The sequence below is a fragment of the Musca vetustissima genome, unplaced genomic scaffold, assembly GCF_032173495.1.
Source record: "Musca vetustissima isolate MV318-11 ecotype Yass unplaced genomic scaffold, APGP_CSIRO_Mvet_v1 utg22094, whole genome shotgun sequence".
In the NCBI taxonomy this organism is placed as follows: Eukaryota; Metazoa; Arthropoda; class Insecta; order Diptera; family Muscidae; genus Musca; species Musca vetustissima.
Window position 1 is genome coordinate 126,201 of NW_026878676.1, and position 72,089 is coordinate 198,289.

Below are 72,089 nucleotides of genomic sequence, written 5' to 3' on the forward strand. Positions count from 1 at the left end.
TTTAAGTTTACTTTTAAAGCCACGGCAGACTAGGTAGAAACTGACCAACTAGCCCCACTTTGGGTGTCAGTGAAGCAGGTTCCACGTTGGGCGCCAATAAATGAGCTCGTGATTAAGATATGAGTCCATCAAATAGGGCAAGCTTGAAGCGGAGTGACTTTATTCAATTTATTTGGATTCAATTTCTTAAAATGACTTTCGTCTAATAATGGCTCTTATATCTACTTAGCATTACTTATTATACCCTACATAACTATGTTGTCAGGGTATTATAACTTTGTGCAGCCTCAAAAGTTTGCAACGCCACGAAATTTTGGTCCCAGACCCACCTTTAAGTATACCGATCTTCATATCTCGACTAGCTGAGTCGATCTAGACATGTGTGTCCGTCTGTCCATTATAATTTGTAAACACGATACAGGCCACAGTTATGGACCAATATTCACGAACTTTTGCATGTAGAATGAGTTCTGGCCAGTGAAGACCCCTATTGTTTTTGGAAAAGATCGGTTAATATTTAGGGGGTGAAATGGACCAAACACTTTTTTTTCGGTTTTTCTGGTCGCTCCAGAGGCCGCAAATAGGGCCTTAACACCGCGAATTTTTGCATGGAGAAGGGGATCGGGCCAAAGAATAAGTATGCCTGTTTTGATAAAGATCGGTCAATATTTAGCGGGTCAAATGAACCTTGACTTTTGTGTGAAAAATCACAAAATTTCTATTCTTTGGCGTATATATTTGCCCCTGAAGGACCTACACCAGAGAAGTTGATAGTATTTTCAAGAGGAGATATTATATATATGATATATTATTTAGAAACCCATTTCCACACTAGAGGGCGACATTATAGCGGCTATTGCTTTGAAAATTTCCATGAGATTCCAGTTGTGGTCAAAAACAACTCCTATAATTTTCGGTGATGATCACATAATAATATTGGGATGAAATGGACCGACAACTTAATTTTTTGTGTTTTTTCGAGTCGATCTATAGGCCACAATTGAAAGCCGAACATCACAACAAACCCACGGTGAAGGGAATATGGACAAGTAATTAGAAGGACTGAATATTAGTAATATTCGGAAAATATGTCAGTGTAAGGAAAAGGTGCTGTTGACCTCTAATGGGGCAAGAGGGTGCAAATATCACGAAATATTGTCCAGGATCGGAATAAACACCAGCAGAAAGTTAGAGTTCCAAGGTAGTTGTGTAGGGTATCGTATGGTCGGCCCCGTCCGACGATTGAAGTTTTAGAAGATTATATTGAAAATAAAAATATTTTTGAAACAATAACCTCCATAACATTTGCGCGCAATAACCTAAAAATGAGATCACGAACAAATTCGGAGTCAAGAAATTTTTCTCTATATATGTAACAAAAATGAAGTAGTACGAAGAAAAACGTTTTTATACTCTACACAACTATGTTGTCAGGATGTTATAGCTTTGTGCAGCGCGAAGAGTTTGTAACGCAGCGAAATATTGGTCCTAGACCCACCTTTAAGTATACCGATCGTTATATCTCGACTAGCTGAGTCGATCTAGACATGTGTGTCCGTCCGTCTGTCCATTATAATTTGTAAACACGATACAAAAAATCTTCACGAAATTTTGCATGTAGGATTGGTTCTGCCCAATGAAGACTCCTATTGTTTTTGGTAAAGATCGGTTAATATTTACGGGATGAAATGGACCAAATACAAATTTTTTGCCGGTTTTTCTGGTCTGGTCGCTTCAGAGGCCGCAAATAGGGCTCAAACATCACGAATTTTTACATGGAGAAGGGGATTGGGCCAAAGATTGACAATACCAGCTTTTATAAAAATCTGTAGCATTGATCGCATTGCAATTTTCCATGGGGTTCCAGTTATGGTCAATGATAGCGCCTATAATTTTCGGTTATGATCAGAAAATAATTTTGAGATGAAGTGGACCGTAAACTTAATATTTTGTATTTTTCGAATCGATCTAGAGGCCACAGTTATAAGCCGAACAACATCATACAACCCACGGTGAAGGCAATCTGGACAAGTAATTAGAAGGGCTGTACTGAATATTAGAAATATTTGGAAAATATGTCAGTGTATGGAAGAGGTGCTGTTAACCTCTAATCAGGGAAGAGGCTGCAAATGTCATGAAATATTGCCTAGGCTCGGAATAAACATCCACATAAAGTTAGATTTCCCTAGTATTTGTGTAAGGTATAGTATGGTCGGCCCCGTCTGAACATACTGCTCACTGGTTTTTAAATGGCATATTAAAAAATTACAATATTGTCCATATGAAGTTTTTGAATTGAAAATTTGAGCTATAAGTAATTTGAGATGAAAATTGTCGATATGGTCCACTGATGTCTTAAAATTTTCAAGATAATTTCTTTTAAAAAGGTTTCAAGAAATCGTGTTTTTTAATTTATCTAACAAATTATATTTACTTTTAAACCATATTATATAATTGGCTGTATAAGCCACAAAATCTCTTACTCTACAATAAGAAAAAAATCAATGTAATAAATTATAAGATAAAAAAGGCCTTTACAAAAAAAAAAAAAAAAAACACTCGCACTCACTTCATTTTACAATAACAATTTGCCATTTATGATATATCGATATTGGGTTGCTGCCTTGAAATGCGATTAAGATGTTCTTGACAAAACCTGCAACCACTTTGCGTGTTTTTTTGCTTTGTTTAAAAGGGAAATGTTTTACATTTTTGCCTCTGGGGAACAATAAGTCTGCTCTAACAACGTCTGACTATGTCTTACACAACTGATATCAGCCAAAATGATTTTAACAAAAAGACGGAAAAAGGGGAGAGGGAATACAAAAACACATCTAAGAATTTAAGCCAAAAGATAAGCACAAGTTAACAAAAAAAAAATGTGCAAATGTATTTGGCAATACTCAAACACATCCAAATGTCTGCTTGTGTGTGGCCATAAAACATACACACACATACATATACATGTGTGTGGTGTGCATACATCAATGTTGTTACATGGATCTCATTTTGTTTGGTTGTTGTGCAGTACCCCCCAAAAAAACCCAAACTAAGAAGATGACTATTTTTAAGTAATTCAAGCAGCTTGTTGTTGTTATGGGTGCTCGTAAAACAAGGAAATTTTGTTGTAAATTTTTAAATGAATTGCAGTTGTGACCTTAAGATTATTGTTTTTTTTTTTTTTTTGCAATAATGTTTTCGTTTTGCTTTTGTTGTAGAGAAGGTATCACCCAATTTAAATAAATCTTATTTTATTCGGAAGAAACACTAACACGTATATTGAAATAAAAACATGGAAAAATGTAAAATGTGGAAAAGCTTTTAACATTAACATACATACACATGTATGCTGGATGATGGTCATTTTGGTTGGGGTCATACATAATTTTCTTTATTGTTAGGGATAGCTGGTAGCTGGAAACCTTGATGTGGCACTCAATATTAAAACCTTGAATTACATTTCAAAACAGAAATTTTATGTTACCAAGCTATTAAACTTAAAAGGCTTTTCCGATGTGTAAATGAATACAAATGTAAATTTACATAAAATATTTAAATCACAGATACGCATGAGGGAATGGGAATCAGGGATATTTTATGTACATAACAAATAGGCAAGGTTGTTTCAAGGTTTTGGTATTTTTAAAAACTTTAATTAATTTCATCAGAACTGAGTGACGGTGTGCATGAGTTTATGCTTTACAGACTCACACATGACGACACCACATCATGGAGGTCATATTTTGTCATTTTATTAGCTACACTTTAAAAAATTCGCCTGAGAACGCATTATCTCCTCCTAAATTCAAAAAAATCACACTCTTCTGCGACTTTTTATCAAAAAAAAAATCAAAAAAACAAAAGCAAACAGCAACAAAGATTAATAAAAATATTCAAAATTATCGGTCGTCATTAAATTCCGTCAGAACTTTACATACCATCCACCATGAGGAGGACACTCAAAATATATACTAATGACATAGTCTAGTGTCGTTCGTGAATGACCTAGTTCAATTGAACGAGTCAGTCCACTGAACGAGTGAACGACATAGTTCAGTGTTTATTATTATCGTTCACTGAACGATTTTGTTTACCAAACTCAGACAGTCTCTGAACGACGTTGCTCAAAGAACGCCGTCCGTCACTGAACGCCGATCGTCACTGAACGACATTGTATTTTCTTCTACACCTTCAGTGTTGTTCACAGGTGCACTGACTTTATCAACTGAACGGCGTCAAATAAAAACAATTTCATATAAAATGTGTTAAATTAAATGAAGGTACGTGTAATATATTTTTGTCCCATTTCATGGAATGCGGTGCTTAAAAGATCAAATGTTGCAGTAGTGTTTTACGAGTGACTGGAGGGCAAGAAAATAATATGAAGCGACATTTAAAAGCAAAAACGCACATAGGCAACCGTGGAACTGGAAACCACGGAAAAGAGGCAAAGGAGTCCGGAGCAACAACTACAGCGCAAACCAGTGTGCTGCCGAATATAACGGAGTTATGCCATCGACCAACACCCATTAACAAAGTGGAGAAAATAGATAGGAAAGTCCTTCAAATGATTGTGAAAGGTAATCATTCATTACGGTTGATTGAACTGCCAGAACTTAATTGGAATAAGCTGCCACGCCATTTGAACTGAGCAACCATTTGAACGATATAAGCAACTGAACGAGGTGAATGACCTAGTTCACTTTTAAAATATAATCTAGTTCGTTCAATCACTGAACTGAACGAGATTGCCCAAGACTATATGTCATGGTTGGTACGAAAATTATAATCTAAAATATTAATTAGTATTATTTCGATTGGAAAAGTGTCACAAATCCTCAAATCTCTATTTGGTAAGCAAGGGGAATCCACAACATACGAAATTACCGCAATCGTTAAAAAACCCCACGTTTGACGTTTACTGATCCTTGAAAAAATATTTGTTTGAAATCTACGTTTGACTTTCACTGAACCTTGACAAAAATATATTTTTAAAAACTCTTGAAAAAATTTATTAAAAAAATGAACTTGATTCTTTTAAATCAACACTTAACGCGTAAAAAATATATATTTTTTAAACCCATGTTTATCGCTTGAAAAAATCCACTTCGAAGACCCACTGATCCTTGAAAAATATTTTTAAAAAATTCACGTTGAAGGCCTACTGATCATTGAAATTTTTTTTTTTTTAAATCCACTTTGAAGGCCCACTGATCCCTGAAAAAATATTTTTAAAAAATCCAAGTTGAAGACCCACAGATCCATGAAAAAATATTTTTAAAAAATCCAAGTTGAAGGCACACTGATCCTTGAAAAAATATTTTTAAAAAATCCAAGTTGAAGGCCCACAGATCCATGAAAAAATATTTTTAAAAATCCTAGTAGAAGGCCCACTGATCCATGAAAAAAATATATTTAAAAAATCCACTTTGAAGGCCCAATGATCCTTGAATAAATATTTTTAAAAAATCCAAGTTGAAGGCTCACAGATCCAAGAAAAAAATATTTTTAAAAATTCCACTTTGAAGTCCCACTGATCCTTGGAAAAAATATTTTTAAAAAATCCACTTTGAAGGCCCACTGATCCTTGAAAAAAAAATATTTTTAAAAAATCCAAGTTGAAGGCCGATTGATCCAAAAAAAAAAAAAATATATTTTTAAAAATTCCACTTTGAAGTCCCACTGATCCTTGAAAAAATATTTTTAAAAAATCCACTTTAAAGGCCCACTGATCCTTGAAAAAATATTTTTAAAAAATCCAAGTTGAAGGCCCACTGATCCTTAAAAAACTATTTTTAAAAAATCCACTGATCCTTGAAAAAATATTTTTAAAAAATCCACTTTAAAGGCCCACTGATCCTTGAAAAAATATTTTTAAAAAAATCCAATCTGAAGGACCACTGATCAATGAAAAAATATTTTTAAAAAATCCAAGTTGAAGGCCAACTGATCCTTGAAAAATATGTTTAAAAAATCCAAGTTGGAGGCCCACTCATCCATAAAAAATATTTTTAAAAAATCCAAGTTGAAGGCCCACTGATCCATGATAAAAAATATATTTAAAAATCCACTTTGAAGGCTCACTGATCCTTGAAAAAATATTAAAAAAAAACAAGCTGATCCATGAAAAAATATTTTTAAAAATTCCACTTTGAAGTCCCACTGATCCTTGAAAAAATATTTTTAAAAAATCCATGATGAAGGCCCCCTGATTCTTGAAAAAATATTTTTACAAAATCCAAGTTTAAGGCCTACTGATCCTTGAAAAAATATTTTTAAACCAGTGAGCGGAGCAGTATAGTCGGACGTGGCCGACCATACGATACCCTTCACAACTACCACGAACTCTAACTTTCTGAGGATGTTTATTCCGAGTCTGAGTAATATTTCGTGATATTTGCCCCCTCTTGCCCGATTAGAGGTCAACAACACCTCTTCCTTACTTTTTCGAATATTCAGTACAGTTCTTCTAATTAATTGTCCAGATTATCTTCACGGTGGGTTGTGTTGTGATTTTCGGATTGTACTCGACTCGAAACACACACAAAAAAATAAGTTTTCGGTCCATTTCATCCCAAAATTTTAATCTGATCATCACCGAAAATTGTAGGCGTTGTTCTTGACCATAACTGGAACTTCATAAAAAATTTTAAAGCCATCAGCGCGATATTTCCCCTCTAATGTGGTAATGGGTTACTAAATAATATATGAATACGTAAGCACCTGTAAATATTTGACTGTAACTCCCAAATCTGAGTAAATACATCACTATATTTGGTATCAATTTAAAGGCCAACCACTCCTCTTGGATATGCTATCAACTTCTCGGGTCTACATCCTCCAGGAGTAAATATATATGCCATAGAATACAAATTGTGTCATTTTTCACACAAAAGTAAGGGTCCATTTGACCCGCTAAATATTGACCGATCTTTATCAAAACATGCATGCTTATTCTCTGGCCCGATCCCCTTCTCCATGCAAAAATTCGCGGTGTTTGGGCCATAATAATGTTTTTGGTCCATTTCATCCCCTAAATATTAATCGATCTTTTCCAAAAACAATAGGGGTCTTCATTGGCCAGAACCCATCCTACATGCAAAATTTCGTGAAGATTGGTCCATAACTGTGGCCTGTATCGTGTTTACAAATTATAATGGAGAGACGGACGGACGGACACACATGTCTAGATCGACTCGGCTAGTCGAGATATGACGATCGGTATACTTAAAGGTGGGTCTAGGACCAATATTTCGCGGGGTTACAAACATTTGGGACTGCACAAAGCTATAATACCCTGACAACATAGTTGTGTAGGGTATAGAAATCCAAGTTGAAGGCCCACTGATCCTTGAAGAAATATTTTTAAAAAATCCACACATATGGTCCACTAATCCTTGAAGTTAAAAAAACACATGGATCCTTGAAAAATTTGTAGGAAAATGAGAACCTTAAATGTCAAAAGAAGGAGTTAATGGTTTTTGGATCCCCTAGACTGGATTTTAATTTTATAGTTTTTGGTAGGGAGATTTTCTAACCAAGGAGGATCTACAAAATACTAAATTTTTGATTGAAAAAGTACACCCAAATTCCGAAAAATAATAAAATTTCAAGAAGCCTGCATAAATTTCTGTCACATTCCAAGAACCTGGACTGTTTTTTTTAAATGCGCCATTCCGTAAGGAAAATAACAATTTATTATGGAGTCAGCACACGGTTAGAGACTTGTCTATTCTACCAATACAAAATTTTATACTACATTGGCTGCGATATATGTCCACACCATCACCAAGCATCCACATTAGATTTCCAAAAATTCATCAATGGAAAGAAGGAATACAGTTGTATACCTTCGGTGTAGTATATCAGAATTGTATTCTAAGTTTATTATTCTTGAGTTGTTGCAGATCTAGGGAGTAGTAATGTCTTTTTATCACATTTTTGATATTCCAGTTCGGGTATTTATAGTACCATATATACAGGTTTAACTGCGATACATTTTGCCCTCCCTTCGATTTTGTGATTTTTGGCTGCTTAAAGATAGTTTATAACACCTATCTAATTTCTGGTCACTGCTTGTAACACCCATTACAACATAAACTTCATTAAATGGGCTATATTCATTCAGCCCTTTAATTAAGCGGTCATAAGTATATCACGTCATGTCTATAAACTGTTATAACCTTGGCTTTCAAGCATAAATGATTAATTTGGGCGGGCAGCTTTTTTCATCACATATGTTTGTTGTTTTCCCAAACAAATGCATTCGGCCAAAATATTTAATACGCATTAAACAAAAAGTTATTTTTAATATTTTCCGGTCCGCACCCACCTCTGCTCACCACGCATATATATAGAGAGATTTTGTTTACCAAACTTCCGCTTCCGTTCCCCTTCCAGTGGCACGTCAATTCGAAAATATATCATCGACAATTAAGAAACAAGGAGAAACGCTTCAGTTTCAGTGTCCATAACGACGTTCGCTGTGATTATTGTTCTTCGCTCATTGTTGTCACAAATGTTGTTGTTGTTGATTTTATCCCAAGCCATTTGCCATTGTTCTTAGCCATAATTCATGTAGGCTGTCTTAGCGGTTGTATTTGATAGCCACTTATGTGTCATAAATGTAACATTCATACATACATACCTACCAACCTCTGTTAGATATGCAAGTACGTATGTATTACTGCAACGTTTGAATTGTGGTCGTCGCATGGCCTGGCGTTGAGGCCACCCACACCACGCACACACACATCACTTGTAAATGATGATATTTTAATCGCTCTTTTATAATCTCGACATTTTTTCTCTCCCCATTGCGGCCAACGTGAAGACATGTGTCCGGGGATATGTTGTTAGCGATGCCATTATTATTGGCACACTTTCGTGGTCACTTTGAAGGTCTACCCTGTGGTCGTGATGCTGATGGTGGTGGAGATGAAGTGCGTATTATATTGGCACTTACATAGGCTGAAGGTTGTGATATTGACTTTTGTTGTCATTGCCACTGTTTATGTTAAGAATATTAGTTTCTTAGTTCAGTAATAAGTCAGATATGTTGAATATCTACAAAAAGTGAAACTTCAGAAAAATTGAGTTTCTATAAATAGTCGAGATAACTTGTGCAACTGTAAAAAAAAAATATTTTTTTCGGACTTGAAATTATTAATAAAATAAATAGTTATGGATGAGTCTTTAAGAATATAATGTATCCGTATGATACATTCAGTTAATGTGCTTTTATACCCCTTAATATTCCTTGAAGTAAACCAAACTGAATACGGGACGTTTTCCTAAATATAACACACATGGAAGAAATAGAGAACACATGCCCAAAATAGCCCGGCGTATCGTTTTTTTTTTCTTTCTCAAGACCCGTTTCCATCCGAGGATTGTGTGCAGAAATGTCCTAAAAATGTGAGTGATTTTCCAAAGTAGACTAACATTTAATTGAATTTAAATAAAATAGATAATGTCAACCCACTCTTCGGATACAGACAGAAACACCAATTCCGAGTTGGAAAGCGACAGAAAGAACGACATAACTGACATGGTGGACAAATAAAAATTCAGCCACATTGGTAGAAGCCGTGTCCAAGAAAATTGTCAAGCTCAATAACTAATAAGAAGTAGCTGCCTTTGGGCCTTGAAACACTTAAATGTCTGCCGTTCTTTGAACAAATTAAAAAAAAATCCATTGGACTTTGAAAATTTTTTGTAAAAAAATCGACGGTTATACGTTCCTGAAGAGAATCCACACTTTAAGGCCCACTAGGAATTAAAAAAAACACAATTTTATGGTTGACAACATGTTCAAAAAACACACGACAATATATCAAATATTAGTTAAAAATATATTTTAAAAAATCTACCTTTTTAGGTCCATGATCTTTGGAAACAAGCCCACTGGTCTTTAAAATAATATTTTAAAATATCCACTATTATCACGAATATTTTAAAATATCCACGATTTTTGAAAAAAAATTATGTTTATAGGACGTTTGGTGCTGGATTTGTTTTTTCTTCTTTTTTTGTAGACAATCCTAGTCCACAGAATCTTGAAAAACCAGTAAGGAACCCATTGATTATTTGGTGTACAATCAACATGAAAAAGTCGAAATTACATATGGAAGCTATGCTATATGTAATTCTGATCCGAATTCAAGAAAACTTGACACAGAAAAGGTTGCAGTAACTCCATTGTCTGCCAATCGGCCAAATTTTGGGTCTTTAGTGCATAATTTACATTAAATCGGACGAAAATATAAATGGGAGCTATATTTAAATCTGATCCGATTTTAGAAACTTGACACACATCATTCTGGACCCAATTCAGAACACTATGCAAAATTTCGCGCAAATCGAATGATATATAGGGACTTTGGTGCACTATTTACATAAAATCGGTCAAAATTATTTATGGGAGCTAGTCTTTTACCTTAAATCGGAAAACATATATATGGGAGCTACATCATTGTGGGCCTAATTCAGTACCCTATGCCAAATTTCGTGCAAATCGAAAGATTTATAGGGACGAAAATACATATATGGGAGCTATATCTAAATCTGACCTGATTTTCTCGAAACTTGACACCCATCATTCTGGACCTAATTCTGTGCCCTATGCCAAATTTCGTGCAAATCGAAATATGTATCAGGACTTTAGTGTACAATTTACACTAAAATCGGACCAAACTATATGCGGGAGCTATATCTAATTCTGAACCGATTTTCACGAAACTTTGCACACATCATTCTGGACCTAATTCAGTACTCTATGCCAAATTTCGTGCAAATCGGACGATTTATAGGGACTTTGATGCTCAATTTACCTTAAATCGGACGAAAATATATATGGGAGCTATATCTAAATCTGAATCGATCCTCTTCAATTTCAATAGGCTTCGTCCTTGGGCCAAATAAGTTACTTGTGCCAAATTTCATCCAAATCGGATCATAAATGCGACCTGTACTTTGTTTTCAATTTAACATCTACAGACGGACAGGACGGACATGCATAAATCGACTCAGATAGTGAGTCTATGCATATTCTCAAAAGGAACCATGTATCTATCTCGTTTCCTTTTGTCTGTTACAAACATATGCATAAAGACATAATACCCTGTACCACAGTGTGGTGAAGGGTATAAATATTTTTAGGTTATCCAAGTCCACTGATACGTGAAAGTAATATTTGAATGCAATCCAAGTCCTCTAATCTTTGAAAAATTATTTGTATTTATGCAACACTAATCTTTGAAATAATAGGTTTACAAAAAATCACGCCTAACGCCCATTGGTCCTTGAAATAATAGGTTCACAAATATTCTCGCCTAACGCCCACTGATCCTTGAAATAATAGGTTTACAAAAATCCACGCACTGCGCCCACTGATCCTTGAAATAATAGGTTTACAAAAATCCACGCACAGCGCCCACTGATCCTAGAGAAAATAGTTTTACAAAAATCCACGCCTAACGCCCACTGATCCTTGAGAAAATAGTTTTACAAAAATCCACGCCTAACGCCCACTGATCCTTGAGAAAATAGTTTTACAAAAATCCACGCCTAAAGCCCACTGATCCTTGAAATGATAGTTTTACAAAAATCCACGCCTAACGCACACTGATCCTCGAAATTATAGTTTTACAAAAATCCACGCCTAACGCCCAATGAACCTTGAAATAACAGGTTTAAAATCCATGCCTAACGCCCCCTGATCCTTGAAAGAATAGGGTTACAAAAATCCACGCCTAACGCCCACTGATCCTTGAAATAATAGTTTTACAAAAATCCACGCCTAACGCCCACTGATCCTTGAATTAATAGGTTTACAAAATGCTTGCTTATCTACCACTGATCCTTGAAAAATTAAAAATACACGCTTAACGTTCACTGATCCTTGATAAAATATTGTTTTGTTCGTTTAGGTCCACTATCCTTAAGAAAATACTTAAAAAATCCACGATAGAAAAAATACACTTTTAAAAAATCTACCCTTTAGGTCCACTGATCCCTGAAAGAATACTTTCAAAAAATTCAAGCTGAGGTCCAAAGTCTCATTGTACAATTAGCCCAAGATTCGGGGTAGTCCCAATATAACGGTTTCGCTCATTTTTCAAATTGGAAATTTTGTATTTTGGGTAGCAAATCTACTTACCAATACCTTCCACCATACCTCCAAAATTTCTATATTTTGGGGGGTCGATGGAATTCAAGTTTTTCTCTCAAATTGGCTGTAATTTTATATATTGGATTCTCATTGGGTGCCACTGCTAAAAATTCTCAATATCGGTTTCCGTTTTGATATAGCCTTCATATACTGGTTACCCAACTATGAGATACTCTGGAAATTTTTGACATATTTTTCAATCGTCACGCTTCATTTTCGGTATGGTCAAGCTCTTGAGCATCTGTAGTTTGGTATTTCATCTTCTTCTGAAGCCCCAATAGATGTTTGATATTTTGAATATCGTGGTGGAAGGTATAAAAAGTTGGGCTGGTCGAACTTTACGACGTTTTTACTTGTTTACTATATCACTTGTGTCGACTAATTTCGCCAGTCCCTTGGCCTACATTATAAGTGATTTCGACTGTATCTAAGTTTTCTAACGGGTGTTTGTATGCACATTTTTTATAAGTGTGGATTTTTATACCCTACACCCTATTCGCATTTTAACTTATTGGCGTAAAAAAATAACATACAATTTTATATTAATTCATTTTATATAATTATTAATACATTAATTAAATATGAGTTCTTAACTATGCTGCGAACTACTGATATACATCCCATAATTAGTTTATATGTTCAACATTTGTAAAACTATATAATAAAAAATTGCTCAGGTAATTGTCTTTTAAGAATTAAAAGTTTGACCTTTGCTCTTAAATTTATTAATTAATTAAACAGATTTAAGGCAGCAAGGGAGGATGGGAAGGCGAAGAACTTTTTCATGACTAATTCATGTAATATTTCTTGTTAAGAATTCAAATTTAACAGCATTAAAAATTAATACCTTAAATCAACAGGCTAAGCTGTGGATTTTGACCCATATACATGTACGTTATATATTGCCCCTTTTTTCCGAAAACACACACACACACTCAACGATTACATTGTTCATTTATAACAATGAAAAAGTATTTTTTGTCGACCTTGATTTATATACTATATACATATTTACACTTCTTGTGCTTGTCATTTACCTTAGCCATACTACGGAAAATATATTCGAAATCAAGTTGTGTGGTAAGGAGGGCGATGCCGATGTGGGTGTTTGGAGGTGGTTTCAACGATTGTATATTCTTGTAAATTTGTGTAACTAAATTTGTCTACGTGGTATTACGACTACTACCGCTGTCGGCTGCCTGTCATACTTCATAGATGTACCTAACGACCGGAATACATATACACAAAAATATGTATGGCTGTATATATATAAATATATATATGGTGAAGTGGTAATTGGTGTGCGGCATACAACAAGCACATATTGTTCGCGCACAAATTGAAATAACTTCGTACAGGTAGGTTGAACTTGTTGTTGTTGCTGCTGCTGTTCTGTACATAAATAATTGATGTGTCTCGGGTTATGCGTTTGAGTGTATTCGTTTTTGGTAAGTTTAACGGTTTATTTGATATGGTTTCGTGCTAATTTTCACATTGCCAAAGGGTGTTAATGGTTTTCCTTGATGGGGAATGATTTATCTCAACATTTTCAAGATTTTCACGCCCAAATTAGCCAAAGGTTTTCTATACGTGGCTGCTATATGCATACATCTATGTATATTTGAAAATTTAATTAAATTTTCAAAAGTCGTTATTCAAGTGCAGGGAGCATTTATCGTGCTCCCTACTCAGATTAAGATTTATTGAAGCTGATAGATATTCTATATAAAGAGCGGATTTTTATAATTGTGATTTTTATACCCTACGCAACTATGTTGTCAGGGTATTATAGTTTTGTGCAGACCGAAGAGTTTGTAACGCCACGAAATATTGATCCTATACCCACCTTTATATCATATATCGACTAGCTGAGTTGATCTAGACATGTGTGTCCGTCCGTCCGTCTGTCCATTATAGTTTGTAAACACGATACTGGCCACAGTTATGGACCAGTCTTCACGAAATTTTGCATGTAGGATGGGTTCTGGCCAATGAAGACTCCTATTGTTTTTGGTAAAGATCGGTTTATATTTAGGGGATGAAATGGACCAAAAACTTTATTTTTGTCAGATTTTCTGGTCGCTCTAGAGTCCGCAAATATGGTCCAAACATCCCAAAATTGTACATGGAGATGGCTATCGAGCCAAAGAATAAGCATGCCTGTTTTGAAGAAGATCGGTCAATATTTGGCGGGTCAAATGGACCCTGACTTTTGTGTCAAAAATGACAAAATTTGTATTCTATAGCGTATATATTTACCCCTTAAGGACATAGACCATAGAAGTTGATAGTATGTCCAAGAAGAGTGATTGACTTGATTATGGTCAAGGACAACGCCTATAATTTTTGGTGATAACAACATACAATTATTTTTTTGGTTTTTTTTTCGAGTCGAAATGCAAGCAAAACATCCGAACATCACAACAAAACCCACGGTGAATATTGAATATGGGGAATATTCGGAAAATATGTCAGTGTAAGGAAGAGGTGTTGTTGATCTCTAATCGTTGAAGACGGTGTAAATATTACGAAATAAACATCCGCAGAAATTTTGAGTTCCGTGGTAGTTGTGTAGGGTATCATATGGTCGGCCCCGCCCGACTATACTGCTCCGCTCACTGGTTTACTACACCTCGAAAAATTCATCGAATACCGTATAAAGAATACATGGGATTAAAAAAAATTGTTTATTCATTGAAACAGAGTTTTGGCATCGATGAAGGCAGAGTTCGGACTATTTAAGATAAAACTTTGAAAACGTTCACATACATTGTTTTCGAATTCCTGTTCAACATATATCGCGTTTTGGGGTTTTTTAATTTTCCTATCCGTAAATTCATACTTAATTTTCTATGAGCATTAAAGCGATCTTGGGTTCAAACTTTGACATAGCATCCATACAATGGTCCCGATTTGAAATGTACACTTCATAGAGCAGTGTTACTTCCTCTATTTAATCTTTCCATGGAATTCGTGGCCTTCACCTTCTGCGTGAACCATCAGTAGGCTGGCTTTTATATGCCTTAGAGCTGCGGCGCCCACAGTTGGTCCGAGTCTACTGGACGTCTTGAGCCTTGATACCATCAGTTTGGTCTTTTCGCCATTTACTGCCAGACTCACTTTGGCAGAATCCTTCTGAATTTCTTCAAAGGTGGCTGTTATCGCTGGCAATGTTTGACCCATTATAGCGATGTCATCGTCGTATGCGGATAACATGTGTTGTTTGGTGTACAGAATTCCATTTCTGTTCACTTGGGCGTCTCGAATTATTTTTTACCAGCAGGATGTTAAAAAAGTCACACGGGAGACTGTCACCTTGTCTGAATCCTCGTTCGGTATTGAAAGGCTTCGAGAGGTCCTTTCCGAATGTAACTGCTGACATTGCTCCAGTTAAAGTTATCCTGCATAGACGTATTAATTTTACAGGAATCCGAAAGCAGGCATGACTTTAAACATCTCTGAGTGGTTGGGCTGTCGAATGCGGCTTTATAGTCGACGTATAGGTGAAATGGTGGAATTTTCCAGGATTTGACGCAGAGTTTGAATCTGGTCAATGCTGGCTTCAGTTTCTTTTTTGTCTTGGTCTTGACCGGTGGTCAGATGCTGGTCAGGAGCATGCACCAGCTGATTAGTACAATTTGGCTATGCATGCCCAATGATTGGAACCTCTGCATTTGGTGTCTTACTTACTTAGCTGGCATTTTGTGTCCCGTGCACAAAAAAGAGACTGAAGCCACCATTGACCAGATTCTCACTCCGCGTCAAAGTTCGGCTGGTAACCCATGATTGCATGGAGGACAATTTTCTATATAGGTCCATGTTTTCAACACATGAAAAGATAAATCACTTCGATTGAAAAATTTACCATCTAACATAGTGACTTTAGTTTTACATTTTGGGAGAGACCCCCGCTCCTTTCCGGTATGTTGAATGATCTAGCCGATTTTTCTGTTTATTTATCATTTGGTAATTCGTATTCTATGAGAACAGGATCCATGTTTTGATCGATTTTATGTATTTCAATCCGGATGAAATTAGTGACTTTTTCACATGCTGAACACGTGGACCGATGTAGCCTATAATAATGATATAGTAATAGGCTGTATATAATATAGTATGATAATAAATATGATTTCTTCAAATTACCTAACTGCACTTAAATTCCATCACACCAAAATACTACAATGTGAAACAACCAAAGTCAAACAAAATCATTTGTTTTCATTTCATTGTTTTCATTTATAAAAAATATATTTTTTTATATGGCTTTTGCTAATTAATGTAATATTCATTTTGATGATTTCTAATTACTTCAGCAGAAATTTAACTTTGTTATTGTTTTATTCTGTTGGGTTATTGTATTCAATTGCCGACATTTAATTAGTTAATTTTAACCTTTACGTTCATAAGAATGAAAAAATGAAACAAAACAACAAATTTAATTAACTGCAACGAATTCTGTTGCAGAATACATCCTGGATATAAACTGTAATAAAATAAAATTAATTGTTGTTGTTTTCTCTGCTCCTCTTCATTTCAGGTTAATTCAATTGAATTGAATTTCGTAGAGAGCACAACCCAATAACAACAACAAAAAGTTCAAGTACAATGTTAACAAAATACATGTACAAAATGTTTGGATTTCAACGAATTCGTCTCAATGACAGAAAAAGTGCAGCTCTCCATGGACTGATGGTTTTTGCGATGCAGGTAAGTGTGTTGAGTTTGTTATCATAAATGCACTTCGTGGTTATAATTAGTATTTGTAAATTAATTTAGATCGTTATAAATATAAATGACAATCTCTGGGAAATAGTTGGATTTTTTGTGGGGAATGTAAGGATTATTTTTTTACTAAAATTACATTTGACATAATGCTAATTAAATTAAAATTAAATATTTGTTGAATGAAAATTTGGAATAATATATGAAATATTAAATAAAAAAACTTACATTTTCCCATTGTAATGATTCTGAAAATAAAAGAAAAAGTGATAAATTTTTTTGCAATTTCATATTAAAGGCAATTTTGTAGGAAAATTATTTCAAAATAAGCAAAATACTGACAATTAATAGTATTGTTATATGAGAGATTTACCTATGGAAGGATGAATTCGCCACGGTCAAGTTTTTGAGTTGTGGAGTGATGAACACCACACTGTGGTACAGGGTATTATGTCTTTGTGCATATGTTTGTAACAGGCAAAAATAATCGAGATAGACCCATGGTCTATCTCTAGAATGATGTGTGAAAAGTTTCGTGAAAATCGGTTCAGATTTAGATATAGCTCCCATATATAGCCTCGTCCGATTTTAGGTAAATAGTTCACTAAAGTCCCTGGAAATCTTTTGATTTGCACGAAATTTGGCACAGCGTAAAGAAAAAGGTCTAGAATGATGTCTGCCAAGTTTCGTGAAAATCGCTTCAGATCTAGATATAGCTCCCCTAATATATCTTCGTCCGATTTAAGGTAAATTGTGTACCTAAGCCCCTATATATCTTTCTATTTGCACGAAATTTGGCACAGCGTACTAAATTAAGTCTAGAATGTTGTGTGCAAAGTTTCGTGAAAATCGCTTCAGATTTAGATATAGTCCCATATATAGCTTCGCCCGAATTCAGGTAAATATTCCACCAAAGTCCCTGAAATTCATTAGATTTGCACGAATTCTGAATTAAGTCTAGAATGATGTTTGCAAAATTTCGTGGAAATCGGTTCAGATTTACATACACCTGTTATATATATTTTCGTCCGATTTTAAGTAAATGGTACACTAATGATCCAAAGCTAGGCCGATTGACACGACGTACTGAAGTTAATATAAATTAATCGCTGGCAAGTTTCCTTGATATCGGTTCAGATATAGATATAGCATAGCTTCCAAATATATATATTTTGAATTATTCATGTTTATTGTACAACATGGGTTCTGATTGAGATTAAATTTTAAACAGTGCATAGGTTGCAGAAAGACATGTTTAACGGTTGAAGTTCGTTCAATTTCATATGAATGTTCCTTCGAAAGGCGACGTCTTTTGGGATACATATGTAAACCAGTGAGCGGAGCAGTATAGTCGGACGGGGCCGAACATGCGATACCCTACACAACTACCACCGAACTCTAACTTTCGGTGGATTTTTATTCCGGGTATTAATAATATTGCCCAAGTAGAGGTCAATAGCACCTCTTCCTTACACTGACATATTTTCCGAATATTACGAGTATTCAGTACAGCTAGGGTCCAGATTCCTTTCACCGTGGGTTGTGCTGTGATGTTCGGCTTTCATTTGTGGTCTATAGATCGACTCGAAAATATCACAAAAATAATTAAGTTTTCGGCCCACTGCATCCCGAAATAATTTTCTGATCATCACCGAAAGTTATAGGCGTTGTCCTTGACCATAACTGGAATCTCATGGAAATTTTCAAAGCGATCAGCGCTATATTTCCGCCCTCTAGTGTGGTTTTGGGTTACTAAATAATGTCTGAATATGTAAACACCTGTAAATATTTAAGCGTAGCTCCCACATCTGAGAACATACGACCATATAATTGGTATCAATTTTAAGGTCAACCACTCCTCTTTAACATACTATCAACTTTTTGGGTCTAGGTCCTTCAGGGGGCAAATATATACGCCAAAGAATACAAATTTTGTCATTTTTCACACAAAAATCAGGGTCCATTTGACCCGCTAAATATTGACCTATTTTTTTCAAGACGGGCATGCTTATTCTTTGCCCCGATCCCCTTCTCCTTGTAAAATTTCACGATGTTCGGGCTGTGCGGTTGGATGTTCAGAAAAACCGACAAAAATTTAGTGTTGGTCCATTTTATCCCCTAAATATTAACCGATCTTTTCCAAAAACAATAGGGGTCTTCATTGGCCAAAACCCATTCTACATGCAAAATTTCGTGAAGATTGGTCCATAATTGCGGCCTGTATCGTGTTTACAAATTATAATGGACAGACGGACGGACGGACGGACGGACACACATGTCTAGATCGACTCAGCTAGTCGAGATATGACGATATATACTTAAAGGTGGGTATAGGACCAATATTTTCGCGGCGTTAAAAACTTTTGGGGCTGCACAAAGCTATAATACCCTGACAACATAGTTGTGTAGGGTATAAATATACCCAATGTGGTGAAGGGTATCATATAGTCGGCCCAGTCCGACTTTACTACTTTCCTTAATGGTTTACAAATGGAAAAATTAGAAATGCGTGCTGTCATTAAATATTTACATAAAAAGGGTTTATCGGGACAAGAAACTCATACTGATATTGTGAATGTGTTAGGTGAAAGTCCTCCTTCATATGCAACAGTAAACCAGTGAGCGGATCAGTATAGTCGGACGGGGCCGACCATACAATACCCTACACAACTACCACGGAACCAAAATTTTCTGCGGATGTTTATTCCGAGCCTGGCAATATTTCGTGATATTTGCATCCTCTTGCCCGATTAGAGGTAAACAGCACCTCTTCCTCACACTGACATATTATCGAATATTACGAATATTCAGTACAGCTATTGTCCAGATTCCCTTCACCGTGGGTTGTGTTGTGATGTTCGGCTTTAATTTGTGGTCTATAGATCGACTCGAAAATAACACAAAAATTATTATCTGATCATGCAAAATTTAGGCGTTGTCCTTGACCATAAAATTCATGGAACATTTCAAAGCGATCAGCGCTATAGTTCCGCTCTCTAGAGTGATAATGGGTTACTAAATAATATACGAATACGGAGATACCTGTATATATTTAGGTGTAACTCCCACATCCGAACACATACAACAATATAATTGGTATTAATTTAAAGGTCAACAATTCCTCTTGGATATAATATAAACTTCTCGGGTCTATGTCCTTCAGGGGTAAATATATACGCTATAGAATGCACATTTTGTCATTTTTCCCACAAAAATCAGGGTACATTTGGGTCTAGGACCAATATTTCGCGGCGTTACAAACTTTTGGGGCTGCACAAAGCTATAATAGCCTGACAACATAGTTGTGTAGGGTATAAAAATTGGGTTGCTGAATTTAAACGTTCCCAAATCTAAAAAAAAAAAATAATTGCTGGCAGGAGTTTTACCTCAAATGAAGATGTCCTCTCGTCTCTGAGGACCCAATTTGGAATTTTATTTGATTTGATATTTGACGTTTATGATCCCAATTAGATGAAATTTGGCATAGGTCACGTATTTGGTCCAAGGACGAACCCTATTGAAATTGGGAAAAATCGGTTCAGATTTAGATATAGCTCCCATATATACGTTCGTCCGATTTAATGTAAATTATGTACCAATGTCCCTATATATCGTTCAATTTGCACGAAATTTGGCACAGCGCAATGAATTATGTCTAGAATGATGTGTGCTAAGTTTACTGGAAATTGGTCCAGATTTAGATATAGCTCCCATATATATTTTCGTTCGATTTGAGGTAAATGGAGTACCAATGTCCCTACATATCTTTCGATTTACACGAAATTTGGCATTGCGTAATGAATTATTTCCAGAATGATGTGGGCTAAGTTTCGTGAAAATTGGTTCAGATTTTGATATACTAGCTCCCATATATATTTTCGTCCGATTTAAGGTAAATGGTGCACCAAAGTACCTATATACCGATTTGCACGAAATTTGGCATAGTGTACTGAATTAAGTCTAGAACGATGTGTTTAAAATTTTTTGAAGATCGGTTCAGATTTAGATATAGCTCCCATATATATTTTCGTCCGATTTTGTCAATATATGTCTTTCGATTTGCACGAAATTTAACACAGCGTATTGAAATGAATCTAGAATGATGTGTGAAAAGTTTCGTGACTATCGGTTCAGATTTAGATATAGCTCCCATATATATTTTCATCCGATTTAAGGTAATTGGTGCACCAAAGACCCTATATATCTTTCGATTTGCACAAAATTTGGCATAGTGTACTGAATTGCGTCTGTTGATCTTAAGAGAGTGCAAATAAATATTTAAAGGTCCAAAGGCACTCGAAAGAGCACATCTCTGGCTTTGATATGAACTACGATTTTAAACATCACAAAAAAGAAAAAATTGGCGGACATATGAGGTATAATGAGGTATAATATAAGGAAGATTTTAAACGATTGCTTTTATCCTATTCCATGCGAACGGATTGCATTTTTGAGTTATCGTGCCCGCCATTCGTAAAAACATTTTTTTTCCAAAAAAATGTTTGAAGTTTGAGAAGCACTTCTGCAGTCGCTTGATGCTGATGTTCGCTTCAGTTAGCTTGAACAAAATAGAACCAGTGGGTTTGAAATTGTTAATGGTTTTTGTACAGAAGAGAGACTTCTACCAATAGTCGTAGCATTTCCACGCAAATATGTTCCTTCATTGCGTAATTTTAGAATTCCAAACCAATAAATAACAATTTATCTACTTCTGAGACAAATTCAGATTTTCAATTCGAAGAAAATAAATTACCTTTGTAAAATCAATTTAATTTCTTCTAGTTTTGTTATATAATGTTCCTTGCCACACTTTTGCTTTGTAAAATTGACATGGAGCTTCGCCAAATTTAGGTGTACGAATACTTTTTCCGATATCAAATGCTTTCCATACGAAATTATTACGCTGAAAAAACACAAAGCGTGGAAAAATATCGAAAATAATGTAAATTATTCGACAATTCGATGGTCTTAAATTTTTGTTTATTGTTTTTATTAAACAGTGAAGTGTACGAATACTTATTCTGGCAAGTGTGTATGTTTCGCACTGGAAAATGTGTCGAAGATCATAAAAATACCAAAAATATCGGTACTATTAAACCTATAATGAGACATATCTTTCAGCTTTATAGTATTTCCTCCAATTAATAGCAGCAGTGTATACGACATACATTTCGAGTTTTTGCCAATGAAATAACAAAATTAATGTAAACTCCACCTCCAAAAACATGCGTTCATTATTAAACATAAATTGTGCAATTTAATGATTAATCGAAAAAATACGTTAACGAAGGGTTATACAAAACAATTGTGTTCGCGACTTATATTCCTATTTGAAATCCCAAAAAAAAAAAAAAAAAAAAAAATAAAGCTCTAAAGAACTCCAACAAAAAAGAAACAGAAACAGAATTGAACGCAAAAAACCAATTGTAGTCACTATGAATGCAGAACATCATAATTTTGGTATGGAGCACATTAACATCTTCATTTCACATGGAAGACAAGTCTTAATAAAGAAGCTGAAATAAAACGGACAAAACAACTGCAAAGGTTTTTTTACGATCTGTTAGTGTGTCTGCTTGCTTGCCCGGTCTTTGGCTGATCCATTGGTCAGGTTAGGTTACATGAACCGTAACCAATATTGACCAATCTCCAGTGATTCTATTTTGTTTGGCTTTGCATCTCCATCCATTCATGGCATTCCCTCATGTCGTTGTTCCTCTACAGTTAACGGAAGTTAATATTGCGTATGTCCAGCGCCAGATATATTTGAATTCAAATTGTAGTCTACACCACGATTTACATTCAAAAGATGAATATGAAACAGAAAATGAAGAAGAATATGATGATGATGATGAAAAAATATGTTTTTTCTTCAATTCACCATTGAAATGTTTCGAAGTGATCACTAAGTGATGTTGGTATGCATCCATGTCCAGTTCAACTGAACTTTACAAGAAACAGCATACCATGTTAGGTTTCTGATTTTTTGTTTTTGCTCTACGCAAAAGAGAATTATTAAAATCAGTATGCCATTCATTAAAATGTTTGCCTGCCGAGTTCAATTGTAACGAATGCCAACATTTGATCCATTCATTATTAAGCACGTTCTTTTATTTCGAAAGAAATATCGGTATCCAGTTAACAGAATACTTCTTAGAATATTATCTGTGGAATATTTTCATATTTATGAAAAGGTAATTCTCTGTATTTCGAAATGTAACATACACCTGCACAAACTCATGCATACTACTCTACATTTTTATGTGTGCAAATTAAATATACGCATTCAGCGGAAACCTAAATTTTCCGGTTGATAATAATGCAACGCATATCAAGGCTTTGTCTCGTCGGGTATACGTCGTAGAAATATTCTAAAGTTGTGCTAATTAATTATTTTAATTATGAACGTAGCACGAGTTGTGAACAGTGTTACAAGGAGGATGAAACAATGTACACTTGTCAGAATAAGTATTCGTATACTTCAATATTCAATTTTGAAGTGTTTATAAAAATCACAAAAACAAAAGATTCGTTACTAATTTAATACCATCGATTTGTCGGATAGCTTACTTTATTTAGGGCACATTAATTTAGGGAAGTCGGACTGGGTCGACTATATGATACCCTTCACCACTTTGGGTATATTCTACATATGTATCCTAACAGACGACGCCTTTTTGTTATATATCTATATCTGAACCGATTTCAGGGAAACTTGCCAGAGACTATGTTATACTACATCAGTACGTTGTGTCAATCGGCCTAGCTATGGATCTTTTAGCAACATCATTCTAGACTTAATGCAGTACCCTATACAAAAATTCGTGCAAATCGAAAGATATATAGGGACTTTGGTACACAATTTACCTTAAATCGGACGAAGCTATATATGGGAGCTATATCTAAATCTGGACCGATATTCACGAAACTTTGCACACATCATTCTAGAGTTAATTTAGTTCGCTGTGCAAAATTTCCTGCAAATCGAAAGATATATAGGGACTTTGGTACACAATTTACCTTAAATCGGACGAAGATATATGTGGGAGCTATATCTAAATCTGGACCGATTTTCACAAAACTTGGCAGACATCATTCTAGACCTTATTCATTACGCTATACCAACATTCGTGCAAATGAAAAGATTTCCAGGGACTTTGGTGCACCAATGCCCTAACAATGCCTGTTACAAACATATGCACAAAGACATAATACCCTGTACCATAATCTGGTGAAGGGTATAAAAAGGGCTCAGAATTCTGGGAAGAGGTTTTTTATGACGAAAGTAAGTTTTCCATTTTAGGCATTAAGGCATTTTGGTTTTCTATTACATTTTACACTTTTTCAAGACAGTCCCTTTAAAATTTCAATGGAAAATCTCAACAACATTTGATGATATAGCCGAACTTTTAACGCGTTTTTCTCGAAACAGTGTTTATACGAATGGTGGTCACAATAACTCAAAAACTAATAATTCAATCCGTTCCAAATTTTAACATGTTATTCTTTATTTCCTTACCTTCAACTCGGTTGGTGGTCGAACTTAGGGAATTTTTGAATGGTACTGTACCAAATAAAGAAAATCTTGATTCAACGGTCAAACACGAAAGGGGTGGAGTTATGTTATGGAGGTGCTTGTCAGATAAAGGCGTAAAAATTGACCTTTATAGAATATGGTATGGTTATATAAATATGTTAAAGAACAATTTGAAGCAATATGCACAGTAACTGAACCTAAGACAAGATTATTGGTTCCAAAAGGATAATGATCCTAAGCATACGGCGCAAAATGTAAAATTGTAGCTACTCTCCCTACCACTACCCATCAATTGAATTCGCCCCCAATCACCGGATATTTCTGGGATCCACAAACATATCATTACCTTCAAGGAAATGCTACGAAAAAGTTATTATAGGGGAAGAGACCAACATTGCCGAAGAAGAAAAATCCAAATTAGTCCAATCAATGACAAAACAACTTACAGAGGTTCTTCAAAACAAAGGATTTGTTACTATTTATGATAACACAAAATAATTTTATTCACATAATGTTTCATGTGTAAGAATACTTTTTTCGATTAAACAATTTAAAAATTTTACTTGTAAAAAAAACGATTAAAAACCAGTAAGAAAGTCGGACTAGACCGACTATATGATACCCTTTACAACTTTGAGTATATTCAACAGATGAATCCTAACAGACGTCGCATTTTAAAGGACCAGCAAAATGGAATTGGATCCATAAACATGTCATTCTACAACCGATACTAAATTTTTCATTTGGTCAGATATAGAAGCTATATCTAAATCTGAACCCATTTTTAGGAAACTTAACACACATCATTCTAGACGTAATTCATTACGCTGTGCCAAATTTCGTGACTTTGGTGGACCATTTACATTAAATCGGACGAAAATATATATAGGAGCTATATCTAACTCTGAACCGATTTTCACGAAACTTTGCACACATCATTCTAGGCCTAATTCATTACGCTGTGATAAATTTTGTGCAAATCGAAAGATATTAAGGGGCTTTGGTGCACCATTTACATTAAATCGGACGAAAATATATATGGGAGCTATATCTAAATCTGAACCGATTTTCACGAAACTTAACACACATCATTGTAGGCCTAATTCATTACGCTGTGTCAAATTTCGTATAAATCGAAAGATATTAAGGGACTTTAGTACACCATTTACATTAAATCGGGCGAAAATATATATGAGAACTATATCTAAATCTTAACCGGTTTTTCACACATCATTGTAGGCCTAATTCATTACGCTGTGCCAAATTTCGTGCAAATCAAAATATATTAAGGGACTTTGGTGCACCATTTACATTAAATCGGACGAAAATATATATGGGAGATATATCTAAATCTGAACCGATTTTTAGGGAATTTAACATCGTTCTAGACCTAATTCATTACGCTGTGCCAAATTTCGTGCAAATCGAAGGATATATTGGTGCACCTTTTACATAAAATCGGACGAAAATATATATGGGAGGTATATCTAAATCTGAACCGATTTTTCCCAATTTCAATAGGGTTCGTCCTTGGACCAAATAAGTGACATATGCCAAATTTCATTCAAATCGGATCATAAATGCGACCTGTACTTTGTTCACAAAAATACATGGACGGACGGACGGACATGCGTAAATCTACTCAGAAAGTGATTCAATGCATATTCTCAAAAGGAACCATGTGTCTGTCTCGTTTCCTTTTGCCTGTTACAAACATATGCACAAAGACATAATACCCTGTTGTTGTTGTTGTTGTTTTTGTTGCAGTTTATATAAATTGTATGTTTTCTGCTAAGTTTCCTCCAGTTCTGTCTCCAGATTTAGAAATGCAGCTACCTCCACTGGCTGTAACCACCAGGGATGGTCCGTGTGACGAATTTTTTGGTTTTCGACTGTCAAAAAGGTGTAAACGTCGAAAACGTCATATACCTGTATAAAATGTAATTAATGAGGTAAACGTAATTTATTTCAATATTATCAGCATCATCAGTTATTTTCAAGAATACATATTATTTTTACATATAGCTCACTATACCTTGCTAGAACTGGTAAAAATTACTAAATTTTTTTGAGAAGAAAATTTTGAAATTTTATATTAATTTGAGTTAAGCATGCGTAATATCCAGATTGATTAATGGAAATTGCTATTTTGTCAAAAACCTAATGGATTTGGGTAGGTTTCCGACGTTTCTGACGTATGTATTATACGTCGGAAATGTATGTCATTTACGTCACTGTTTCTGACAGGCCATCTCTGGTAACCACAGATCTTCCGGAGGGAGGTGAGTAGGTTCGGCTGGACAATTGAACAAGTGCAGTGTGGTATGAGGGCCTGTACCACATGCTGGGCAGACATCCTGCACCTGGTCATCAATCCGTGCCCAATACGAATTGAGCCGACTGCACCATCCAGAACGTAACTGAGCCAAAACTACTCTGGTTTGTCTGGGCAGGTGACGTTCTTCAGCTGCTACGGGTGGGGGGTGAGCTCCGAGGACGGCATTCACTTTGTAACCGTTCAGCGCTGCTGCTACTGCATCTGTATGAATGCCATTCAGACCTGCTCGATAGGCAACTTGATCTAGAGGCTCCCTTTTGTATCGTTGGACCTCTCTCTCTCTAGATCATGCAGATCCTATCCACCATATGATGGTTGGGATGATCGTCCCTGAAACACCCGAGCAGGTACTGCAACGAAAGCATATTGCTATGCTGACGTACGGGAAGGATCTTCGTCTCCTCATGAAGATGGTCCACTGGTGTCATGAGGAGGCACCCTGTCGCTGTCCTCAGGGCGGCATTCTGACAGGTCTGAATATTTCTCCATTGCGTATCACTGAAATTCGCAGACCACACTGGAACCGCATAGCTAGCCACAGACCGACCTATCGCTTTATAAGAGGTCAACAAGGTTTCCTTATATATATATATATAATACCCTGTACCACAGTGTGGTGAAACGGAATTGCCGTAGAAAATACGCCTAGATGAATAAGGAAGACTATATAAGCACACATACTTGATAAATACTATAAAATATTGTCTGTGGTATTAGGGTTATTGATGAAATACTATGCCAATATAAATACCCTTTCAAAAATGGTCTCGAAAATGGCAACGAATAAGCATGTCTGCCTGCATGAAAAAATACACAATTTTCATATGGTGCACATGTTTTCTCTTCAAAAAGTTAGGGTTCCTAAAATATGAAAGAAGATCTTTTAAACTGTTGGGATAATTTGTACATAAGCGAGATTTAAATCCATATGGTCGGTCCATTCAATTATTCTGATTTTCGGTTACATTATGAATTGCCCATTGAATTGGTTGTAATTTAAAATGTTGAGTTCTCAATGGAAATTTCATTTCTTATATTGTCTAACGAGTCAATTGTCCTGTCAGTAGCTTTAGCCATGATGCTCAAAAGATTCTGTGTCGGGGTCTTACAAAATAATTTTGAAGTTTCATATTTTCTAAAGTTTAAGAATTTCTTGTGATAAATTATGTAATGATCTAATGATTTTTTTGTATGGGAAACAAAATAATTCTTTAAAATTGGCTTCCAATCATATCGTACTGATATATTCACCTATTTTATTATACTTATCACAGACGCTGTGCAAAACATCCAATATTTACTACCATACTTTTTTCATTAACCATTAACCCAATTAGTTAAAATAAATGTGAAATAATCATCATGAAAACAAAAAAAAAAACCTAAACACTTGTTGCAAAAACAAAAGACTTAAGCAACACGCATCAACTTGTTGCTCTTATTGGCATCATTGTTGTCGTTGTTAATCATAACAATTACCCTAAAATTTTCCAAATCATTTCCATTTGCCATTTGCAACATTTCCAAATGAGAAGAGTATCAAAAAACCTCATCCCGCCAACAACATCGACGTAAAACTGAAATCATCTGCGTATGAAAATGAAATTCTTTAATGCGTATTGCGGTTGCATATAAACACAGAAAAACAACAACAACAACAATCACAGAAACAAACGCAATAAGAAAACCCATTAACAGGCAATCACAAAAAGCTAATGAGCCATTGTCTTCACAATTGGATTACAAGTTGACTGCAGTCGACTGGATAGGCAGACTTAAGCAACAGTTTGATAATGACTTCATCAAAAGAGGAGAAAAAGACTTGATTTTCCTGAGGGGAATGCATTGAATGTGTGGCCCATGCGGAACTATTATGGCACATTAAAACAAAAAAATGAAAAAAACACATACAGAAACCGTTGTGTGAAATACGCAACAACAACAAGACGCTAAGATGATGTTACTTAATCTTAAATAATAACCATTTCTATAAATAGAATAATACTTCTTGATGTTGCATCACAATCTTGTTAATGTCATTGCTATTTTTTTGTCATTTCCTTTGTAGCTGATTCTGGTTTTGTATCTCATCGAAATCCAGCCAACAGAAGCGGTATCTACAAGCATAGATTTAACTACAACATATACACCAATTAGCAAGCCAACATCACGCAATCCCAAAACAAAATTATTACGGCAGACATCAGCCACGGCATCTTCAATTGGACAAAAGCAGCAACAACAACAACACCAACAGCAGCAGCAACAATTACAACAAAAACAACATCATGAAGCTTTGGTATCAGCCAATGATGACATTAATTTGGTGGTATTACCCTCCAAATCCTATATAACACAACCCACCACTCCATCCACCAAACAAACCAAACGTTCAGGACAAACAGCGGAATTAAAACAAAGGAAACCACTAAAGGAGATACGAAATCGTACTTTGGAAACGGAAAGATCTTCAAAACTACAGGCAGAAGTGGTGAGAGAGAGCAAATATAAGTTTGGTTTTGTTTCGATTTTATTTAATTAATATTCTTCTGCTTTTTCTTGAAGGCGGATCATTTACCCCAGTCTTCAGGTCACATACCCTATCGCATAGGTCGTCCTCATTTACCACCATCGGCTGGAGATTATGACAGTACCGGTTCGGGTTCACCCACCTCAACGGGCAGTGCTGCCTACCATGCTGGCCCACCCTATGAACCTGAGAAATATCATGCCGAATACTGGGAACGTGATTATGATAAACATTTCGGTTACAATAATACAAGGGTGAAACGTAAGTAGTACGAGATTTGCATGTATATGTATATGCTCGGATGTTATAAATATTAGCAATCTAACTATACTAATAAAAGTGTAAGGTGATTGACAAACTTAACGTTTCATTAACGTCCAATGATGTCAGATAAGGCTGGGTTTTTGGAAATTTGTACTAGAACAGCACGAATTGTACTAAAAAGTACTAAATATGGTACCATTTGTATTTGACGAAGCGGTACAGCTAGAACTCTTAAATTTGAAATGAAGGCCATTGATGAAGTGTAGAATAGATGTGGCATTTTTAAACATTCGAACTATAAGTATCCGTAAAGTCCTAAAATGTACCAAATCTGGTACAGTTTCGTAGCATGTGAATGGATAGAGCTAAAATCTTGAAATGTTAAATGTGTCAATGTTGAGAAGTTGGGTCGATATAAGGAGGTGGATTCGGAAGCGTCTATATATGTATACGAAAAGTACTAAACTGTACTAAAGTTGGTACCCTTTGAATTTGGAGAAACGGATGGAGTTGGAATCCTGAAATTTGAAATGTACATTACTGTCGAAGTATAGAATTGGGATATGTATGTAGTCTTTGGAAATTTTTTACTTATCTGAAAAATCCTGAAATTTAATAGAATTGAGTTATGTAGGAAGTTTTGAAAATTCCTAGTAATGTATACTAAATTTGGTACTAATCAAATTTTGGGTGAACTGATGTAAGAAATTTTGAAAATTTGTAGTAAATGGTACCAAATTTGGATTTGTGAACCGATAGAGCTAGAATTTGGAGTTAGGATCACTGTTGGGATGTAGATTTCAGCTATGTGGGAAGTATTGGAAATTCGTACTAATGTGTACTAATATTGGTTCGAATTAAATTTTGGGTGAACCGATGTAGGAAGTTTTGGATATTTGTACTAATACGTACTAAATGTGTATTTAAGTGAACCAATACACCTGGAATCTTGATATTGGAGTTAGGATCAATATTGGGGTGTATATTTGAGATATATTGGTAGTTTTGGAAATTCGTACTAATGTGTACTAAATGGTATCAAATGTGGATTTGTGTGAACCAACAGAGCTGGAATCTTGAAATTTAATGTTAGGCACACTGTTGGGATTGGGTTATTTAGTAAGTTTTGGAAATTCGTACTAATAGGTACTAAATTGTAGCAAATGCGGATTTGGGCGAACCAATAGACCTGGAATCCTGATATTCAATGTTATGATCACTGTTGGTGTGTAGATTTGAGTTATGTAGGATGTTTTGGAAATTCGTACTAATGTGTTTTAAATGGTACTAAATTTGGTACAATTATAAATGGTACTAAATTTGGTAAAATTAAGATTTGGAGCTCGAATCATGCAATTTGGAATTAATTTTGGAAATAAGTACTACAAGAGTAGGTAGTTTTGGAGATTCTATAATTGTTATTATGGACAATATTGGTGTGAGTGTTGATTAGAACTTCGGACACATGCAGTTCTTGGTGAAAACAAATTAAATATTTATTCGCTAACGAAGTAGCGGGCATATACTAGTTTTCAATATTGATCTATGCTTTGACATAGACATCCGCTCCTATTTCGATATTTTTTTGTTGGTCCTAAACTCATTGTCTAGACTTCGCGAGTGTTGTTCATACAAATGTTGTGGTGAATCCTATATAAAGAACCATAGGCATGGATTTTTTTAAGAATAATTTCTGATGGACCATCGGCGTGCATTTTTTAAGCATAATTTCTGATGAACCGTCGGCGTGGTTTTTTTATGAATAATTTCTGATGAACCATTCGCGTGGATTTGTATACCCTTCACAACTATGTTGTTAGGGTATTATAGCTTTGTGCAGCCCCAAGAGTTTGTAACGCCGCGAAATATTGGTCCTAGACCCACCTTTAAGTATACCGATCGTCATATCTCGACTAGCTGAGTCGATCTAGACATGTATGTCCGTCCGTCCGTCTGTCCATTATAATTTGTAAACACGATACGGCCACAGTTATGGACCAATCTTCACGAAATTTTGCATGTGCTTACAGGTGCTTACGTACTGAGATATTATTTAATAACCAAATTCCACTGGAAGGCGAAAATATAGCGCTGATCGGTTTGAAATTTTCCACGAGGGTCCAGGTATGGTCAAAGACAACGCCTATAATTTTCGGTTATGATTAGATAATAATTTTGGGATAAAGTGGACCGAAAAGTTATTTTGTTGTGTGTTTTTCGAGTCGATATATAGGCCACAAATATAAGCCGAACATCACAACATAGCCCACGGTGAAGGGAATCTGGACATGTAATTAGAGGGGCTGTACAGAATATTAGTAATATTCGGAATATATGTCTGTGTAGGAAGAGTTGCTGTTGACCTCTAATCGGGCAATAGGGTTCGCAAACTATTGCCCAGACTCAAACTATTGCCCAGACTCAGAATAAACATCCGTAGAAAGTTAGAGTTCCGTGGAAGTTGTGTAGGGTATCGTATGGTCGGCCCCGTCCGACTATACAGCTTCGCTCACTGGTTTAAGAATAATTTCTGACATTTACTCGTATAGTTTCAGACAAATCGACAAAATCTCTATACATATTCATTTCCTATATTTATAAGATGTCTAATTTTTGTTACAGATATTGAAGCCGAATGTCAAGATGACTATATGAAAATTCGTATTGGATTTAATGGATCCTTCAGTGGTTTGGTTTATTCGGCTGGCTATGCCTACGATCCAGATTGTATGTACATCAATGGCTCGGGTAGAGATTACTATGAATTCTATATACAATTGAATCGTTGTGGTACACTGGGGAAGAATGCCCTACACGATGATAATCGGAAAAATCCAACTGTAAGTTAATTTTTTTTAAGCCAGATTTTTCACGGATCTCAAACAAATGTATGCATTATTTTCATTTACAGAACTTCATGTGGAATACCGTGACCGTACAATACAATCCCCTAATCGAAGAGGAATACGATGAACATTTCAAAGTGACCTGCGAGTATGGCTATGATTTTTGGAAAACGGTGACCTTTCCCTTTTTGGATGTGGAGTGAGTTGAATAGTTGAATTTGCATGTGCATGCTTGGGATTAGATATCGTAAATTTACATATAGAAATTTAAATGATTTTGATTCACAACGTAGGGTGGCTACCGGAAATCCTGTCGTCTTTACACTGAGTCCCCCGGAATGTTATATGGAAATACAGAATGGCTATGGCATTGGTGGTCCAAGGGTAACGGGTCCTGTTCGTGTTGGAGATCCATTGACATTGATTATTTATATGAGAAGCAAATATGGTGATACAAATTTTCTGCTTTTAATTAATAAAATATATGATTTTATTAAAAATTTTCTATGATTGTTTTCCAGATGGTTTTGATATTGTGGTCAATGATTGTTTTGCCCATAACGGTGCCAATAAACGAATACAACTGATCGATCAATATGGCTGCCCGGTAGATGATAAACTCATATCACGCTTTCGTGGTTCTTGGTCGGATTCGGGAGTTTTTGAAACCCAGGTTTATGCCTATATGAAAACATTCCGTTTCACGGGTTCACCAGCTTTGTATATTGAGTGTGATGTCCGAATGTGTCATGGCCGGTGTCCGGTAAGAATTCCAAAACCCACAGATTTTAATGAAATTTTAAAAACTATTTTTTTTATTTTAGAGCCAACCCTGCCACTGGCGTAATTTGAAAGCCGTCACCAAACGTGATGTCTCCAATATAACACTTGAGACCTCTGTAACCGATCAAATTCCCAATGACCTTCTAATGGATGCCACGGAAAAACCAGAAACCTCTCTATCGGAAAATGTTAATCTATTTCAATCGTTACGTGTCCTACAAGAAGGTGAAGCCGACGACGATGGTCTTTACAGCAGCAGCAGTGCTAGACGTTTTGAGGCGAACAGCAATCAAACGTGTCTCAAAACGAGTACCTTCTCAGCCATGACAGCAACATTTTCGGTTATGCTGTGCATTTTATCAGCTTCCCTTATGATTGCCTGTTCTCGTTTGAAACAGAGAAAGAAACAATCGTCGCTGTACGATTCCTATGTTACCCATAAGGGACAAATTGATTGATTGACCGATTTATGGCTGCCCGATGAAATGGAAAACATGAATCAAAACCGTAAATTAATATAAGCATTTCAATATTGTTGTAAATATATATAATTTTTTAATTTTAGTATTTCGCCCCTTCCAAACGATTTTTTTTTTGCTTACGGTTAAGTTTTCTGTTAGTATAATAATGAATAGTATTACTTTTTTATACAATGACAAATAAGTTCGTTTAAGATTTGTGTTTTGCTTATTTTTGTAGTAGATTAAATTTAATATATACATAGAATACAGTTTTGATACCATGACTATAGTAATCGAAATGCCTGATGATTTTTATTTCATAGGGGTTTAAGGGAAAGTGTTGGCATGTACGCTTTTTAGAATATAATAGCTGACGAGTATGCCCTTTCGGGTCATAGAAATCAAAACTGTAATCCCACAAGGATTTTTAAATGGGATGGTAAATAATCATAATCTGAAACCAAATATTCCATCGAAATTTGGATTTGGCTGATCAGAATCGCTGTGCGTAAGAAATTATATTGTGTGTGAAGTGGCCATAATCTCATGATATTGTCACCACTTCGAGAGGACGTAGGCAGGGTTATGAGGGTTTCAGGGGTTGGAAGGAAGGCAATTGGCTTTGTCACCAGAGAACTTTAGTGCACTGACCATAAATGACCAGGTTAGCAGGTTGAATGAATGGATGAGCAATGTCAATAACGCACTCCTTGACCGGCGCCGTCAGGCTGAGCCAAATAAGGTCATATGGTGGACCCGCGAGCTAAGTACAATACGGCGGAAAGTTAGACGTATTATGCGGTACGTCCAAAGAGCCAGGCGAGTCCATGCGGAAGATTTAGAACAGCGAAAATCCGAATTCCTTGCTGCTCGTAGAACGTACAAAGACGAGCTTCTAGGAGTAACGAAGATTAGTATGGGACAATGGAGAGTATTCATGTGGTATAGTATATGGTGGTTCCAAGCGTCGGGTTGACCTACAGGGGTTGCGTAGCAGCATTGCGACAACCACTTCGGGGTGGAGGAGAACATTCTTCTGGATTCGGAGACTCCGTAATTTTCTCCAGTTATTGATGAAATGAGGGAGCCAATGGATTTAGATAGTATAGAAGTTGTGGACAGTTTTTGCTGGGCTAGAAAGTCATCTGGAAGGTCATGACGGTGTATATAGAGTCCGTTTTCTCTAGCTGCATTTGCTAAGGATGCTTCCCGCGTGATTGGATGTGTGCCCGAGTTGTTGTGTTGTCTGATTGGGGAGAGGAGTGATCCTCACTTGGAAAAGTGCTGGAGAGGATTATGGTGGCATGGCTTAGGGAATGCTATAGCGAAAACACGTCCTCCTATCAGTTCTGTTTTACCGTAGACGCGTGGGGACATGTGCAAGATAGCGTTCGCGGGTCAAATTCCAAATATGTCATTGGGCGTTATTCCAACTGTGGCTCAGCCACTGTGAGGTAGGCCAAATGGCAGGTATTAACATTAAACCATTCAGATACTGTTTCCAGGATTAATTAATGCTACTTTTGTTTGCAGATGTCTAAAAAATAGTCAGTGATTTCGTAAACCTTCAACTCTGCTGATGGAGCTTTTTTAAGGGTGTTCTACTATTACTTTAAACCAATAGTTACTACAAATATATTGGTCTGCCAATTTCCGACAGGATTCACCATTTTTTTTATATAGGATTGTTAGGAATATTAGGTTCTGCAAGACCAAAGCGTCAAGTCGTATACTTCTTTCGCTTGGTCTTATATGTGTGTTTCTGATCAAAACTGAAATTCTATTGAATATAGAACATACGAACTGTTTATGCATGTTACGCACATTTTTCCAAAAAGAACTCATCCGCCTCGCAGACCTTGAAGTTCTACTCTCCTTCCCAAATATCCTTTCTCTGGCCATGTTGTGCTCTTGTACACGAATGTGTAGTGGTTTTATTATGAATCTATTGGAGGCATGTTTATTTATATCAGTATCTTCTAATCGACCTTCACATCCAGAATTTTTAGCAATAGGTTTTCTTAATAATGTTATGCCAGGTCCAACTCCTGGGTTTTCTCCTGAATCGGTGCACTCTTCTGTGCACCTACTTTCTCGTTTTTTGAGTTGCATTTTCTACATTTAGGCTTATTCGCCTCTGGAGTTCCTCATCCATAACAAAATACGGTTCTTTCGAACAAACAGTCCTGGTACCGGTGCCCCTACTTTCGGCAGTTCCAGCAGATAAGTCCAAATGCACAAATACCTTCACCATCAAGTATGGACGCACCATCATTCTCCTGAGTAAATACCTCCGTAACCTCAGAAACACGTTTGGAAAACATCGGTTTAGAGACAAAAGAACCATGCCTATGACGAATATCCGGTAAAAATAATTCCCGTTTCCTGCATATGTCCCTTAGATCTTGAAGGGATGAAATCTTGAGATTCAGGATTTCATGCTAAATCTCTGGCAACAAATTTCGAATGAGAATTTCAACCCGGTTTTCATCAGCAAGAGGTTCCTTAAGACGGTCTGTCAGCTCTACAACTGAATCATAAAACGCATCGAAACTCTACCCATTTCGCTGCTTTCTGTCTCTTATCAACTACCGAAGGTCTACGTCAGTACGACAATCTTCATATTGAGGCCATTGCACAAATCATTCCAAGATAAATTTTTGACGGATCGATGGTATCGCCAGAACCAGTCTGCAGCATTACCATCGAATAGAATACTAGCATTCCGGCATAAGATATCATAATTTCCCTGCAACGTTTGTGCGATCAACGTCTCGACTCGACATATAAAGTTTTCGACCGACAAACCGCTAGAGCTGCCACAGAATTTCATTTTCCAATTAGTCATTATATGGAGTACTTTATCGGGTCGAGAAGTAAGATCCGAGGAAGATGACATATTTGAAAGGGTGGCAGAAGCTGAAGGACTTACTCGGATGTTATCCTGCAAATTATGATTCCTGGAAGGGTCTGCCGAAATACCCAACATCTTTTGAAACCTACGCTGTTCCACGGCTGGAAGGGTAGGTGTTTGGGGTGGTGGAGTATATTGAGTATGGGCATGGGTAGTTATGGGTGAAACATTTCGTATGGAAAGTCATAGGAGTGGACCGATGTTCCCTATCTCCGAACTCGATTTAAATTTAGAAAAATTTTTGGAATTGTGTGTGTACATTTCCAGAGGTATATATAACTGTCTAATATGGGTCCCATTGGACCCAGTTCTACAAAAAAGAATTCCAAAAATGGGATAGGAATTTAAATATTTGGGATATATCCTGGAGATATGTTGAAAATATTCTGATGTTTCTTATACTCTGAAACCCCGAAACCACTGCTTTCCGTAGGGGTTTGTCAAGACTTCTTTATTGAACATTTTCTGTGAAGAAGTTTTATACCCACTAAGAGCACGGAGTGCTCTCCAAGAGGAGGATTTTTTGTGTTTGTAATTTTGTTACACAAAATCTAAAAATCCAGAGGTAGTTGTGTGGGGTATCACATAATAGACTTCGTCCGACTATACTGATGCTTACTGATTGTATTAAGTCAACATATAGAACAAAAATACATTTGCTAAAAATAAATCGCGTTGCCAACTCTTCAAATACAAATATTGCTGTGTGGTTATTGTCTTCACTATATATCTTCGGCACAACATACTGTAGCATATTTTTAGGAGTTTATAAACGATTGCCAACGCAACCCACTAAGTAGATTGTTAAATCAAATACACGACATGCGTAGTTGTTGATTCCTAACAAAATTTCATGTGTAATGTAACAAAGGGTGGTTTTTATACAAAAATATGACAACAAAAATCAGCTGTTTGTAAGAAAAACGTGCTTCGACGATGTAAACAAATCGAATGTTTACAAACTATTGCACATGTTTGAGAGGCAATTGCTTTTTTAACGTATGCGCATTAGAAACTTGCAAGAGAACTCAGAGAAATATGGGGAGATAGAGAGAGAGAGCATAGCATACAGCATCTCTAATTTCGATATCCAGAATCCTGGCTACAGGACATACATTTTTCACAACCAGTTTTCACATCCGCACCCAAGAATGAACATCTAAATCTTAAGTTAATCCGAGCAAAAGAAAAACATATTCCAAAATATATGTATATTAGATATGGAAAAATGTGTATATAGAGAAAATTGTAGAGGTAATGAAAATTGAATGGAAATTTCTGAAAAAAAACAAATAAAATGAAAAAGTGTTTAAATAATAAATGAAAAAAGTGGTTAAATATTAATTTAATTTTCTTTAAAATAAGGTCATTTATAACAAAAAGAAAGAAGAAGGGAGAAAAAAATCAAGGCGTAGTCCCTTTTGCTGTTTCAAAAGAAAATTTATAGGAAAAATCAATTGTATTTGCAATTAAAAAAGCAATGAAAATTTCAATGATGGAAAATCAACTTTGAGTAAGCTCAAATTTCGACCACAGCAGCTTGTAAGTAAAAAGGGATTAGGATCAGGGTCATTGTTGCTGCACTGCAATATGGATTACCTAAAATCACCCTATGGCCTGGGCGTAACCCTGGCTATTGCCCTCTTGACCTGTTCCCTGTTACAAGGTATGTATGACAGTAGCCTCAATACGTTCATGATTATGGAATATTTAGTTGATTTCAATTATGCCTTTTGGAAACCAAATATATTGCCAATAATATTTTATTTTTCGATTTTGAGTTTTTCTTAAGAGAAGTTTTATTTTCAAATTGTAATATTTTGTATTATAATTTCTTTTTATTTTTGTTTGAAAAAAATCCTTAATCCCCACAAAACTAATTGATTTAGCGAGTTATGTAACAGCTTCCACAAACAAAAAAAGAAAATATGAAAATGCATTTAAAATAATGAAACAGCCTCTAAACGAAACAGAAACAACCAGGATTCTAGAGGAAGTAATAAAGCAAAGGAACACAATAATCAATAAGCGAAACAATGATTTGATTTTTTTCTAAAGTTTTATCAGAAAACTTATTTAAAAGAGAAAACTTTGACAATTTTTTAAAATTTCCCCCATCAGCATAGACCACAAACAGCGACCTTTATCCAAGGGAAATACAACAACTATGGAGCATCAAATTTGAACACACATTCACAACAAATTACACATTAATATTAAACACATTTACACACAGAGTTGTATAGAGACCCAGCAGGAAGTCGATCCATTGCTAACAAAAAATAGGAATTTTAAAATTTGCCAAAGTTTTCTGTAAAGCATTTAACTCCTCACAAACGACCTTCGTAATAAGCCTTAAACCCCCTCTAAAAACCAAGCCTGCCTATCTGAAGTCGACAACAAATTTCCTGCATTGATAGAATTTTTTTCTCTTACCTTGCTTGATATGCGAATTAGAATTCGAAAACTAAACTAAACACTTTTTTGCTCTAAATAAATTTATTTTTAATACAATATATTTTTTTCAATCTACAGAGATTTCAACTATAAAGTAAATAAAAAATATAATATTTTTTAAGCAATACACATACATATATAAATAGACTAATAATATAATAAATATAGTATTGTAATCAAGCAAAGTATATATAGCTTTCTCCTTCCCCCACAAAAACAAAATAAATTTTCTTTTTCAATTGCCTTCCCTTAACTTTGCCAATAAGCGAAATGAACAAAAAAAAAAGCCAACAACGTTAATGCTAAGAACAAGCAAAACATACAAACGCAAACCTTAAGACAAACCTAAACGAAAATGAAGAAAAAAGAAAAACACAACAACAAACGAATCCCAATAATAAGGGTTGCGTTCGGCATACATAAGTATTTACATACATAGCCATGTATATATACTGTGTGTGAGATATGTTCGAAAATTGTAAAATAACAACAATTCAACATATATAAACGAGAAGAACAAACGAAACAACAACAAAATAAATCTAATGATGTTTTATAGCAAACTTCCATTAGTGATGATGTTAAAATAGATTTCTGTATCAACAGCCGAATCTTAATTCATACTCCTTCTGTTGCCAACAATCATCGTTCAAATATTTAGAAAACTAAAATAAAATTCGTCACAAGGGAATGCAACGTCACAAACCAAATAAACACCATTAAACAAATAAAAAAACTGCTATGTTTTACAACTACATTTACAACTGAACACATAATGTAGAGAAGACCTTTCCAAATAAAAAAAAATATATATAAACATTATCATCTATCCAATTTTTACAAGAATAAACGTAGAATGCTAGCACAATCGATACACCAAAAAACAGCACAGCATATGAGTACAATAACAAATCTATATATTTATATATACATGCTTGAAACATACAAACAATAAAAACCGATACCACAACATAACGTTGCCTTTCATTGTACCCAGTTTCAAGTGAACAAAGTGGAAAACGAATCTTTCATTGCGTGCGTGATAAAAACTTTAAATACCTAATTTTTCCATGTGTAGCTGCTGCTGCTACTGTACCACATCCCCTAAAGTATGCTTTGTTTTTTAATGTCATCTCTACAACCACCGAACGACACATTTTCCTTTGAACTATGTTACAATTTTGCTATTTATCACAACAACTCCTCTCTGAAAGTACAACTTATGGTATTTTTGTTGCTCTCTCTCATACACACACACATTCACCCACTCTCTAACTCCCAGTAGAATCTATTGCTATTTCCTATATGTAATTTTAGCCGATGACTCTTTCAAGCCATTAACTCAACTTGTTATCATAGGCGGCACATTTTGACGCTCTCCCAATCACTACACTCTCACAGCTCACTCACAGGTCATACAACAACTTTTATAGCATTTTTTTATAGGAACAACAAAATACACATTGCATTGCATTGTTTACATTTTTATTTTCTCTTTCCATTTAATGACAGATTTTAATAAGAAGCACACACTTACACACACACACAATATCACATGAACTTTCTTTTTCTTCCTCTCTTTCTCTGTGAATGTGAAGTTTTGATAATCTTTTCAATTTAAATATTTCTCCTCTCTCTCTATCTCTCTAAAGATTCACGGTCATCGTGTTTTCTTGTTTGAGACACTCTTAAATCTAAAATTAATTTAGTTTTCGTTTTTATTTTTTTTTGTTCGTTATAAACTCTTTTAATAATTCTCTTTCTCTCAATCTGTTGTTGTTGTTAATGTCAAATTGTCATTTTGAAATGCTAGCAAGTTGTGATAACTTGTTATAGTGTCTTATTTTATGCGGTCTGTTTAAACTGCCAGGTGCACTTTGAACATTTGCCATCATTGATGTTATTCACATGACTGTCAATATAAAAAAAAAATAACAAAAATCATTTTTATCTTTTATCCCAGAAAAAATACACTGCTAAAATGTCAGTTATGATAAGTTGCCTTAGAAGAAATTACTATATCCTCGACTGGGTAAAAATAGTTAGAAATAAACACAAAGTACTGAGAGGAAAATGTTATATAGTTTAAAATTGTTAAAACATGATGATAATAATTAAATTTAACAACAATATGACCCATGTATTAGGACATCCAGTAAAGACGACGGATATCTAAATTTGTTGTCAAAATATACTTTTTGTGATTTGATTTCTAAAATAAATCTTGGAAAATTGTGTTAATTGATAAAATTCAAATTCGTTATTTTCCAAATAGGACTTTCGAACTTTTTATAGTCTCCTCCTGGAGGTTATCATTTAACTACCTAAATCTTGAAATATAAAGAGATTTGTGATAAGTGAGTGCGTTACTGAGATCATCACGCAGACGAAACGGCTGAAGCAAGAAACTTGAAATTTTGTGCGTGAGATAAGGCTGGGTTATTGGAAATTCGAACTAGAAGGGTACGAAAAGTACTTTGTATTAGGCAAACGGGAAGAGCAAGAATTCTGAAATTCGGAATGTGGGTAACTGATGGAAAGTTAGAAAGATGTACAAAAAGGTTTTTGAAATTTCGACTTAAAAGTGTTCGAAAACTACTAAACTTTTCTAAATTTAGTTCTATTTGTATATATATATATATATATATATTGTACATATATAGCTAGAATCTCGAAATTGTATATATACTACAGATTGAGTGGTGTTGCCTGGTCATCGTTTTAGAAATTGGTATTTATGTGTATGAAAAAAACTAAATTTGGTATTATTTGCATTTCGTTGAACGTTGAATCCTGAAGATTGGAGTACCATTTGAATCGATCTAGATTTTTGAAAAATATTATAATGGGTGGACCAGATGAAGCACTCCTTCCGCTCCCTATTAGATTAAAAAATGCTGGACATTTATAGGGGGAACCAGAAGGTGGAATGAAAGGTCTGCAATTTAGACCTTGCTGAAAATAGTGCGATATGCAATGTCCGGGCGATTTTGTAGACCTGTTTTTATTGGAAATGTTTACCATTCTGTAAGTCATTCTTCATCTTTGAATATCTATTGTGAAGAAGTAAATGCGTCGTTAAGTTCGGCACGGTCGAGTGCATTCAAAATTTCTTAAAAAGATTGTCACCTAATAGGTAGTTTATTTGAAAAAAAAATGACAAATCAGGTTGGTAAACGGGACGGGTGTCGATGTAAAATCTTGAACACATATTAAAACTTTCTGGAATGAAGTTTTTTATTCATCAATTATTCATAATACCAAATTACAGGCGCTACGGGCGAAAGCCTTCTGAGTACCGAAAATGGGTCGTGTCCGTCTTTATATTTGTGCTATGTCGAAATGCCGTTCAAGAATGTAAAATACCAAATTCCAGCCACTTCGGTGGGAAAATGTTTTTAAAAAATCAGAACTTAAAAAGAGGACCGATATATCTCATTTTCAATAACAAATCTCTTAAAATTAGTCTAAATACTAAATTTGATATTATTTGCATTTCGTTGAGCGTATAGAGACCGAATCCTGAATATTGGAGTGCAGGATTGAGGTAGTTTTGAAAGATAGTACTGGTACAAGTTGGATTTAGGTGAACATATACGATATGTAGGATTGAGGTAGTTTAGGAAATTCGTACGAAAAGTACTAAATGGTACTAAATTTAGTAAAATTTGGATTTTGGGTGAACAAATAGAGCTGGACTACAGAATTTTGGAATACAAATTAGTTTTAGAGTGTAACATTGAGGTAGTTAAGGAAATTTCTTATTATGGAAACGAAAAGTACTAAATGGTACCAAATATTTAATAATTTGATTTTGTGCGCAGTATAGAATGGAGATAGGAGACATGGAGGTAGTTTTTAAAATTCGTAATTATGTGTACTAAATGGTACTAAATTTGGTACAATTAAGATTTGAGATTTGACTGTTAGAGCACATAATTGAGATAGTGTTGAAATTCGAACTTATATGTACGAAAAGTACTAAATGATACCAAATATGGTAGATTCTGAATGTATGTGAACGGATAGGGCTGGGATCATGAAATTTATGATTAATATTACTGTTGGAGTGTATAATTGAGGATGTTTTGGAAAATGGTACTAATGTCTACAAAAAGTAATAAATGGTACTAAATTTGGTACAATTTGGATGTTGTTGAACAGACTGAGCTGAAATCCTTAAATATGTACTTAAGATTATTATTGGAGTGCATGACTGAGGTGAGGGTAGAACTGTAATCGTGAAAGTTGCAACTAAGACTACTGTCGGAGTATAGGATTGAGGTCGTTTTGGAATATGGTTACGGAAAATACAGAATGGTGCCAAATTAGCAACAATTTGGATTTTAGCGAACAGATAGAGCAATAATTCTTAAATTTGGTCTAGGATTTTTATTTGGAAGCAGAATTGAAATAGTTTCAGTTGTGTGGCATTTGAAACCATCAAGTTGAAACCGACAATTTTCATTATTAATATAACCGCCGGGTGAGAAATGTGATTTATCGATTAATTTTGTTGAAAAACTGCAACAACCACATGGGTCCACGACGTTGTGAACGGTTTCAATTTTTGCATGAGCTGGAATTTATAGGGATATATGTGTGCCGTAAGTTAGTCCTAATTCCTAAGAAAGACGAGGAATCGATACATACGTCGCAAATTTGCCAATTGCTTGCGTAGTTGGACGATCATGGAAACCATAACAATCTCCTCCTTAAGCACGATATGTGGCTGTGGCAGAATTGACATTTTTAGTACGATTTGATAATTTTTATGGCTTCTGAGTTAATTAGCGAATGTTAGAATTTCAACTGAATGATGAGGCGCACCAAAATTGTATGAAAAATTCTAAATTTAGTACATTTGGCATTGAGTGCACGAATTGCGCTGAAATTTTGAAATTTGACTCAGAACAGTCGAATGTTATTTGTAAAACATTTAGAATCTTTAAAACTTGAAGAACTTTGGTAGTTTGAATGAAATATGTAGCTCGTGTCAGTCGTAGTTTTGTTAAGGAGAGAGGTTAAAAAATTTCAATAATTTATATTTGAAATTGATTTTTTATAGAACGCTTGCAAGCAAATTGTATACAAAGAAGTTAGGTGAAACAAGTTGAAATAAAAATAATAGTAACAGTAGAAAACTGCACAAAAAATAATATGCACCGTTTTTTAAATTAGTTTAGTACTCAAAAGTTTATTCAGCTTGTTAATCATGTTGTACAAAAAAATCTCATAAGAGGGCAAACCTTTCATTGTAGGTTCCTAAGCACTCAAGTATTGTTTAACCTTTTTTCCAATAGTTAATCGAATTACTATCATATTTGAGTGGCGTATTTTTTAACAAAAAAAAGTTTGACAAAGAATATTTGTTTAATATTTTGTCTATTAAAGGAGGCACATACAGAGAGCCGTTCCGTAAATCGAATTGAGGCCAAAATGTGTAAAGTACAAATTTGTGTATATAGTCCAAATTATTTAAATTTCTTCTAAATCGAATTGTGCCCTCACAAAATTTTGTTGGTTCTTGTAAAAGGAAACACAGAGACTAATTTAAAGAGATTTTTTCGTCGATATTGAATTTGCTTTTCTTGATATTTGGCTTTTATATTTCGGAAACAGGGAACTGTATCTTACGAATGCAAGAATGTTGCGATGTTCATATCCTATTCTAGGATAGTTACAGAAAATACTTCTATGGTGACGGAAGCTCAAAGGGCTAAAGTTTCAGATAAATTCGATTACTGAAAATGTTTCATTTGAAGGATTTTAGACCAAATTATGATTCAAAAATAAGAACTCCAATGCAGCTAAAACCTTAAAAAGTAACGAAAATATGGCGGAACATTTAAAAAATAATTGTAATTTTTAATTTTTTTAGAATACTGTAATTGTTTTCTATTTCCTTCAAAGTAATTAAAGGGATTAACCTAAAAGCGGCAACTAAAAAAATAATTATCTAGCTTACAAATCTATGTTTTGTAAATGTAAACTTAAACAAGATGAAATAAAAAAAAAATAACTCATTACTATATCTCACTGCGAAATCATAACTCCATAACCCACCCCGAAAAAAACACCCTATCCTCTTTTATCATTACCAAATTCAAAATACTTTCCTTTATTTGTTTTTGTTTTCGAATTTGTTTTATTTGCCCCATTATAAAGAAAAAAATCAAAATAAGAAAAAATTCTTCCATTTAAAATAGAAACAAAAATAGACAGAAAGAAAACAACAATCTTCCTTTTTGCATCTATATTTTTATGTTTTTTTTCTGTGTACTTTTCTGTTGAAACAAAAAAACAACAATAAAATTAAACAAAAAAACAACTCTCCATTACCAATCCTATTTATGACATACAACGTCGTATCCCAAATAAACGTAGTAAATGCATCCGAAGATGAAGAGCGTCTGGTACGTGACCTCTTTCGAGGGTACAATAAACTCATACGACCCGTACAAAATATGACACAAAAAGTTGGAGTAAGATTTGGTTTGGCGTTCGTACAGCTAATCAATGTCGTAAGTGTTTGTCAATTACAAAAACTAAATTAAACTAAAAAAAATAAAAAAAACAAAAATCAAACTCAAAATAAGTACTTGTACTAAAAAACAAAAACAAACATGCCTTTATGTACTAATACTTATTATCACTAATCAAAAAACAAAAAAAGTGCAATACTTTATGTGTTCCATAATCAAACAAAAAATGGAACTTATTTCTTTGTGTTTGTTCATGAATTTGTTTGTTACGTTTTCCCTGTTTAGCGCAAGAATATACCTAACCCCAAATATTTAGCTAACCAGTAGTAGTGCGAGAATATATCTAGTTTTATTTTCTTTTCGTTTGGTTATATTTCCTTTTTGTACAAATATTCGATTTATAGCTGAATTTAAGTTTTGTATTTTTTTCTCGTCAATAAAATGTAAATATATAACATACTTACTAACATTTAGTGTAGTAATATTAAATATTATTGAATATTTCTGCTTATAAATAATTAAATAATATATATTTAAATATGAATCACACAAATACTAATAATTTACTAAAAATATCTCGAGAACTCTTAAAATACAGAAACATATATTTCCCACCTTTGACATTTACTATTAACATATTTTCGAAAAGTAAAAAAGAGTATATAGAAGACCTATTGACCTATAGCCTTTTATTATATCCTCGAGGTCTGATAAAAGGAAACTCACAAAAAGGTGCTGTTGGCTATACCAAAAAGCGTGTTTTGAGGAGAAAACCAGAGTGTCGTATCATAGCAAATCGGAAGGTATTCCCATGAAATATCTGAGTTTTTCGTAGAAGTCTAAAAGGCATTTGGATTTTCTACGTTGAAGTCTTTTATAGAAGTCTGTAGAAGTCCATGAAGTCTTTTTATAGTGGTGAAAAGTGATCAATTTGTCTCGAAGAAGTATTGGTAATCTCTTATAAATGACCAGATGGTGTTCTCGTAGAAGACCAGAAAAAAATTACAAAATACGAGCAGGATATATTTACAAGGAAGACCCGATGTTTTTCTTTCTGTTATAGAAGAATATAAGTCATTTTCACAAAATAAAGTTTTCTAGGCGACACGAAGGCCTCTTCATAGCAAAATCAGAAAAACTTCAGAAAGAGTTCAGAAATTATTCTCATAGAAGAACTGGAACAGAAGGAAAATCAAAGGACTTCACATAGAAACTTGTGTGATGACTGAGGCCATGGCAAAAGGTCGACTTAAGGTAACCCCCCCATTCACGATTTTAATTTTTCAAGATTTTCAAAGGTTATTGTTTTGTTGTTGTTTTTTGTAATTAAAGAAAAGTCCTTATTTTTGATGGCGGGCATGATAACTCCTCATTGGAACATCGGAATCCGAAAATTCCAACGGTGTTAGAAATAGTACATGTCTGGCTCTCTCGAACTAGGATTATTGACTTCGCTCTAATATTATTGGAAAATCGCCGAATTTTGACCAAAAACCAAGTTAAACCAGTGAGCGGAGCAGTATAGATGGACGGGGCCGACCATATGATACCCTACACAACTATCACGGAACTCTAACTTTTGCGTATGTTTATTTCGAGCCTGATCAATATTCCGTGATATTTGCACCCTCTTGACCGATTAGAGATCAAAAGCACCTCTTCCTTACACTGACATATTTTCCGAATATTCCAATATTCTGTACAGCTCTTCTAATTACTTGTCCAGATTCACTTCACCGTGTATTGTGTTGTGATTTTCGGTTTTGATCAACTCGAAAAAATACAAAAAATTTAGTTTTGGGTCCACTTCATCCCAAAATTTTAATCTGATCATCACAGAAAATTATAGGCGTTGTCCTTGACCATACCTGGATTCTCAAGGAAAATTTCAAAGCGATGAGCGCTATATTTCCCCCCTCTATTGTGATAATATGTTACTAAATAATATATGAATACGTAAACTCATGAAAATATTTACGTGTAACTCCCACATCCGAGTACATACGACCATATAATTGGTGCCAATTTAAAGGTGAACCACTCATATTGTATATACTATCAACATCTTGGGTCGATGTCCTTCAGGGGTAAATATATACGCAATAGAATACAAATTTTGTCATTTTTCACACAAAAGTCAGGGTACATTTGACCCGCTGAATATTGACCGATCTTTATCAAAGCAGGCATGCTCATTCTTTGGCTCGATCCCCTTCTCCATGCAAAAATTCGCCTTTGGAGCGACCAGAAAAACCGACAAAAATTAAGTATTTGGTCCATTTCATCCCCTAAATATTAACCGATCTTTACCAAAAACATTGGGCAGAACCCATTCTACATGCAAAATTTCGTGAAGATTGGTCCATAACTGTGGCCTGTATCGTGTTTACAAATTATAATGGACATGTCTAGATCGACCCAGCTAGTCGAGATATGACGATCGGTATACTTAAAGGTGGGTCTAGGACCAATATTTCGCGGTGACAACATAGTTGTGTAGGGTATAAAAATAAGGAAGATCTTCACCGATTGGCTTTATCCTAGTTCATACGATAGCTATACACTTACAGAGAAACGTGTAAAAATTTGGAATCGATTGGGTTATTAGTTTTTGAGTTATCGTGCCCGCCATTTGTTTAGAGAAAAACGCGTTTAAAGTTTGAGAAACCCTTCAGCCGTCACTTGATGCTGACACAATAAATCGGCTATATCTTCAAGAGTTCTTGATGATTTTTACTTGAAATTTTGTAGGGACATTCTTGAATTAGTGTAGATTCGAATTATGTTAAAAAAATTTTTGGCCCCGAAAATGGGGGGAGTCCCTTAAATTAAAAAAAAAATCTTCCAAGATGTCTTTTATCCTCTAAAACCTCCACCATTAGCCAGATCGACGATTTTTAATTTTTCAAAATTGTGCACATTTGTGGGTGGCACCAAAAGGAATTACCAAATATATCAGTTCCATCTTATTATTGGGTGGTCCCAAGACTAGTGAACAGATAGGGATCACCATTTGAATCGATCTAGATTTTTTAAAAATATTGTAATGGGTGGACCAAGTGAAGTATTCCTTCCGCTCCACATTAGATAAAATGCTGGACATTTATAGGGGAACCAGAAGGCCTGTCCCATGTTTGCTGAAAATAGTGCGATTTGCAATGTCCGGGCGACGTTAAATTCGGCATGGTCGAGTGCATTCAAAATTTCTTAAAAATGTCGGAAACGCAGATTGTTTATTTAAAAAAAATGACACATCAAGTTGGTAAAGGGAACTAAGGGTCGGAATACCAAATTACAGTCGCTACGGGCAAAAGCCTTCTGCGTACCGAAAATGGGTTGTGTTCGCCTTTATATGTTTATACCATTCACCACACTGTGCTACAGGGTATTATGTCTGTGTGTATATGTTTGTAACAGGCAAAAGGAAACGAGATAGACACATGGTTACTTTTGAGAATATTCATAGAATCACTTTCTGAGCCGATGTACGCATATCCGCCCGTCCATGTATTTTTGTGAACAAAGTACAGGTCGCATTTATGATCCGATTTGGATGAAATTTGGCATAGGTCACTTATTTGGTCCAAGGACGAACCCTATTGAAATTGGGAAAAATCGGTTCAGATTTAGATATAGCTCCCATATATATTTTCGTCCGATTTAATGTAAATGGTTCTCCAAAGTCCCTAAATATCTTTCGATTTGCACGAAATTTGGCATAGAGTTCTGAATGAGCTCTAGAATGATGTGTGTTAAGTTTCCTGAAAATCAGTTCAGATTTAGATGTAGCTCCCATATATATTTCGTTCGATTTAATGTAAATGGTGCACCAAAGTCCCTATATATCTTTCGATTTCCACGAAATTTGGCACATCGTAATTAATTATGTCTAGAATGATGTGGAAGTTTCCTGAAAATCAGTTCAGATATAGATATAGCTCCCATATATATTTCGTTCGATTTATTGGAAATGGTGCACCAAAGTCCCTATATATCTTTCGATTTGCACGAAATTTGGCACAGCGTAATGAATTAGGCGTAATGAATTAGAATGATGTGCGTAATGAATTAAAATGATGTGCGTAATGAATTAGAATGATGCGTGTTAAGTTTCCTGAAAATCGGTTCAGATTTAGATATAGCACCCATATATATTTTCGTCCGATTTAATGTAAATGGTACACCAAAGTCCCTATATACCTTTCGATTTCCACGAAATTTGGCACATCGTAATGGATTAGGCCTAAAATGGTATGTGTTAAATCGGTTCAGATTTAGATATAGCTCCCATATATTTTCGTCCGATTTAAGGTAAATGGTGTACCAAAGTCCCTTAATATCTTTCGGTTTGCACGAAATTTGGCACAGCGTAATAAATTAGGTCTAGAATGATGTGTGTTAAATCTGAAATCGGTTCAGATTTAGATATAGCTTCTATATCTGACCAAATGAAAAATTTTGTATAGTTTCCAGAATGACATGTTTATGGATCCAATTTAATTTTACTGGTCTTTTAAAAATGCGACGTCATTTAAGATTCATCTGTTGAACATACCCAAAGTCGTGAAGGGTATCATATAGTCGGCACCATCCGACTTTACTACTTTCCTTACTGGTTTGGCTATGTCGAAATGCCGTTCGAGAACACGAAATACCAAATTCCAGCCACTTCGGTGGAAAAATGTTTTTAAAACTCATCCAATGTTCAACAAATCTCCTAGAATTAGTCGTAAAGTGTGTGCAACATTTCGAAGCAATATCGTTCATATTGCGAACTATTTTCTTATTTCAAAAAACATAGACGGAAGTGGCTAAAACAACATAGAATAGTATTCTGATAAAGAATACATAAAAAAATTATGGAGTCTTAGAGGAATATTTAGAAGTGTTCCATACCGAATAACAAATTTAATATACACTGCTCCTTGTGAGAACATTCAAAGAAGAACATTCATTATGTTTGGTTGAAATAGGTTTAGATAAAGATATATATAATACCCATACATAATTTATTATAGGCTACAATATGATCCTTATTGTAAGCAAGAACTGATTTGGATTATATAAAGGATGTTTGGCGTCATATAGCCGACCTTGTTTGATTTCGGTCATTTTCCAAAGTTTCTATCTTCTTTATGGCGAAGAATACAAATGGTCTGGTCACAATTTCTTTCTTATTAAAGTGTTCGAAAATTGTATATTTTCATTTTCAAAGGTGGTGAATATAATTACATTAAAATAATAAAAAACAATAAAAAACACTAATATAAGCAGAAATATTCATTAAATGTAAATAAAATATATTTTTACTAACAGCAACAATTTATATAAGTTCTAATATAATTTAAAGTAAATAAAAACCCCCAACTAAATGCTTTGTAAAATACAATAAATAAATTCAGAAAATAACAAGATAATAACAAAAAAAAAACTAACAAATGTTAACAAAGCTAATCCTAGTGTTAGTGAATGACTTGAAGTTTTGTTATGAATTTGAATCACTATAGAACTCTTTGAATCTTGCAAAAAAGATAACGATCACTGATTTGTTTTTTTTTCTTACAAACTTCTTCTTATTTTCTCTACTACTACTTCGTAATAATTCTCACACATAAACGACAATCGATTAAATTACAAAATTATCAATAAAAATTGAAAAAAAAATCTCAAACGCAAAACATTTTTTTTCCGATTCGTTCCCCCCCAAAAAATCAATCCTGGAAAAAACGACACATACACACTCACAATTTTTTTGAATTATCGTACACTAATCTTCGTACCCGCCTAACAAACTACACACGTTTTTTTTTTTTTTGTTTTTGTTGTTACAACAAAATCAAATCAAACCAAAATCACAAATCAATTGTTTTTGTCACAAATCGCTACGCGTAACCCCCTCACAACAAAAAACCAAAACCAACCACCAACACCACCACTACTACCACAACCACCCACACCATGACAGAATGAGAAAAATCAAATTATGAAATCAAACGTATGGTTACGTTTGGTTTGGTATGATTATCAATTACAATGGGATGAAGCTGATTACGGCGGTATTGGTGTTCTACGTTTGCCGCCCGATAAGGTTTGGAAACCGGATATTGTATTGTTCAATAAGTGAGTACACATTTACAATTGTCATTAATATCATATGCGCACATACATAGATACATTTTATAATTGAAATAATGTGTAGAGTAGTCGCTAGGGATATTAGTTAGAAGACTTAGCTCCTAAGAAATTAAAAATTATTTTAAAACCTTCTATTGTTATTTATAGTTGAAGAAATTAGTATCTAAATAAAGCCCCAGAAGAGTGTTAAGATTAATATATGAATACAGAGCATCATATTTGTATCGAACAATAGCAATAAGTGAATATTTCAATACTGAACTTTATCTCAGCCTTTTATTCTATATAAACCCTTACAAGTCCATCAAAATTGTTCTTCCAAGTATACCTTCTATATATTAGGTTGGGGAAGAAAAATAAATCCATTACTTTTTATATGAACTATAGAACTTTATTTAACATGTTTCGGATTGTTCGATTTGGGCAAAATACGCACCGTTTTATTGTATGATTTGTTGTCATTGTAAAGGTATCTTCATAGTGCCTCTCTCATAGAAGTCCTGCTCTCTACAAAAAAAAAAAAAAAAAAAAAAAACTCTAGTAGTCGATTTTCACAATCCTCCATAGATACCAATTTTTTATCATTAAAGAAATTTTGCAATACAAGACAAAAATATGATAATCGCTTGGTGCCGAGACCGGACTTTATGGCCGATGCATTAAAAGTTCCCAACCAAGCTCCCGATGTTTCGGGCGAGTCACTGCAGATGTGTGTGGCTTTTTCGAAGACCGGCTTATCTGTGTGGGGTGCATCTTTAACTTCAAAAATTCCTGAACGGAAACCAAAATTGTACTTAATTGGCTGTTACAGTATCGGAACCATAAACGCTATTCACAATTTTAGCCGCTTGGCTTGCAAAGGCAAAGACAACTGTAAAATGTACCGAATTTTCTTTTTTTATTAATTTCTCTTTCGAGATGAGCTACATGATCGGAGTTGCAATGAAAAGGAAAGCCAGAGAGATACTGGATTCCCACCACTATGCGACGCGTTTCGCCGTTGGTTATGCGGCTCATCAGGCATATTGGGCAATGTGGCTTACAAATGTCTTTACTTGATAAGTTGTATTTATGTCGACTATTGTTGCGAAATTGCATCTACGAATTAAATTCAACCGTTTCAAGGTTCGGACATTTGTTCACTTCGATTTTTAACACCCTGTAACTAACAACTGAATGCACTAAACAAAAAACATTTTTGTACTGCGAAATGTCAACCTTCCAACGAGCATAAATCTGAAATTGTTTGATCGATACTTTACGAGTAATCTATCAGTACAGCCATCTGCAGAAAAAATAATGGATTTCTTTTTCCCCAAACTAATATATTAAATTTGTCCTTTCGAGGCCCCATAAAATATATATTCATGATCAGATTGGAATTCTATGTAAATTTAGCCATGACTGGCTGTCTGTCGAAATCACGAAAGAGCTCGCAAAATTTATGATAGAGCTTTGACATTTTACACGTACATTGATAAGTCACATAGGATGTTTGGTACCGAGAATGTAATATATTAGTCCACGTTTTGGGTATAGTCCACACAATTGTTTTTATTAACAATTTAATATAACGGTACTCCACAATATTCGGAGGATTTTGGTCATGTTTTTCAACCAAGATGGTTGTAATTTTACAATTTGGGAATCTAATTGAGTATGGAATTTTTCTAGCAAATATTATCCGCATTGGACCACTTTTTAGGTTAGATACAATATAACGATACATTCAACATTTGGGTATTTTAAAAAGTTTGGAACATTTTTCAACCAAATTGGCTATAATTTAATATTTTAGATTCTTAGAAAATCTTCTAATAAATTGGCAATATTTATAAAGCTTCAGAGGTACCCCCATTATTCGATATTTTGTGAACGTTTTTCAACCGAATTGGCTGTAATTTTGGGTGCTCATTGGGTGACAAATCTTCGTATTAAAAATCAGCAATACGGATCTTTGTCCCAGAGCATGTCCCCCATATAATACCCTTTTTATATTAGGGGTATTCACCTCACCAAACTGTCGTACGGATATGATGTCTTTGAGCATAGGTTTGTAACAGGTAAACGGGATGGACACATGGTTCAATTTGAGAATATGAGTAGAATCACTTTTAGAGTCGATTTATGCATGTTCGTCCGCTTGTCCATGTTTAATTGTAAACAAAGTACAGGTTGCATTTATGATCCAAATTGGATGAAATTTGGCACAGATCACTTATTTGGTCCAAGGACGAGCCCTATTGAAAATGGAGAAAATCCGTTCAGATATAGATATATATCTTCCATATATGAGGTTGAGAAAAAATAAATCCATTATTTTTTCTGTAGAATCGGTTAAAGGATAAAGTTGACCGGCATGTTAGCAGTCGTAACAACGCCAGGAGCTAAAAATCGACCATAAAACTGTTTTAAGCCATTTACACAAAGTTGGATTCAAAAAGAAGCTCGATGTTTGGGTGCCACACCAATTAATAGAAAAAACCAGTGAGCGGAGCAGTATAGTCGGACGGGGCCGACCATATGATACCCTACACAACTTCCACGAAAATCTAACTCTTTGTGGTTCTATATTCTGAGCTCGGGCAATATTTGCACCCTCTTGACCGACTAGATGTCAACAAATATTTCTAATATTCAGTAGACGAGGGGTGCACTTGTCCAGATTTTCTTTACTGTGGGTTATGTTATGATGTTGGGCTTTCAATTGTGGCCTATAGATCGAAAAAAAACCTTTGGTCCACTTCATCCCAAACTTATTATCTGATCATTACCGAAAATTATATGCGTTGTCATTGATCATAATGGGAATCTCATGGAAAATTACAAAGCGATCAGCGCTATATTTCCGCCCTCTAGTGTAGTAATGGGTTACTAAATAATATATGAACACGTAAGCACCTGTAAATATTTATGTGTAAATCCCATATACGAGTACATACGACAATATAATTGGTATCAATTTAAATGTCAACCACTATCAACTTCTCGGGTCTATATCCTTAAGAAGTAAATACATACGCTGTACAATACAAATTTTGCAATTTTTCACTCAAAAGTCAGGGACCATTTGACCCGCTAAATATTGACCGATTTTTATTAAAACAGGCATGCTTGTTCTTTGGTCCAATCCCCTTCTCCATGCAAAAATTCGCAGTGTTTGGGCCATAATTGCGGCCTCTGGAGCGACCAGAAAAACCGACAACAATAAAATATTTAGTCCATTTCATTTCGTAATTATTAACCGATCGTTTCCAAAAACAATAGGGGTCTTCATTGTCCAGAATCCATCATGTATGCAAAATTTCGTGAAGATTGGTCCATAACTGAGGCCTGTATCGTGTTTACAAATTATAATGGACAGACGGACGGACGGACACACATGTCTAGATCGATTCAGCTAGTCCAGATATGACGATCGGTATACTTAAAGGTGGGTCTAGGACCAATATTTCGCGGCGTTACAAACGATTGGGGCTGCTCAAAGCTATAATACCCTGACAACATAGTTGTGTAGGGCGAAGCCTTGGCCAAACGGAATGAGATCGACCCATTTCCTAAACAGATGGTGACTGGAGATGAGAAATGGATCACATACGATAAGCCTGTGCGAAAACGATCGTGGTCAAAGAGCGGTGAAGCACATCAAACGGTGGCCAAACCAGGACTAACGGCCAGGAAGGTTCTGCTATGTATTTGGTGGGACTGGAAGGGGATTATTTATTATGAGTTGCTTCCATATGGCCGGTAAATTCTGATCTCTATTGTCAACAACTGGACCGTTTGAAACTTCGGGAGCTTAGTTAGGAAGTTTTAAGGCAGTTTTAAGGAATGGCCCAAATCGGACATTCCGAAGCATGTTAAATAAAGTCCTATAGTTCAAACAAAAATAATGGATTTCTATATTCTCCCCAACCACATATATTTTCGTCCGATTTTAAACAAATGGTACACCAAACTCCTAATTTTGTACAGCGTACCGAATTAAATCTAGATTGATGTATGCAAAGTTTTTTGAAATCGGTTTAGAATTAGATATAGCTATCGTATATAATTTCGTGTTTGTCCGATTCAGTCAATCCGTGAAGTATTGTTGAAATCGGTTCTGATTTAGATATATTTTCTTCCGATTTTTATAAATTTAATTCCGGGATGTTTGGATCATAATAATAAACAGACGAAAAAACTTCCATCTTCTAAATATATTCCGATCATTGCCAAATATGTATATATATATATATATATATATTGGTTTCGTCTTTGGACAGAACATTTAGTGTGGCTCGACCCGACTTGAACTCAAAAAGAATGGTCAAACTTTAGGATAGTAGTCAGGATAGTTAAATCAAATATTAAACACAATAAGAATATCTGTTCCAAATCAGTTAGCATAGGTCATCACATTAACAAACACCATTATATCATGTTAGATATCATGCTAATTTGTTTGTAAAGAAAAACTTTTTTTATGACAATAATATTTACAGCTTCTAGAGTGTTTTTTATTGATTCCCCAAATTATTGAAAATATAACTAATAAATAATATTTTTTTCTTATTCTTATGACGTAAAAAAAATGAAAAAAATATAAAACCTCCAGTGCTGATGGTAACTATGAAGTACGCTACAAATCGAACGTCTTGATCTATCCAACGGGAGAAGTGCTATGGGTACCTCCGGCCATTTATCAGAGTTCATGCACCATTGATGTCACATATTTCCCCTTCGATCAGCAGACATGTATTATGAAATTCGGTTCATGGACCTTTAACGGTGATCAGGTGTCATTGGCCCTGTATAACAACAAGAATTTCGTCGATTTATCAGATTATTGGAAATCTGGCACATGGGATATTATTGAAGTGCCGGCCTATTTGAATGTCTACGAGGGAGATGGTAATCATCCAACCGAAACCGATATTACATTCTATATAATCATACGAAGGAAGACCCTTTTCTATACGGTGAATTTAATTCTTCCCACTGTGTTGATTTCATTTTTGTGTGTTTTGGTATTTTATTTGCCAGCTGAGGCTGGTGAGAAGGTAAGAACTGCTCCTATTAATTTCGAACGAGTGACTCGATTATTAATGCTTTGTAAATTGTTGTCAGGTTACATTGGGTATTAGCATTTTACTGTCACTGGTTGTGTTCCTGTTGCTGGTATCGAAAATTCTACCGCCAACATCGCTGGTGCTGCCGTTGATTGCTAAATATTTACTATTTACTTTCATTATGAATACGGTGTCGATTTTGGTCACTGTCGTAATTATCAATTGGAATTTCCGTGGACCGAGAACACATCGTATGCCCAATTGGATTCGCCGGGCTTTTCTACAATATCTACCTGCCATATTGCTAATGAAACGTCCACGCAAAACACGTCTACGCTGGATGATGGAGATGCCCGGAACCAGTGCTCAAACGTATCCCACTGCCTATGGTTCACCGGCAGAAATGCCCAAACAGATTAGCGCCATTGGGGGTAAGCAGTCGAAGATGGAAGTTATGGAATTGTCAGATTTACATCATCCTAACTGTAAGATTAATCGTAAAGTGAATAGTGGTGCCGATTTGGGTCTGGGTGATCATGGGCGAAGAGAAAGTGAATCATCGGATTCGATATTGTTGTCGCCAGAAGCGAGTAAGGCCACCGAGGCGGTCGAATTTATAGCGGAACATTTGCGAAATGAGGATCTTTATATACAGGTAATGTGCTGAGCATATATATTCATATATACTTATTATGGGTGCAGGGTATATTAAATTTATAACTTTGTTCGTAAAACTTCGAAATATTCGCCGGAAACTCCATAATATGTACAGGGTTGCCCATATTCGACGGACCCATGTTTTTTTTATCAAAGAAAAAAAAAATAAAAATTTTGCGGTTGGCAATGTTAATCATTTAAATTGTTCCAAGTAGATTTGTTTACATCAATTTTTGAATATGATATCTCTCAAATGGCCGCATCTGGCGTTGATGACGTATTGTGCCCTTTTTGCTGCATTTTACATCGTTTTTGCCAACATTTCGGCCGGAATAGCGGCTATTTCTTCACGAATGTTGTCCTTGAGCACTTCTACGGTCCTTGGCTTGTTAACGTAAACCTTTGACTTCAAATATCTCCACAAGAAGAAGTCAAGTGGCGTCAAATCGGGCGAACGAGGTGTCCAGTCCAAATCACCATTTTTCGACATCAAACGGCCCGGAAACAAATTCTTCAGAAAATCGATTGTTATGCGACTTGTGTGCGGTGGAGCGCCGTCTTGTTGAAACCAGAACTGCTTTATACGTTTTCGACGAATAATGGGAATCACAAAATTGGCCATCATGTCGCGATAACACTCCTGATTGATGGTAACAGCATGGCTATTTTCATTTTGGAAGAAAAACGGCCCAATGACTGTTTTCGCACTAACGTCGCACCAAACTGTGACTTTTTCGTCATGAAGAGGTACTTCTTGTATCTCCTGAGGATTTTCAGTGGCGTAAAAACGGCAATTTTGCTTATTTACGGTCCCATTCAATGTGAAATGGGTTTCATCGGACATGATAATTTTGCTCCAAAATTGCTCGTCATATTCGGCCATTTCGATGACTCTTTGGGCCCATTCCAATCGACGAGGCTTGTCCGCAGGCAACATTCTTTGCGTCAATTGAATTTTGTACGGGAACAAATGCAAATCAATGCGAATAATCCGTTGTAAAGTGGACCGAGTCATGCCCAACTGCTGAGAACGACGTTTTTGGGATGTTCTCTGGGGACCTCTTAACACTGGCTCGTACGGCAGCGATATTCTCGGCCGATCGCCTTGGTCGACTTTTATATGGCCTCTTCGGATTAGAAAGAACCATTCCGGTCGAAAATTGTTCGTATAAACGCTTAATGGTGTTCTTAGAAGGCGCACTTCTCATATTTTTTAATGTTTTAAAAGCACGTTGAGTTTTCACAATTGACTTCTTCTGTTGAATGTAAATTTCAACTATTTCAGAGCGCTCGCGTGGCGTGTATTGGTTCATGGTAAAAATCTACTTGGACTGACGCTTCAAACGCGGTATGTCATTAAGAGATGTGACATCTCTGTCAAAAGTTATGGTGTTGCCAGATGGGTCCGTCGAATGTGGGCAATCCTGAATATATTCTTTATCAAATAAAATTCTATGTTGATTTAGCATTATCAATTTATTACAATCACGATAGAGCTCGAACCATTTAAATTTTGCTTACATCGCTACTACTCCTAGGATGTTTCGTATTGCGATTGTGATATATTGGCCCATCTCGCATAATATTATATTTATTACACCTTTTGTCATATCAACCCAATTAATATATTTTTCTATTCCAGACTCGTGAGGATTGGAAATATGTTGCCATGGTCATTGATCGACTGCAGTTATATTTATTCTTCATTGTGACCACTGCCGGTACTATTGGCATTCTAATGGATGCTCCACATATCTTCGAGTATGTCGATCAGGATCGTATCATCGAGATTTACAGAGGCAAATAGATGAATTTTAAGCGAAAACACAAAAAAATAGCAGAAAACACTTTTAATATGAAATGCCAAAAATAAAGTTAAACATTGCAAAATGCAACAATAAGGTTTAGTAAAAATTCGTAAACAAATAGAAGAAAACGGACAAACATTAAACAATAATATGAAATTTTTAAAATAAGAAAAAAAAACTTCCATTTAGAATGTAAACAATGAAGAAAAATTGGCCCAAAGAGAAACAAAAGCAAACAAAACAACAGGAAGGAAAAATGGAAATTATAACCCCAAACTCTCTAAGCCACACAAAATAGTAGTTTTAATAATATTGAAAATTAATTAATGAAATAACAAAGAATTGAAAATAAAACAAAAATACACAACCTTTTAATATAATAACAATAATATTAAATACAAATAATAGTAACACTTTTTACTGCTAAACAATTTTTGTAAAATTTCCAAAGAAGCCAATGAGGACACAATTTGGCCACAATTTCACTTACCATCAGTAGATTTTGTTTTTATTTTTTTTATGAAAATGTTATATATAATTCATTTGTTCAATAATTTTAAGTTAAGACAACGACCCTCACTTAAAATAGTTGTTAAGAGCTTGAACAAAACAATAATAAGTAATTGACACAAATAAATGAAGGAATGAATGAATGGAGTACATTTGTTAATGATAGTCGACCACTTTTTCACAATAGGCAAACAAACTAATCAGAGATTTATGCAAAGAAAAAAAAAATGAAGGCCAATAACACTTTTTCATTTTTAAACAAAAGTTGTGAAATCAAAAGAAAAACGAAAGAAATATGAAAAAAACTAACATTGGAATAAAATTGAAATCGTAATAAAAAAGTCAAAGTTGAAATTGTACAACAAAGGTGTATTAATTTATAGTATTGTGGCTGAATATAAAAACCATATTTATAGGCTATTTTTATACTCTTTGGCTTATTTATGACTAAACAGGAAAAAACAAAAACACAAATATTGTGTTTAGATCCAAGTTTCTTTGGGTCAACTCTGTTTCAGACAATTTTTAGTCGATTTATAAATATGTCTGGGCGAAGCGCTGGATAACTCTCGAATGTAGTAACAGTTTTCATGTAAACTTTTAACATCGTAATTTGTCTTCCAAACTTCAATTAAATTCGAAGATAGGCAAGATCGGTCCACTGTGTATTTTTTCTGAATATTAATTGTATAATCAAATGTAGACGAAGTATCTAATGGTCTATATTAACCAAGTCTGTATAATTTATAAATATGAGACTCGTTTCAAACATTCTAGTACTTTTCAAACAATAGTACAATCTGTTTTGAACCTTCCACAAAAAGTGTCAATATTTGAAGCATTTGTAAATTTCAAAAGAAAAGGGCAGAGTAACCGATTTGATCTACTGATTGTATATCTTACTGTTTTTTTTTTTTTTCAAATATAAATTATATCCAATAAGGTCACTTCTTCTGGTACATCCCCACAAAAGGTCTACACTTGGATAACAATTTTGTATAATGCGAATTCTGTGTGGTCATAACATGATAGACCTTTATATTTATACCAAAAAAATATTTTGTGCCATTTTGGTCCATCATTTTTCTCCAAAAACTGATACACTTTTGAAAAATTACAAATTCCCTAAACCTAGCTTTTTTACTTCTCAATACGTCGAAATGATGCATCAAACAGCTGTGACATGACACCCAATGATATCTTTTATATTTCCGAACATCAAGGAAAATTTTAAAAATCTTTAACTTCAACAGGGCCACCATGAGGTGGGCATTCGAAATACCTAAAATCGAGCTGAGAAAACAGAATATAGGTTACATACATTCCGGTCGGAAAAGTGGGCTAGGTATGTAGTTTTGTTAAAAAAAACGTAGAAATAAATCGAAATTGTCAAAATGCAAACAAAAAACAGCCATCATTTAATGTTACCCACCATTAAATGATGGCTGTAAAAAACTTGAAACTATATTGATGTTTGGAAGAAGGAATGATAACTCAAAAAATACAATAGAAAACTATTTATAAAGCCGTTAAGATTATGCGGGCCAAATTTGTATGACAATCAAAATATCGAAAATTAATGGCGGCTCCTAGAAGAAAAATCATGTTATGATATGTCCTTGCACATACCGAAAACCAGTAAAGTCGGACTGGGCCGACTATATGATACCCTTCACCACTTTGGGTATATTCTACACATGTATCCTATATATCTATATCTGAACCGATTTCAAGGAAACTTGCCAGAGACTAATTTATATTACTTCAGCACATTGTGTCAATCGGCCTTGCTATGGATCTTTTCGCGAAGCTTAGCATCATCATTCTAGACTTAATTCTATACCAAAATTCGTGAAATCGAAAGATATATAGGGTCTTTGGTGCACCAATTACATAAAATCGGACGAAAATATATATGGGAGCTATATCTAATTCTGAACCGATTTTCACGAAATTGTGCACACGTCATTATAGACTTATTTCAGTACGATATGACAAATTTCATACAAATCGAATGATTTTTAGAGACTTTGATGCACCAATTACCTAAAATCGGATGCAAATATATATGAGAGCTATATCTAAATATGAACCGATTTTCCCGAAACTTTGCACACATCATTCTAGACTTAATTCAGTGCGCTATTCCAAATTTCGTGCAAATCGAAAGATATATAGGGACTTTGGTACACCATTTACCTTAAATCGGACGAAGATATATATGGGAGCTATATCTGAATCTGAACCGATTTTCAATAGGGTTCGTCCTTGGGCCAAACAAATGAGCTGTGCCAAATTTCATCCAATTCGGATCATAAATGCGACCTGTACTTTGTTCACAAAAATACATGGACGGACGGACAGACGGACATGTGTAAATCGACTCAGAAAGTGATTCTATGCATATTCTCAAAAGGGTCTATCTCGATTATTTTTGCCTATTACAAACATATGCACAAAGACATAATACCCTGTACCACAGTGTGTTGAAGGGTATAATTACGTGGGGAAAATACTAATAGTGGGGCTACCGTTATATGGGACAATAATAAAACGGAGGTCAGTATTGATATTTTTGCTAGTGAGATTTGTCAGCCAATTAGAATACAAAATACAAAATTACGAACAAATTCGGTTTGGAAACATGTCCAAAATTCTCAAAATACCGATAATTATTAGTGTCGAAGTGTGGTGGTACCGCTTTGAGAACCCAAACACCAAATTACAGCCAATTTCACTGCAAAATATTAATAATTTCCGGTACGGTTCCAAAGTCCTATATGCTATTTGATTTCAAAAAAGAAGATCAAATATATAAATTACAGCCTGGTGAATTGCGTAGAAAAACGTGAAAATTTAATGATAAGCCACAAAAGACTAAAACATTGTGTTTTGTAAAACTATATATATAGAATTATTAGGGCTACCCAAATTGAAACACTGCAAAATATTAATAATTTCTGGTCAATATGTTAATACTTCTTGGTATGAACATGTGCTATTCATTGGTATGAACATGTGCTATTCATACTACATTGCAGTCAAGCTGGTTGGGAAACGTGTCCAAAATCCCCAAAAATGCCGAATACTGGGGTTACCGTTATATGGGGGCTACCCTGAAACATGGGTCAATATTAATAATTTTTCGTACTGGGATGTGCAATACTACGAGAATCCAAAATGCCGAATTACAGGCAATACTGAAATACCACAAAATACTGAATATTGGGAGCGTTATATGAGGGCTACACCAAAACGTGGACCGATATATCCCATTTGCAATGCCAAACATCCTAGGAGTATTAGCAATGTCTGTCCAAAATTCCAAAGCTCTAGCTAAAATATTAGGCTGGGAAAAAAATAAATCAATTTTTTGGTGTAAATGGTTTAAATGGCGACGTTACGACTGCTAACATGCCGGTCTCCGATTTCATCGACATTTTCGACGACGAGGTACATCTTTAACATAAAAAAATCCTGAACGGAATCTACGAAACCAAAATTGCACATAATTGGCTGTTACAGTATCGGAGCCATAAACACCATTCTCAATTTTTGCCGCTTGGCTTGCATTTTCGCCTTTGTCAAAGAAAAACTGTAAAATGTACTTTTCTAATTTTCTCTTTGTTCGCTTCCATTTTTAACACCCTGTAACTCACAACTGAATGCATAAAAAAATAATATATTTTTTTACTGCGAAATGTCACCCTTCCAACGAGCATTAATCAGAAATTGTTTTATCGATATTTTACGATAAATCTATCAGTGAAGCCATCTGCCAAAAAAATTATGGATTTCGTTTTTCCAAATCTAATATTTCAAGCTCTATCGTGATTTCAACTGACGAACAGACAGACATACACTTCCATGGTGGAGGATATAAAAATGTGGAAACATTTCCCCAACTCTCCAAAATACCGAAATTTTGATAGTTAGGGAACTTGATAATACTTTTTAGAAAGTATTACTCCCCAAGTGAAATCCAAAACACTGAATTTCAGCCACTTCGGCTTAGAAATATGAGCAAATGTCTAATTTTTGGAGCTACCGCTCCTTTAGAAGAAAGTTTTGCTACTCAATGATAGCCCTAAATACAACATTACAGGCCCTAAATACAACATTACAGGTGTATCCAATTTTTAATATAATAACATCCTACGGGCAAAGGCAATGTATGCGCAAAGTTTCAAAGTCCTATATTTAAGCTATTGTGATTTCTAAAGACGGACGTATTATTATGTTCAATTATATATAATTTATGCGGTCCCTGGTGAATACCTTAAGGTGTTGGAAACCGAATGAAAATTTAATGATGGTATATCGATCGATTATTTTCTACTAAAACGTCTTGTGTTTTGTAAAATCTATATATATAAAATGAATTGCTGTTCGTTAGTCTCGCTAAAACTCGAGAACGGCTAAACAGATTTTTCTTATCTTGGTCTTGAAATATTCGTGGAGCTTCGGGGAATGTTTAAAAGGTAAGAAAAAAAAAACGAAAAATTAGCAAGAAAATATTATGAATCTTATTTGCATTTCCACGAATTTAGAATCGAGTTATTTGGTTGCACCATATCGTAATTGTTATTTTGAGATGGCGAAAATTGGTAGCGAATTATTTATTTAAGCCTTTATTTGTCAATTATTGAAAATTTGGAAAATATTTGTTAATTTGATTTGATAATGTATTGAAACTTTTTTGTGAGAATTCAAAAAAATAATTGAGAAGTATATTTGGAAAAGTGTGTATTTGTTAATTTGACAAATTGATAAAAATGAGTTCTGATTCGACCATGCCCTATATTATATTTCTTAAAATAATAATAGTTCCATAGGGACATTTTATTCCTTAAAGTACCTTAAATGTTGCCACCTACCGATATATTAAATTAGGAGATCTAATAACATATAACAACTTTTCACCTACCTTCTCATATGTATATTCCTTAAATCGGTCGGGACATTTAAATGGGGACAATGTTACAATATTATGTGGTAGTAGGTTGTCTTTATAAATAATGTTCTTAATTACACACTCAGGTTGGAAAAAGGAGTTAAGAACTTCAACATACCGAAAATTAAACAGGAAATATGTATGTATATCGAAACTTGGTGGAAAATAGAAATGTTTCCTCAAAAATGTGTTTTACCCTTCCATATCCCGATATGGTATATTACAGCTACTACAATGAGAATGGATATATATTAATTTTTGGAAGGAAGATTTGACACCATATGAGAAAACAAAACAATGGGGATACCATTATATGGGGGGCTACCCGCAAACTTGGACCAATATTGATAATTTTTGGTAAAGAGGGAGCTACTTCAAAGAGTGGACCAATATAAATGATTTTAGTACTATTCTTTCTACCAAATAAAACAACCAAACACCGAATATTAAGGGATACCGTTATATGGGAGCTATCCGAATAATTGGGTCAATATTTATATTATTAATAAGGGAGATTACTGCTCAATAATACACTTATTTAGAAGAAAATCTCCCTTATTAATAATATCAATATTTTCCCAATTATTCGGATAGCTCCCATATAACGGTATCCTTTGCCGTTATACAGTGGACCCAAAAAGGAAACCGAAATTGAACATTTTCAATATCAAATATCTTATAAGTACTAGAAATATATGTGCAAATTTCAAAGTTGTTTTTAAATCGTGGGGCTTTTGCGCTACCGTTATATGGAAGTCTTATAAATATATTGGGAAAATTTAATTATGCCCGAATATGTGAATTTAAATTTATTTTTCACGAATTCAATAATTCATAAACTTATATCCACCGAAACTTTAGAAGACAAAAATAGCAACATGGCTCGCTCATTACTTTAAGGGTGATCTGATAAATACCAAAGTAATCCAAAAATCTGTACAATCCACCTGATGGTGGAGGCTATAAACACAAACCTGAAATGCCGAAAATTATACAGCAACAATATTGTAAGGCAAGACAACGTTTGCCGGGCCCGCTAGTCACCAATAAAAATTTCCATTGTAAACACACTAATACTAACAAAACGATTTTAGGGTATTACATTCATTGAATACTTTCGGTTTTACTTCCATCTAACAAAAAATGACGATTGACATAATTTTGTTGCGTGTCACAAATTTACATCGGTGTCAAAGCACTTTCAATTGAGTAGCTACAACACCTAATATCCATATTTTAGGTTAACGCAACAAAAAGCGTCGTAAGGAAACTGAACTATAACACAAAATATGTCTGTTCGCATACGGCGTATGAAAAAAACATCATTTATGATCGTTCTCATTTAGGAAAAAGGTAGAAAAAAACATAGCTCACATATTGCATTATGTGGCACGTGCTTATGTTGCTGTGTTTTTGTTTTTACATACAAACTGCAAACTATGTAGGTATATTATGTCAATAGGTCTCAATGAAATGCTTTTATTCCAGCATAAGCATAAATATTTACGCATGAAATGGATGAAATGAATGTGTCCAATATGTTATGCTATGCCACAGCTAATAATGTTACTATGCAAATAGGTTTGAAGGTATTTATTAATGGTGGCATGATGGATTTTCTTTAAACTAAAATTCACAAAATATTGCGATTACAACTTATCATGGAAATCATTGGTCATTTCCTACAAGACATTTTGTATCAGTTCTTATTATCCACATTTTTTTTTGAAAATCCCAGCCTAATAATCCTCCCTTTCCATCATACCAATTTCTAAACACCCTATTATATAGGCTATTCAATGTGTTGACACATATTGACAAATAAACTATTTTAACACCTTTACATATTCATGGCAACCTGGGAGACTCGTACGAGCATAAATACCAAAGGTGTTAAAGTGTGTCTACCAGTAATGTGCTGTTAAGACATTTTTTCACTTTTATTTGGTTTCAGTTTTGTTGGTGTTGTTATTGTTGTTCCTTTTTGTTTTTTTTTTTGCCAAGTGCAATAATTGGTCATTAACAAATTTGTCGAAAAAATACGATCAACGTGCAACAAAATTATTATGCAATTTGCTTTTGCTAATTTTCTGTTAGAAGCAACAAAACATTACCTACCATAAAACGAATAAACTCTGTTGCAATTTTGCTAGAAGCTGCTAAATATGAATTAGCACCTAATAGCAAAAGAATTGTGCTTCTTAAATTTGACTAATTTAATTATTGTTTTAACTACATTTTTGGTAGATGTTATATATAGATATTTGCTGTTGTTGGAAAGACGAACAAATAAAATTGTAGTTTGTTGCTTAAGTCTTTTGTTTTCTTGGCAAACATTATGGTATATTAATGTTAATATGTGAAACTAAATAAAATTTATTTGTTTTTAATGTCCGTTACAAAATGCATTATTAGTCGTATAATTTTATGGAGTTTAGAATCAGTTTTGCAATAGTTCATATTTTAAAATACTCAAATAATGAGTCGGAAAATAATAAATTAAACCAGTAAATTATGTTCCGCATAGGCAAACAACTTAAAATATATGAAAGTCAGTGGCGTATAATAGAATACCTACGAATAAAGTAGAAATATTCATAACATCCTCTATGGGCATTTAAATATCTAAAATCTACCGGGACCCTTATTATGAAGCCTTTTCATTGTAAAATGTCTTCCAGGGAATTTTTTTTACGAAATATAAAGTTACAGTCACTGCGATTGAAAAAAGGGTCTATGACTATTTATATGCATGTTATATTGAAAATTTTCTGCTAAGACGGAATGCCAAATGAAAACCACTTCTGTTGGAAATTATGGTTAAAATCTTCGACGAATTTTTGGAGGTATTACAAAAGGAACAATCGCAACTTTATGATAAAAATTATAAACAAAGAATTAATTTTATAAATTATGCATAAATATTTAAATTAGTGTTTTCCATAATTAAATTTCGATAATATACAAATGATGGCGTTAAAATATGTGTTCAGACACATGTTTTTAATACGCTTAGCTTCAAATAAATGGTTCTAACTAACTCCAGCAGATAAGAAACAAACAAAAATATATCTCCTACAGCATTTGTATAGATAATCTCCTACAGGGAGATGGGATGCCTTCTCCGAATGAATTAGATTAACTTTAATACATATCGTATCTGAAAAAAATATCTGACTTTGTATAGACTTCGAAAAAGATAGTTTAAAATATCCACACTTTAGATAGAAACTGATCAACAGTAGTTTGAAAATCCTCGCTGTAGATAGACCCTACAAAATATGGTTTATAAATCAATGCTTGAGATAGACCCTAAAAAAATATATTGTGAAAAATTCAAGCTTCAGATAGACTATGAAAAAATATAGTTTAAAAATCGACGCTTTATACTAAATGTTACTAAATAATATCTGACCAAGTAAGCACTTGCAAATATTTAAGAGTAATTCACACATCCGAGTACATACGACAATATAATAGGTGTCAATTTAAAGGCCAACCACTCATCTTGGGTATACTATCAACTTCTCGCGTCTATGTCCTTCAGGAGTAAATATATACGCCATAGAATAAAAATTTTGTAATTTTTCACACAAAAAGCAGGGCCAATTTGACCGATCTTTATCAATACATGCATGCTAATTCTTTGGCTGATTATATCTCCTTCTCCATGTAAAATTCGCGATGTTTGGGCCATAATTGCGGCCTCTGGAGCGATAAGATAAACAGAAAAAATTAAGTATTTGGTCCATTTTATCCTCTAAATATGAACCGATCTATACCAAAAACCAGTAAGGAATGTATTAAAGTCGGACTGGGCCGACTATATGATACCCTTCACCACTTTGAGTATATTCTACAAATATATCCGATTTTCACGAAATTTTGCACACAACATTCTAGACTTATTTTAGTGCGTTGTGCCAAAATTCGTGCAAACCTCATGACTTTCAGGGACTTCGGGGCACCAATTACTTAAAATCGGGTGAAACTATATATGGAAGCTATATCTAAATCTGAACCGACTTTCACGAAACTTAGCACACATCATTCTAGATTTAATTAAGTTCGTTGTGTCAAAAATCGTGCAAATTGAATGATTTACAGGGACTTTGGTGCACCATTTACATTAAAATCGGGCGATGCTATATATGGGAGCTATATCTAAATCTGAACCGATTTTCACCAAACTTTGCACACTTCGTTCTAGATATAATTCAGTACCCTGTGCCAAAATTCGTGCAAATCCCATGATTTTAAGGGACTTTGATGCACCATTTACCTAAAATCGGGCGAAACTGTATATGGAGCTATATCTAAATCTTAACCGATTTTCACGAAACTTAGCTCACGTCATTCTACACTTAGGTCAGTACGATATGCCAAAATTCGTGCAAATTGAATGACTTTCAGGGTCTTTGGTGCTCAAGTTACCTAAAATCGGACGAAAATATATATGGGAGCTAATCTGAACCGATTTTCTCCAATTTCAATAGGGTTCGTCCTTGGACCAAATAAGTGACTTGTGCCAAATTTCATCCAAATCGGATTATAAATGCGACCTGTACTTTGTTTACAATTTAATATCAGCAGACGGACGGGCATGCATAAATCGATTCAGAAAGTGATTCTATGCATATTCTGAAAAGCAACCATGGGTCTACCTCAATTCCTTTTGCCTGTTACAAACATATACACAAATACATAATACCATAATACTATAGGGGTCTTCATTAGGCAGAACCCATTCTACATGAAAAAATTGGCCCATAACTGTGGCCTGTATCGTGTTTACAAATTGACTCAGCTAGTCGAGATATGACAATCGGTTCCTTGAAGGTGGATCTAGGATCAATATTTCGCGGCGTTATAAACTCTTGGCGCTACACAAATATATAATACCCTGACAACATAGTTGTGAAGCGTATAAAAACAACGCTCAATAATGACCCTGAAAATATAGTTTAAAAAATCCACCCTTTAAATAAGCCCTAAAAAATAAATAGACGCTAAATTAATAAATAAAGTAAAAAAAAAACGATTTGGATATACCCTAAAAAATATAGTTTAAGACTTTAGATAGGCACTGAAAAATATAGTTTGAAAAAATAGACACTGGAAAAAATATAGTTTAAAAATCGACGTGTAAGAAAGACTCAGAATAAATATAGTTAAAAAAGTAACATCAAGATTGGCCCCGAAAAAATATTGTTTAAAAATCCACAATTTGGATAAACACTGAAAAAGTATAAAATTTTTAATTTTAAATTAACGCTTAGAATATATATATATATATATAATATATATATATATATATATATTTACAAACTATAGTTAAAAATCCACGCTTTCGATAGACCCTGAATAAATAAAGTTAAAAAATCCTCGGATTGGATAGATCGTACAAAAAGTATAGTTTAAAAAAAATCTACACTTTATATAGAGACTGACATAATGTAGTTTAAAAATCTACGGTTTATAGATAGGCCCTTAAAAATATGGGTTTTTATAGGTAGGCCTTTATATAGTTGCTAGACCCCCACATCGCCTTTGATTGTACTTAAAATACATATAAAATATATATATTTTAAAAATTTAAAATAATAAAACAAAAAAAAAAAAAAAAAAAAAAAAAAAAAAAAACCCATAAAGATTGTCCTGAAAAACTTGATTTACAAAATATTTTTTTTTCAAGGACTATCTAAAGTGCGGATTTACAATTTACAATTTTAAAATTTGCAGCGTTTTTTTAACTACATATTGTTAATCGTTGACTTTTTAAACTATATTTTCTTTTGAAACTGAATATTCTCAAGAGCTTTCTAAAGTGTGTAGGGCATAATAAATTCGACATTACCTACTACTATATGTAGTGTGTTTGCTATTAGTTCGATTTATGGGTGCATTCAGTCTTTCTGTTTTCAATAAATTATAAATTAATTTATAATTTGATAGCATTATTCAGTCTTTCCGTTTTCAATAAATTATAAATTAATTTATAATTTGATAGCATTATTCATTAATTATGCGATGATGTGTTATTCCATAATGACAAGCTACTTGGCTACCAACATACTCTCTAGGAACACTTATAACCCCGCAAATTTTCAAAAAATATATATACATATGGATGTATTTTTAGCATATTATTGGTGTTGTTGTTCTTTTTTATATTTCTGTTGGAAGTTATCATTCGAATCACATCAATGGGTTTGGTTGGCTTTTTTCAAATTTTGATTTGCGTGGAGATTTTTAGCGGTAATAGATGGATCATAACTCGTAGCGCAGCATCTTAAGTACTTTTACGTTCGTGGTGTTCATGGGTCGTTTTGGTATCACACCATAACCAGCAATACCGGTGCTGCTGTTGTCATATAGTTGGTAATAACAACAGCAAAAAAATGATGACTTATTATAAATGCGACCTTAAAGCATATTTTTGCGTAATAATATTTTTGTTTATCAGTATTTTTTAGATTTTTTTCTTTTCAATATATTTATCTACAATTTGTTTTCTAACATCCATCTGGCAGAGAGTCTTGGTTTGATAGATTGTTTTTGGTGGAGTTTTATTTGTGGTTAGCTTTAATGTTATTGTTGTTGTTGTCTTTGCAATATTGGTGAAGTTATTAGAGAAACAATTTAAGTACTTTTTTAAGAATGGCCTGGTCAGGTTGAATGGATGCCATGGGATAAGGGGTGATCTGTTAAATCGGGAATATATGTCGGAGGTTAAAAACAGTTTATTCGAGAACTAGTATACCTCCACAATTATTATTGTGAAGACGAGTTGCCGAACGCGACTAATTTTCAAGTAATTGATGGATTTTTTTACACTATATTTCTTAAATGATTATCTGAAGTGCGTTTTATAAGTTCAAAGATGATCTGAAGCGTGGATTTTGTCAAACCATACTTTTTCAAAGAATATCTGAAGCCTGGTTTTTAAACTATATCTGAAGCCTGGGCTTGTTAAGTTTTGCAAGAAGCGTGGATTTTTTTAAACTAAAATTTTTTCAAGGATTTTTTTACTATATTTTTTATTAAGTATGACTGTCTAAAGTGCGGACTTTTTACACTTCTATATTTTTAAGAACTATCTGAAGAGTGGTTTTTTGTTTTCAAAAACTATCTGAAGCGTGGATTTATTAAACTATATATTTTTAAAAACTATCCGAAGCGTGGATTTTTTAAACTATATATTTTTAAAAACTATCCGAAGCGTGGATTTTTTAAACTATATTTTTTCAATCTGAAGCGTTGATTTTTATACCGTACACAACTTTGTTGTCAGGGTATTATAGCATTGCATGTTGGATGGGTTCTGGCCAATGAACCCTAATTGTTTTTGGTAAAGATCGTTTAATATTTAGGAGATGAAATGGACCAAATACTTAATTTTTGTCTGATTTTCTGGTCGCTATAGAGGCCTCAATTATGGCCCAAACATACCGAATTT

At 34.5% G+C, this 72,089-nt stretch overlaps 2 protein-coding genes across 2 annotated transcripts; both read left to right on the top strand.

The window, feature by feature from the left end:
• Positions 1 to 29,041: 29,041 nt before the first annotated feature.
• LOC133323456 (uncharacterized) lies at positions 29,042 to 33,660 on the top strand (the record flags this gene model as incomplete). The annotated part of the gene is made up of 7 exons (XM_061532380.1): positions 29,042 to 29,260; positions 29,338 to 29,563; positions 32,189 to 32,406; positions 32,478 to 32,611; positions 32,706 to 32,860; positions 32,934 to 33,175; positions 33,237 to 33,660. Coding segments are annotated over 7 exons (1,611 nt in total), but the record flags the coding sequence as incomplete, so codon positions are not given.
• A 4,502-nt stretch (positions 33,661 to 38,162) lies between these two features.
• On the top strand, positions 38,163 to 59,184 carry LOC133323460 (acetylcholine receptor subunit beta-like 1). Its single transcript, XM_061532385.1, has 6 exons — positions 38,163 to 38,236; positions 45,415 to 45,551; positions 51,478 to 51,632; positions 56,248 to 56,692; positions 56,760 to 57,356; positions 59,001 to 59,184. Exons 2-6 carry the CDS (start codon positions 45,495 to 45,497, stop codon positions 59,163 to 59,165), a joined length of 1,419 nt encoding a protein of 472 aa, XP_061388369.1. The 5' UTR covers positions 38,163 to 38,236; positions 45,415 to 45,494; the 3' UTR covers positions 59,166 to 59,184.
• The last annotated feature ends 12,905 nt before the right edge of the window (positions 59,185 to 72,089 follow it).

Bases quoted from the DNA above. Each gene is read 5' to 3' on its own strand.
- LOC133323460 (XM_061532385.1), top strand. From the start codon at position 45,495: ATGACACAAAAAGTTGGAGTAAGATTTGGTTTGGCGTTCGTACAGCTA. The intron at 45,552-51,477 runs GTAAGTGTTTGT...ACACCATGACAG, and splicing joins TCGTACAGCTAATCAATGTC to AATGAGAAAAATCAAATTAT. The intron at 57,357-59,000 runs GTAATGTGCTGA...TTTCTATTCCAG, and splicing joins ATGAGGATCTTTATATACAG to ACTCGTGAGGATTGGAAATA.